General features: G+C 50.6%; 3 protein-coding genes across 3 annotated transcripts in view; all 3 read left to right on the plus strand.

Annotated features, from left to right (window-relative positions):
• The first annotated feature begins 2,602 nt into the window (after nucleotides 1-2,602).
• SLC18A3 (solute carrier family 18 member A3) lies at nucleotides 2,603-4,189 on the plus strand. Its single transcript, XM_027098517.1, has one exon. The coding sequence runs from the start codon at nucleotides 2,603-2,605 to the stop codon at nucleotides 4,187-4,189; it is 1,587 nt and encodes a 528-aa protein (XP_026954318.1).
• A 1,989-nt stretch (nucleotides 4,190-6,178) lies between these two features.
• CHAT (choline O-acetyltransferase) lies at nucleotides 6,179-56,361 on the plus strand. Its single transcript, XM_027098531.1, has 15 exons — nucleotides 6,179-6,350; nucleotides 8,362-8,464; nucleotides 11,406-11,597; nucleotides 12,261-12,379; nucleotides 14,736-14,789; nucleotides 18,540-18,720; nucleotides 20,616-20,793; nucleotides 37,735-37,904; nucleotides 42,209-42,309; nucleotides 43,225-43,353; nucleotides 45,936-46,058; nucleotides 49,000-49,141; nucleotides 49,277-49,339; nucleotides 54,228-54,365; nucleotides 56,098-56,361. The coding sequence occupies exons 2-15, from the start codon at nucleotides 8,399-8,401 to the stop codon at nucleotides 56,359-56,361; spliced, it is 1,920 nt and encodes a 639-aa protein (XP_026954332.1). The 5' UTR covers nucleotides 6,179-6,350; nucleotides 8,362-8,398.
• Nucleotides 56,362-65,423: 9,062 nt separating this feature from the next.
• The window catches only part of CUNH10orf53 (chromosome unknown C10orf53 homolog), a 9,257-nt gene continuing 4,117 nt past the window's right edge, over nucleotides 65,424-70,563 (plus strand). Inside the window, 1 exon segment of the mRNA XM_027098527.1 lies at nucleotides 65,424-65,520. Coding sequence (XP_026954328.1) covers nucleotides 65,424-65,520 — 97 coding nt within the window.

Raw genomic sequence — 70,563 nt, forward strand, 5'->3', positions numbered from 1 at the left:
GAGAGTGAGGCAGGTGATGTAAATTTGTGCAGCCAGCTGGAGAAAGACTGCAATGAGCTGGAGAGGGTGTGTACTGACTAACGGCCTTCAAATAAAATTTAAAATCATTATCTCGCCCGACAGAGCCCTTCTACAGCACCCATTTCCTGCTGAGGGCTGCAGCGAGTTAGGAGTCCCCTAACCCCTTACTTAACAGAGACCAAGGCTGTGACTTGCCCAAGGTCACCCAGAGCCAGGCCTGTCCCCATACTGGAACTGTTTCCCTCCCTCAGACAGAGGACAGTTTGGCCACTTCAGGGCAGGTGTTGGCAACTCCTCAAGTGGAAGTTTCTTCTCCTTCCCTGAGTGGGTGGAGAGATTGGGCAATGGGTGGCAAGGCTGCTGCCTCTCACCCTGGCATGCTGGTCTCCATCACCTCATCCGACAGCTATCTCAGGGACAGAAGCCAACTTTCCAATGCCTTCCGGGCGTCTCACCAGCCAAGACACAGCCTGGAATGATAACGCCTGCTTAACCAGCGGGGCAAGCCAGGAAGCCAGGGCACCCCTGAAACTTTTATCTGCTCTTTACCAGACCCACAGCTGTAAAATGAAGATAAAACGACACATCTTACAGATGATAATAATAACCACAGCAGCCACTTACATCGCTCTTACTGTGTGCCAGGCACCCTAAGCAGTGGGTACTATTATCCATTTTACAGATAAAGAAGCTGAGGGATAGAGAGGTGAAGTGATTCCCCCCCTTCCTCCCAGGCGCCCTAACTAGTAGGTGGCAGAGCCAGGAGCCATCTCAGTCCTCTGCCTCTAAAGCCCAAGTTCTTTCCACTGTATCAGGATGCCTCCTTCGGGGTGGGGAGCACCGTAAGGGAAGAAGCGGTGTCTAATGGTAGTTTGCTTTTGAGGCCAGAAGGATGGGAAGAATCCTCTCTGACTCTGGAAGAAAGGGACAAACTGTAATCTCAACAGCACAGATCTCCCAGCCTCCACTGCCTCAGAGCCTCTCTCCGGCCAGTCCGCAGACCAGAACGTGGACTCGATGTGCCATCCATGGTCAACGCTGGGGACGCATTAGGCCCAGCGCAAAGCCAGGGCGGCTCACCTTGTCTTCTGAGAACGGGGCGTCTCAGCGGGTGTGGCCCTCTTAAGGTGAGCCCCCCTTGAGCCTCTGCTGAGAGCAAAGCTGCTGGATCCTGCCCAGGAAATGGTTTCGGCGCCCACGCGGGGTCTCTTACGGCTCCAGGCGTAGACCCCGCCACATCACTCCCTGAGCCCACCCGGGACTTGGAGGCAGCTCTGGAGACTGGAGGTGGGGGTGGGGTTGGGAAAGGGGGCGGGACCTCGCAGGAGCGGAGGGAGGGCTTGGTGTAGTGCGAAGACAAGACTGCCTGGGAGGAGTTAGAACGGGGAGGGCGTGAGGAGGCGGGAAGGGAGAAGAGGCGGAGCTGCCGGACCCGGACAGTTAAAACGGAAAGGGGGCGCACTGGTTAGGAGAAGGAGGTGGGGAAAGCGGTAGGGTGGGCGGGGCAGAGCTGATATTGGGGGCCCCGGGTGTGGACGAAGCGACTTCTCCCCTCAATCCCCAGATGCTCTTAGTCTGGAGTTCTCTGCTGTGACATTCTCCCGAAGGGCCGGTCGGTCGGAACCCAGTCCAGCAGTATGCGCCTCCCCTCCCCGGCGTGGAAGGGGCCAGGGGGCGGGGCCAGAGAAAGGGTTGAGGGATCTGTAGTTGGCGCCCCTCCAGTCACTGCCCGACATTCCAGCTGCGAGAACAGATGGACGTAGCCGCGGCTCACCTCGGGGACTCCTTACCCGCTGCGCGCTGAGATCCAGGCTAAGGCGGAGATCTGGAGCCCCTAGCGCCCCCCTCTCCCGCGGGGCCGGGGGAAAGCGGCCGCTGTGTGCCCCTCTCCGTGGGGAGAAGAGCGGGCGCGGACCCCACGAGTCCTAGAACTGCTGGGGCGGAGAACCCGCTTGTCGCGCGGCGCACCCATCCTCAGGGGCTTGGCCAGGACTCTTTCCGCACCGAGACCCCTTTCTGGGGCTTCCAGCCTTGGCGCATCTGGGGAGAGGACCCCCTCCCGGCAGCGCCCCGCCCCCAGCCCCCGCCCCGCCGACGTCGCATTAGCATGAGCGACGCAAGTGGCCCGGGCACCACTCGGGGGCCGAGACTCGCCGCGTCACAGCCCCGAGTGTAAAAGAAAAAAAGAGTAGGCGGCGGCGGAGGAGGCACGAGCCGACGCGAGGGGAGGGGAGAGCGGCGGGGCGAGCGAGCCGGCGGGCGGGCGGCAGCAGCATGCCCCTCGGCCTGCTCAGGCGGCCTCTCGGCGCTGCGGGGGTGGCTCCCTGCGCGCCCGAGCCTCAGAGCGCTCAGTCTCCGGCTCCGGCGCCTTGGCACGGCCGCCTTTCCTGACCGCCCCTGAGCCCAGCGGCGGCGGGTCCCGAGCTCGGTTCCGGACAGCGGCGGCGCCTCGCCGGACAGGGTCCTTGCCTTTCCCGGCGAGCAGGGTTCCCCGAAGTTCCGCGCCCTGGTCTCTGCACTGCAGGGCGCGCGCGCCCGGCCCCGGCCGAAGCGTCCTCGGAAGAGCGGCGGGGTGCGGGTGATGGAACCCGAGGCGCCGGCGGGTCAGGCCCCGGCGGCAGCCAGCAAGCTGTCGGAGGCGGTGGGCGCGGCGCTGCAAGATCCCCGGCGGCAGCGGCGCCTGGTGCTGGTCATCGTGTGCGTGGCGCTGTTGCTGGACAACATGCTGTACATGGTCATCGTGCCCATCGTGCCCTACTACGTGCATTCGGCCAGCGAGAAGCCCACCCTGACTTCCAAAGTGTGTGTGACCACCCTGCCGCCGCCCACTCCGGCCAATGCCAGTGCAGACACGGTCAACACCTCGGAGTCCTCGACGGCCGCGATGCCGGCCAGGTCTACCGCGCAGCCCCAATACCCCACCGACAACGAGGACGTGAAGATCGGGGTGCTGTTTGCCTCCAAGGCCATCCTGCAGCTGCTGGTGAACCCCCTGAGCGGGACCTTCATCGACCGCATGAGCTATGACTTGCCGCTGCTTATGGGCCTGGGCGTACTGTTCGCCTCTACAGTGATGTTTGCCTTTGCGGAGGACTACGCGACGCTCTTCGCCGCGCGCAGCCTGCAGGGTCTCGGCTCGGCCTTCGCGGACACGTCTGGCATTGCCATGATCGCCGACAAGTATCCTGAGGAGCCGGAGCGCAGTCGTGCCCTGGGCTTGGCGTTGGCCTTCATCAGCTTCGGAAGCCTAGTGGCGCCGCCCTTCGGGGGGTTCCTCCACAAGTTCGTGGGCAAGACCGCGCCCTTTCTGGTGCTCGCCATGGTTTCGCTGCTCGACGCCCTGTTGCTGCTGGTCGTGGCCAAGCCCTTCTCCGCCGCGGCGCGGGCGCGGGCCAACCTGCCAGTGGGCACGCCTATCCACCGCCTCATGCTGGACCCCTACATCGCCGTGGTGGCAGGGGCGCTCACCACCTGCAACATCCCCCTCGCCTTTCTCGAGCCTACCATCGCCACGTGGATGGAGCACACGATGGCGGCGTCCGAGTGGGACGCAGGCATAGCCTGGCTGCCGGCCTTCGTGCCGCACGTGCTAGGCGTGTACCTCACAGTGCGACTGGCAGCGCGCTACCCCCACCTGCAGTGGCTGTACGGCGCCTTCGGGCTGGCAGTGATAGGTGCCAGCTCGTGCTTGGTGCCCGCCTGCCGCTCCTTTGCACCACTAGTGGTCTCGCTCTGCGGCCTCTGCTTCGGCATTGCGCTGGTGGACACGGCGCTGCTGCCCACGCTCGCCTTTCTTGTGGACGTGCGCCACGTCTCGGTCTATGGCAGCGTCTACGCCATTGCCGACATATCCTATTGCGTGGCTTACGCGCTCGGGCCCATAGTGGCGGGCCACATCGTGCACTCGCTTGGCTTTGAGCAGCTTAGCCTTGTTATGGGCCTGGCCAACCTGCTGTATGCGCCCGTCCTGCTGCTTCTGCGCAACGTGGGCCGCCTGAAGCGCTCCCGCTCCGAGCGCGATGTGCTGCTGGATGAGCCACCGCAGGGTCTATACGATGCTGTGCGCCTGCGGGAGCGCCCTCTGTCCGACCGGGAAGGCGCGCCTCGCAGCCCGCCAGGCCCCTTTGACGCATGTGAGGACGACTACGACTACTACACCCGCAGCTAGCAGCCCCGCTTCTCCTCCAGGCCACCCGCCCACTCCCCACCCCCGGGTCAAGGTGGCTGCTCTGTGAGCACACTGGCCAGCTCAGGCTCAGGTCCCGCCTCCTGCAGCGAGTACCCCAGCCTCTCCTCTGTCTTGATTTCCCTTGCCCGAGTCCCCTCTTTATGACCCTTTCTGTGTCCTCCTCCCTTTCCTCCAGTGGGGCATGGAGCACCGAGGCACGTGAACTTATGTGCTCCTGGCAAAGACGAAGAGGCGCGCGGGTCGCCACCTCGGGGCTCCCCGATGTAGAGCCGTGCCTCTGTTTGTCCTTCCTTCCGTTCCTCCCAGTGCCAACTTGGCCCGCTGCGCTGCGGTGCCTCCGGGCCGAATCAATAAACTGTATCTGTACGAGACCGAGTCTCTTTACTGATGGGGTGGGCGGCCGGGCAAGGGGCCAGGGCAGAATGGGAGGGTGAGCTGGGTCTAACCCAAATCCGGGTCTCAGTCCAGCGGGCATGCAGGAAGCCTGTTGCTCTTTTGCTACCTGGAAAAGGAGATACGAAAGAAGCAAACTCAACAAGGGCTCCCACCCACAAACACCCTGGTGCCTAGGCCGGCCTCAGCCCGCGACAGCCCCTCCCTCACGCAGGCCTAGCGCAGCGCCCCAGGGCGCCGCCCGGGGGAGCCTGAGGACCCTCTCCCTCCGGGTGCGCTGGTCCCGCCCCTTGAGGACACACCCTGAGTCTAAGACAGAGCTCTTAGGCGCCCAAGCTTCCCTTCCCTTCGAGCCTGGCAACCTGTCCCGTCCAGTCTCCAAAAGAGAATAGGGGTGGAACTGTTATGGGCAGCTGAAAAAAAACCAGCCGCATCCTTAAGGGCTTGATTTCTCGAGACGCGTGTGTGTGATTGTGTGTTCGTTAGACCACTGGACTCTATCCTACGAGGAGTGGAGGAACAGTTGTCGATGTGTCCGCTGTGTTCCAGCTATACGGGCTTGAGTCAGGGCTGGAGAGAATGATAGTGTGAGAGCTGATACCAACCCCACCCTACCCGGTCCTGAGTGCAAGCAAGCGCCCAGGGCTGCCAGAGAAGTCTCCCCACCTTGAGTGGGGGTCCCCAGAGTCCCAGACCAGCGTGTGTGCACCACTCCCAGTCCTGCAACCTGCGGCCTCCTGAAGGCTGCAGAGTCCTCGGATTCCGGCATGGAGAGGTCGCCGTGTTGGGGTACGCCTGTGTATTAGACAACGTCTGTGGGGGTCTGTACTGCTGGTGTGTGCACGTCTGTTCTGACTCTGTGTGTCCGGCTGTGTGTGTGTCTGTCTGAGCAGGGTCTCTCTTTGTGAGTCTGTCTGTGTGTGTTCGTGTGTAAGGATCTATATGGGGTGGTGGGGGGGAATGCATTGTCTGGGAGGAATGTCTGCCTCTGGCTGCGTGTCTCTAAGCATCCCCAGGTCTGTATCCTGCATATTCCCTGTAGTGCCAGCCGGGATGAGTGGGAATAGAAAAGGACCTGCAGTGATCGATAAACAGGTTGTTTTATTTATTATTATTATTATTATATTGTAAGAGGAGTTGTAATAAGGTTTGAGCCTGCCCTGGACAGTGGGGAGGCACAGATTTACCCAGACCCAACCCTCCCCTGGGTTCTGCAGAGGCAGCCACGGCTAGGATAAAGGGGTTAGGGGAGCGCAGGGACTGGGGAAGGCTGAGCTGAGGGCGATGGGCACGGGCGGGGCCACGTTCTGCACCCCCCATCTCGGGCCTGGATTCCGCTGCCTTTGCTAGAGATCGTCCGGGAAGCCGTCAGAGCACGGGATGGGGACCGGGAGGTGGGATCCCGGAAGGCAGCGGAGTGGTGAGGCGGGGGGGGAGGGCGGGGGGGACAAAGGATGGAGAGGGTGAGAGGTAGGGGTGGGGCTGGGGGGAGGGAGGAAAAGGGAGAAAGGGGAGGGAGGAGGAACAGGAGGAAAGAGGGGAGGCGACTGGCGCGGCCGGCTCGCTCGCAGCCAGTCGCGAGGCCTGGGGACCCGGCGACGTCGGAGGCTCTGCCACCGACTGAGGCGGTGGCCCCCACCCCCGCACTGCTGACGCGCCCCCGAATCCCTTCCGGCTCACATTCTAGCCCCTAGTTCTGTTGGGTGCGGTGCAGCGGCGGCCGAGGCAGCAGAGACGAGGAGAGCAGGTGAGTAGGGCTGGACTGGCGGAGCACAGCGCGGGGAGCCGGGAGCGCAGGGAGGCTCCGTCCAGGGACCGCGCCGGGGCCGGGAGGCCCCAGAACCCGCGGAGTCCTCCGAGTCCCGAAGGGCAGTGGCCGTCGGGGGACGGCCAGGAGGCTGCGGGCTTCTGTGGCTCTGGTGTTTCTCCACCGAGGGTGGGGGCAGGGGACGGGGAGCTGGATGGTGCGAAGTTGGGGGAAAGGGCTTGGACAGGCTTGACTGTCAGCTTCGCGGCTTCACGTGTGTGTCCACACTTCTGAACCCCCATCTGCTAAGTGCCAAGGTCTGCACTTTCCGTGCCCAGTTGGAGGGTCTGCAGGTCTCACTCCCACCCCCTGAAGTGCTGGCATGCACCTGCCTCTCTCCGACTCTCTCGCGGAGGCGGGAGATGGGGTGCAGGCGTGGGCGCAAGTGGCAAGTATAAGCCGGGTGACAGGTAGCCCCTGGAGCACGCGGGCAGCCTGTGGTGCCCGGGCTGAGCTGGGCTTCGGCTTCCAGGACAAAGCAGAGCCCCCTCCAGGCAGGCTTCAGAAGCCAGGCTGGTGGGAGTGTGGAGTGGAGGGCACCAAACTGACAAAGAAAGATAGCGACACAAATACACCCTTTAGGCGCCAGCCCAAGGGCCAGTGAGGAAGAGCAGCTGGCCAACAGGAACAAAGCCCTCCCATGTGGCACCCATGAAACCATCCTACTTCAATCTCCTGTGCCTCTCTGAGACGTGGGGTCTCTGAGGCTTGACTAGTATCTTCCCGCTATGGGCTGGCTGGGGGCCAGAGCAAGAGCAGGTATTGGCTGCATTGTCTATAGGGCCCTTACCACCTTGCCCTTGCCCTACTCACCCCCTCAAAACTCCCGTGGCTCTGGGGTCGACTCTCATCTGGACGCCGTTGCTTCTGCTTTGCAGTGGGTAGTGGCAGCCCCTTTGCTACACGGCGCTCACCGGTCTGGGGACCACCTAGTCCCGAGTGCTGGGGGCACAGTGCCCGCAAGGACTCTCCCTTCTCTGCCCAGCGCTACCAGGCAACCCCAGGCCCCTCCACCCCTGGACCGGGATTACCTATCTTTCTGGATGCTGTGTCTTAGGGTCAGCCGTGCCTTGCACCCAGCCCCCCTCTCCCACTGTGTCTGCCTGGGTAGAAGGGGCTAAGTCTTAGCTTTAGGCTCTTGGGAGAGAACAGGGGATGGATGAGTGGAAAGCATGGGTGGGTGCTTATGCAGGCTTATGCTTAGGGTTAGAGGTTGGGCCCCAGTAACCTTACAAACTGGCTTTTGCCCCTCTTGGCCTGGCTCACTTCTACTGTACCTTCAGAATTAATCCACCTCCTTACAGGCCTATTCAGGGGACCCCTAGGGGCCTGGGCTGCCTAACTTGCCTGTACCATCTCCCTCAGCATTCTCATGCCACCTACACTGGCAGCCAGCCGACCAGAGACTGCCTAAGTCACAGCCCATCCAGCAGGGTCCTCCCTGCCTTGGCCACAGGCCAGTCTCTGATAAGCCTCGAGCGCGTCTCCTGGAGCCCAGAGCCTTAGAGGACCTTGTATTCATTCGTGTGCACGTGCATTCCTTGTACTCAGCCACCCAACACTGATTTTACTCCATGCCAGGCACAGGGCTACGGCTCAGAGGTGAAGCACTGAACACGGCAGGTGTAGTCTTGCCCTGGAGAAGCTCACAGTCTAGTGGGAAAGAGAGGTTTTAATCTGCAAAGCACATATCTATCGGGTCCCAGGCAGGAACAACGCAAGTGCTCTGCCAGTGACCCCTCATGGATCTGGAATGAGAGGACACTGTGATCAGTGTGTGGACTGGTCTGGAGGTCAGGAGTTTGGGACCAGGCCCACAAGGAGGGCTGTGAACACTACTGCCCAGCTCTGGCCTCCTCACAGGGCAGAGGCAGGGTACCAGGCTATGGGAAGTGAAGGGTCCGGTCTAGGCGGCTCTTGTATTGATGCCTCTCTGCTTCTCGGTCCCCAGGTCCACACCTCTGCTTCCCCAATCAGGAGTCACCAAGATGCCCATCCTCGAAAAAACACCCCCTAAGATGGCAGCAAAAAGTCCCAGCAGTGAGGAGGAGCCTGTAAGTGACGTTTGGATCCCTCTCTCCCCACTCACAAATTCTTGCTTCCAGAACAGTCCTGAGAGGGACTGACCCCCAACTTTTGCCTGGCCCCTAGCCCTGTGCTCTCCTGGGCAGGAGGCCCAGGCTGCAGACCTGCCCCAAGTTTGCTGAGGAGCCCGGGGAGGCCTGGAGGGGCTGGGAGTGGCGTCAGGGAATACTGAGGGAATGCTGACAGCCACACTTCCTAACCTCCAAGGCCAGGGAGAGCCCTTGACCTGAGCCGGGCACTCTCTTTTCTCTCAGGGCCTCCCCTCTCTCCAAGTTCCACCTCCAATGGCTGTGAGCCCAGTGGAACTGCCTTAGGATGAGGCCGAATTCCCTACTCTAAGCCTTGTCACATCCCAGCCCCAGCTGCTGTCAGCCCTGGAGCCTTAAGCGCCATCTTCCCCACTGGTTTGAGATGATGCCACCCTTCCCTGGGCAGGCATCCTCCTTCCCCACCACACTCAACCCACCTTCCAGAGTGATAGAGCGACACATCTGATCTTCAGGCTGTTGCACACGGCAGTTCCTGTCTTCTTGACACCTCTTTACCCCAACCCTAACCCCAGGGCTTCATTTGAAAACCTGATCAGAACTTTCTGGCTTCTCCTCATGAAGTTGCTCACCACATTGTCCAGACAAACAGCCTGACAAACACCTCTGTTGTTGCCTCTGGTCCGTGGCACGTCCCTCCCTTTGGACTGTGGCTGCCTTGAGAGCAGGCTCTGTATCTCCATTGTCCCTGAGACCAGCCCAGAAATGTGAGCCCTGGCTCACATAAATTGCCCAGAAATGTTTATTGATCTAAGACCCCAGGGCCCAAAGACCCTCATTTGTACAAGTCCCTGCCTCTGTACCCAGGCAAGGCCAGAAGCCCACGAGAGTCTGGGAAGAGCCCCAAGGGGCTGAGACATCTGAGCAGAGATTTCCTGCTTCACTCCTTCTTACCCATCACTGATCCCCCATGACCCAGGCTGAGTCACTGTCAGAGCTCCGAAGAAGGGTAGCCTGTTTCTAGCAGGGGCTCTAGCCAGATCTGCTGGCACTCTTGGCCAAGCCACCAGCTGGACTGCGCTTTCTGTAGATGCTTCCCCACTCACCCACCACACAGATCCCCAAGACCCCAAGAGAAGGAAGAGAGAACTAGAGCAGCTTGGTGGGGAGGCTGGACCTGGCTCTCTGGGAGTGCGCGGAGCAACCTGGAATGCTGCCCGGACCCATCCTCAAGGGTTACCCAGGGCAGGAGCAGCCCGTAGTTGGCACTGACACCCTCCTCCCTCCCCCTAGGGCAGTGAACTCTAGAGACAGGCTCAGACAGGCAGAGCCCCTTCCCTCATCAGCGCACGTGCTCCGGTTCACTCACACTTGGGGTCCTCACACTTGGGGTCTGCCTGCCCAGAGCTCCCAGGGATGCGGGTCCGCTTCAGTCCCTGCAGCAGCAGGAGCGGAGCACAGGTAAGCATTCAATGGACCCCCTTCACTCTACAGCCTGGCCGGGGTGGAAATTCACTGACCCCACCACCCCACAGAGGAGAAACCCCTGAAAAGAAGGCAGCCCACCATGTGCCATCTTTGTAAAGTTTAAGTAGTAGCATGAAGAGTCCTGGTTTCCGATTGTGACCAGCTAAGTGAGGAAGAGGGAAAAGGATGGATGGAAAAGGGAGCAAGGGAGAGAACGCCCAAGGAGAAAGGAGCAGAAGGGCTGTCGGTGGGGGCGGGGGTGGTGGTGGCGGGGACTGATTTCAGGTCCAGGCTCTGCCACAGAATGGCTGGATGACTTTAGACTAGCCTCTTCACCCTCTGGTCCTCAGTTTCCTCATCTGAAAATGGGACAAAAATTCCTTCCCAGGCTAAGCCATAACACTGTTGAACGCACACGAGATCCCAGGGTGACAGAGCTCGTAAACTGAGAAGCCCAGATCAGGAGGACATGGGTGGGAAGTTCTACTTAGATTCTTGAGACACTTTGCGGGCCCCCAGGTATTACGGGTTTTCTCTTAGGAATCCATCTGGAGGGATAAGGATAGTAATATCATAACGTTTTATGATGTGCCTAATTGGGGCCAGTTGTTTCTCTTATTTAATTCTCTCTGTGCCCCTCTCACATAGGAATTGTTATTTATGTCCTGTGAATGAGGAAGCTAAGGCTTGGAGAGATTAAGAGTGGAAAAACTTCCAATGCATTTCCCCCCTACCTGCGCCCCATACCCACAAGGAGCTAAATGCCCCTCCCTGTGCTTCATAACTGGGAGGGATTTAATAAGGAGACCAGTGCATGAGTCACCTTCCCAGGAAATATCATGCAGAATTCTGGTCATTAGGGCAAGCAGTGAACTATACCTCGCACCACCTTTCAACTGTCCAAATCTCTCCATTAAAATCACACCCTTTGGGTCCAGAGATGAACTGGATTGTGGAGCCCCAGCTGGGAACAAGTCCTAAATTAAGAGTGGCCAGCAGTCAATATCAATAACAGGACCGTTTCATCTTACACTCATTCTTTATGGTTTGTAGGCACTTTCATATTCGTGATCTTTTTGATCTTATGGAGATAGAGGTTATTACTTCTGTTTTACAGGGTAGGAAACTGAGGCACAGAGGTAGGGGTGATTTGCTCAAGGTCACACAGGTGGTCAGCAGCAGGGTCGGGGCATGAACCCATGTCTGTCTGGTGTCAGCCTCAAGGTCTTTTCCTCTGCACTTTGTCCCCTCCTAGAGACTAGGATGGGGTATGGGAGAAAGCTAACAGGAGTTTCCTAAGTTCACAATTCTGCTGAGCTGAGCCCTGGAAACAGATGAGTCCCAGGATAGGGAACAAAGATGGGGCAGATCGAAACAGACACAGGGGATCAATTTGGGGACAGGCATGGGCCACACATGAGAAGAGGAACCAAAGCCTGTGATGCTTCCCTTCCAGAGGCTGCCCAAACTCCCTGTGCCCCCGCTGCAGCAGACGCTGGCCACCTACCTGCGGTGCATGCAGCACCTTGTGCCTGAGGAGCAGTTCAGGAGGAGCCAGGCCATTGTGCAGCGGTTTGGGGCTCCTGGTGGCCTCGGTGAGACCCTGCAGCAGAAGCTCCTGGAACGGCGGGAGAAGACAGCCAACTGGGTAAGAGCTGCTGGGAGGGGGCAAACAAGGATCCCGTGGGTCAGGGGGCAGAAAGCAGTCATGGAGACAGAGGGATCTGGATGAGGGGCAGGTAGGTGACAAAGATGGGGCAGATGGAGGGACAGGCATGGGGGAGACAACAGAGCGATAGTGAGGAGCAAGGGTGAAGGACAGACAAGATGGGGATGGGGACAGAGAGGGGACAGATGGGGATAAGGATGGGGGACAGACAGGGACAGAGATGGGGGCAGTTGGGGGACAGAAATGGGGGGCAGATGAGTAACAGGGATGGGAGCAGCAGAGGATAGCGTGAGGTCAGGGGAGCAGAGAGGGGTGAAAGGCAGGAATGAGACACTCATAAGAAAGGGCAGGGGGCATGGATGAAGCAGTAAACAACCAGGATGAACACTGGGATGGAAGAAAGGAGATAGTATGGGACAAAGCTGAAGGACAGGCGTGGTAGACGGGGAGCACACAGGCCCTAGCCCGTAAATGGGGCTCAGCGTATGTTTGTGGAATGAATGAATGAATGAAAAAAGTACATGATCTACTGAAGGGTCCCCATTTTCCCCTGGGGCTGCCGGGATGGGACTGGTGCGCTCCACAGGCAAGATGTGTGTGGCCATTGGGGGTAATGGCACCCTTCCCCACCCTCCCTGGCAGGTGTCTGAGTACTGGCTGAATGACATGTATCTCAATAACCGACTGGCCCTGCCTGTCAACTCCAGCCCAGCTGTGATCTTTGCCCGGCAGCACTTCCAAGATACCAGTGACCAGCTAAGGTGAGGCCCCCGTGACCCTGGGCTCACAGCTTGGCAGTCTGCCTGGAGGAGGGGGCCTGGCACCAGCACCAGGAAGGAGAGGTTGAAACTCGTGCCTCGGCTGAGATTTCTGAGGCCGAATGGCCCTGAGACAGTGGCATCCAGGCCATGGTGTCAGAAGGGGGTTAGGCAAGTGGCACGTGGGTAACAAACGCAGGGTCTTCCTCAGAATGTATCTGTTTGGGGTGGGGTGGGGAGGTCACGGGCCCCCAGGTGTCGCCATGGCAGTCGGGGCCTGGTTGAGGCCCTGGGAGGAAGCCTGTAGCCTCTGATCCTGCCAGCACTTGAGGCTGGGGCTTCTTACTGGGACCCATGGCCCCAGGCTATCTCAGAGGGCCTCTGCAGCCCTGCAGCCCCCAGCTCTGGACAGAGGCTCTGAGGGAGTGGAAATGGTTTCTTCCCGCCAGCCACTGCCAGAGTCTCTGCCATCTGCTGCAATTTCAGAGCTTACTGAGCCCCTGGAACAGCCTCTGGGCCCACTGATGACAACGGAGGGGCCGTTTACGTAAGGGTCGTGTCGGGAGGAAGGGTCTCCCTGCCAGAGTCTCTCAGAGCCAAACCCAGGTCTCTGGCCTCAAGACCCAAAAGTGGCACAGCATGGGGACAGTTCAGAGGGAGGAAAAAAAAAAACAAGAGGCAGGGCCCACCTTGGCCTCTGAGCAGGGCTCAACTATGCTGGAAGACCCCTGTCCCCCTCCTTCTTCACCAAGACCATCTCGGCCAACCTGCTGGCCGGGGGCAGTCTTCCCCCTTCCCCTGCAGCCAGGCCTTCCCCGGGCAAAAGGAAGTGTGTGGATGGATGAACAACTTCCGGAAACAGTTCTCAAAATTGCATCGAAGGGGGCGTTTTCCTCCCGATGCAGTTAAGCCAGGCTTATCATCCATGGGCCGTTAAGATGACAGAGTCCTTTAAGGAAGCTCCGTACTGTTCTCCATAGTGGCTGCACCAATTCACATTCCCACCAGCAGTGCAAGAGGGTTCCCTTAAAAAACTACAAATAGAACTACCATACGACCCAGCAATCCCACTACTGGGCATATACCCTGAGAAAACCATCATTCAAAAAGAGTCATGTACCAAGATGTTCATTGCAGCTCTATTTACAATAGCCAGGACATGGAAACAACCTAAGTGTCCATCATCAGATGAATGGATAAAGAAGATGTGGCACATATATACAATGGAATATTAATCAGCCGTAAAAAGAAACAAAATTGAGCTATTTGTAATGAGGTGGATAGACCTAGAGTCTGTCATACAGAGTGAAGTAAGTTAGAATGAGAAAGACAAATACCGTATGCTAACACATATATATGGGATTTAAGGGAAAAAAAAGTCATGAAGAACCTAGGGGTAAGACAGGAATAAAGACACAGACCTACTGGAGAATGGACTTGAGGATATGGGGAGGGAGAAGGGTAAGCTGTGACAAAGTGAGAGAGTGGCATGGACATATATACACTACCAAACGTAAAATAGATAGCTAGTGGAAAGCAGCTGCATAGCACAGGGAGATCAGCTCGGTGCTTTGTGTCCACCTAGAGGGGTGGGATAGGGAGGGTGGGAGGGAGGGAGACGTAAGAAGGAAGAGATATGGGAACATATGTATATGTATAACTGATTCACTTTGTTATAAAGCAGAAACTAACACACCATTGTAAAGCAATTATACTCTAATAAAGATTTAAAAAAAAAAAAAGATGACAGGGTCCCGTGGTAAGGTTGTCTGGTGCCTTTTTTCCCCACGCCAGCACCCACATTCCTTTTCATTAGCATTAAGGGGACCAAATGACTGACTTTCCCCAGGAGATTGGATTTCCCAGAACCCCGGGGTTTTGGCCCAGTCCAGCCCCAGCACAGGCCTTCACCTGGAAGAACCCCATCCCTGACTGTCCAACCCCCTCTTGCCTGCTCTGTGGCCTCTCCTGGCTTCCTCTCCCTCCTCCTCCTCCTCTTCAGTCACCTTCCAGTTTCCTCTCCTCCCCCCCAGTTCTCTCCTCAGGACCATTTTTAATCCAAGGTTTGTGAAGGACCAACAGCATGGGGGTAGGGGCGGGGCAGCAGGAACCCCACCTGATTAGTGTACCATCAAGGCCAGACATCTGGTGGGTGGTCCATGAGTTTGGGAGAGACAGAGTGGAGGTGGGAGGGAGGGGCAGAGGGAGGTGGAGAGAGAAGTAAGAAGAAATGAAGGAAGAAGGGAGGGAGGGAGGAAGGGAGCTGAAGGATGGAGGGAGGGAGGGAGCTGAAGGATGGAGGGAGGGAGGGAGCCTGGGCCCTGGAGAGGAAATACTAAGGCCTCATCTCTCTCTGCAGGTTTGCAGCCAACCTCATCTCTGGTGTGCTCAGCTACAAGGCCCTGCTGGACAGGTAGGACAGAGCCCAGCCTGAGAAGGGTAGTACCCTGTTCTGGCACAGTCTGTTGACCCATCTGTCTCCCTACCACACTAGCCAAGGAGCTCCCAGAGGGCAGAGAACTTGCCTTTTTCCAGCTCTGAGTTCTGGGCTCCCATCACAGAGCAAACAGCCCCCTTGAACTTCCTGAGCATCAGAATGACCTTTACCCCAGCTGGCCTAGCCATTAATGGTTACTGTGCCCGGGGTAAGCACGATCCCTCCTTGATCTCTTTAAAATGCCCCCCTCCCTCCACACGTCTTATATATACACATGCCATGATTCAGCGTGTCAGGAATATAGAGAGCATATCAAAAGGTGGGGAAGGAAAAGTTGTTGGAGCGCGGTGATGGTGAGTTCAGCCTTGTTACTCACTACGTGAAAGGAATGGGCTCCCCACTCTAAGCCTGTTTCCTCAACCCTATCAAACTTGAGAAATGGGTGAGCTGACTCAGTGGACCCAAAGGTGTCCTGACAGATGGAGAGAGCTGCATAAGCACAGTAGATCATCACTGATTTTAGGAGGCAAGTCCCTTTTCCAGCCAAGCACCAGGTGCCCAGGAGCAGCAGAGGGAGTGAGAGGGCGTGGGGGACCACATGAGAGGGTCTCAGAGTCCCCAGAGGCAGGAAATATAAGGGCGTCAGATGCTGGAAAGAAAGAAGGGTCCAAAGCAATGTCCATTGCACAGACGAGGAAGCTGAGGCTCAGAGAGGTTAAGGGTCTTGTCCGTGGTCACACAGCCAGGAGGTGGCAGAGTGAGGAAGGCACAGGGGCAAACTTCACTTTCTTTTTAACTTGATCCAACCGAGTCTTACCCAGACTTGTGGGGGAGGCTTAGACCTGCAGCCCCTCCAGGGTAGGGCTGTTTCCTCTGGAGAGGAGGGGGCAGGCCCCCAGACCCAAAGTGCAGAGTAGCTCAGGGCTTGGGCCCTGGGGTTAGCAGACCCGAGTCTGAATTCTGACATCCACAACACAGGACGTGTCGATCTTGGGTGAGTAATCACTCCTAGCTATATACCCCTGTCTGTCAAATGGAAATAATAATAGTAGCAGCCTCTTAGGGCTGCTGCAACTGTCCTATGAGATGATGCCTTCAAAGCTTTCAGTCCTAAGTTAGGCACACAGCAGGCTTTCCATGCATTTCTGAACCAAACGCTCCTAGACTTCTGTCTGCTCACTCCTCACCGTACCATTCCCTCGCTGGGTCACCAGACCTTCCGGCTACTGTCACTCGTGGTGTTTTTTTGGTGTCTCTCTTCCTCGCTGGGAGAGCTCTGCCATCGCCCAGAACTCAGTGCTACTGACACTCAACTCTCTGATTTCAGAGAGCTTCATCCCTTACCTTGTCCAGCTGGACAGCAGAGGAGGAAGGGCACCACCCACGACCTTGTACCCTTCCATCGCTGACAGTCTAGACCCCAGACTCCCACATATGTGTGCGTGCGCTTGTGCGCGTGCATGTGGGCACACTCACACAGACATGCATACCCGTACATATCCAAGTGAAGGTTCCCACATCTGATCACCGTAAATGTCATAAGGCTGGAAATGTATGCCATTGCCCAAGCGCCTGTTTTAGACGCTCCATTTACTCATTTATTCATTTGCTCACTTTGCAAATTGATGTTGGGAAGGTGAAGGGAAATAAGGCCCCATCCCTGTCTTCGAAATGTTCTCAGACCGTTTGGCAAGACAGACACCTCAACAGCACAGAATACAGCTGTGTCGGTCCCCATGAGCCCCACACTCCATTATCTGACCCCCTGACGTCCCCACCAGGGCACCTCCCGGTCATTGCAAGCTGAGTCATCCCCAGTGGGCCCTTGGGGTCCCTCCCCACACCCCAGCTGGACCCTTACCTTGTCCTGCCATCTCAGTAAATGCACCACACACCCCTAGTGGTGAATCCAGGACCCTAGAAATCACCTGAGGTGTCTTTCTCCCTCGCCTGCTCATCTAGTCCAAGTGCAGGTGCACCACTCTCCCTCCAGAACCCATTCCCATGCCTCCCTTCCCCTCCTCCCACCACCCTCCCCAGACCCATCACCTTCCCAGCAGCCCACAGCCTCCTTCCTGGTTCTTCCTTTGACCCACTTCCACCCATTCTCCACACAGAACCAGGGCCATTACAAAAGCAAAACAGATCAAATCCTGCCCCTGAAAGCTCTCACCTTCTGGGGCTTTCACTGCCCCAAGAATGAAACAGTACCACCTTTCCACTGCCAAGGAGACTCACAAGTCTCCCCACCTCTCTGGCCATCTCTTACTCAGTTTCAATGCACTGGTTTCCTTTCACCTTGGACGAGTGTTCCTCAAATGATCTATGGTGAAGGACCAATATATTCTTTTAATTTAGTAAAGTGTTTGTAAAACACCGCAGAAATGAATTAGCAGAAAAATGGCCCAAAGGTACAAAATACGACACCATTTGTTTTATCGTTAGATTCAACACACACAAACGTCCTCTGTCAGCCTGTTACAAGTTTCTGAAAGCTGCTTCTGGAGTCCCACACTCGCCCTGTCGTGAGCTGGTCGTTACAGTTCAGTCCGACACCCACAGTCGGAGCAGCAGGGCCGTGGGACACTCCACCCAGCACACCTCCTGCCTGCTTCTTACCCTCAGGGCTCAGCTCACAGGTCTGGTCCACAGTGAGGCTGTCCCTGGTCGCTCCTTCTGCCCCAGCAGTCACTGTCTCATCACCCTGTCTCACTACCTGCTTGCTGTCTTTGCCCCACTACGTACCCCAGACCTGCGCCCCATTAGAACAGGAAACTCAGGTCTTGTTTGCAGCTATATGCCCAGATCCTGGTGCCTGGCCCCGGAGAGTGCTCAGTCACATTTGTCGGCTGAAAGGGTGGAAGGAAGGAAGGAGGAAGGAGGGAAGGAAGAAAGGAAGGAAGGGAAGGAGGGAGGAGAGAAAGAGACAGAAAGAGAGAGAAGAAAAAAGGAGGAAGAGGAAGAGGAAAAGGAAGGGAAAGCAGAAGGGGGAGAGGAGGAGGAGACAGAAGGAGGGAAGACAGGGCAAGAGAGAAAGTGAGAGAGAAGAAGGAGGAGAAAAAAGGAGGGAAGAAAGTACACGAGACACGCTGAGACCACAGGAGAAAGAGAACTTTCCACCTTGAGCTCAGAGGAGGTTTCTAGAAGAGGTGATGAAGGAGTAGGCTCTAAAAAGAGTAGAGGGGGGCTTCCCAGGTGGCGCAGCGGTTGAGAGTCCGCCTGCCGATGCAGGGGACGCGGGTTTGTGCCCCGGTCCGGGAAGATCCCACATGCCGCGGAGCGGCTGGGCCCGTGAGCCATGGCCGCTGAGCCTGCGCGTCCGGAGCCTGTGCTCCGCAACGGGAGGGCCAAAAAAGTTGAGGGCCCCGCGTCCCAAAAAAAAAAAAAAAAAGAGTAGAGGAAGTTTTCTAAATACATTAGTTGAGAGCAGGAGTGAGGGTGAAAGTGTGCCAAGCAGAGCAGCAGAAGCAAAGGCCCAGAGGGCTGAGATGGCCAGATCCGCACCTGTGCACATGTAGTGCATGAGGCCAGGGCGAGGCAGACTAATGGAGGCCGGAGAACACCCCGAGGGGCTCCACGGGGCACTCCACTGCTTTAGAAAGTGGCAAATCGAGCTCTTTGACAGCCATCGTCATGCAGTTCTGGTGTTTCTGCTCCACTTTGCCTAATCAGGTTAGAGTAGAATCAGCTCTGATTCCCTGCCTCCCTCCCCTCCCTCCCCTCCAGCCACTCCATCCCCACTGACTGTGCCAAGGGCCAGCTGTCAGGGCAGCAGCTCTGTATGAAGCAGTACTACGGGCTCTTCTCCTCCTACCGGCTGCCCGGCCACACCCAGGACACGCTGGTGGCCCAGAAGAGCAGTGTCATGCCGGAGCCTGAGCACGTCATCGTGGCCTGCTGCGACCAGGTAGGCGGCCCCTTGCTGCTGCAGCCTCTCAGGCTTGGGGAGGGGCGCACGTGTGTTCCTCCATTCCTGCTTCTCCAAGGGTGTTCAACCCCTTCCCGGAGTCACATGGTGAGCTGGGGCAGGGTGGCCCCAAAGTGGTGTGTCTTGAGTCCTGGTCAGTCCCATTTCTCTCCGCTGGTTGGATTTTAAGAACGAGGAGAGTCATCAATTAAGAATGCCTTCAGTGGGTTCCCATTTCAGTCCTGACCAGCCAGGTCAGGTTCAAAGAACCGCCTGGACGGACTGAGAGTCGTTAATGAGACCCAGCATGTCCTTAGCCCTTCCACATGCAGTCACCCAGGCTGTGGCCTTCCTGGAGACCACATACAGACAGACGGACAGCTTACAGACTGACTGTCAGGACTTCCATGTCCAGACCATAGGCTTGGCATTTCCGTTCATCCCATCTGATACTATGATGGCCCTGCAGAGGGGACCTTGGAATCTCCATTTGACAGATGAGGAAACGAGACTTAGGTTAAGTGGCTTGTCCAAGGGTGAGAAGTCCTCCTAGGTCTGCCAGTGTCACAAGCCCACAAGGTCCTCAGACTGGCTTCCAGGGAACAAAAAAGAGTCCATGGGGGCCCAGGGGACAGGGCGAGCACGAGGACTTCTGACAACAGACAGTATATTCTATATATTGAGGCTCCACATAAATATTCCATCTGACTAAAAGCTGTTTTGTTTTCTGTCAAAACCCAAGTGTGACACCCACCCTGGGGACTCCCCTGGTATGTTCTACAGTGTTTTCTTCTTGGGCTTATCTGACATTTTCAGTCTAAGCCGGGAGCCCTAAAGTCTGCCATCGGAGGATGGCCGTTCCCAGGTTCGAAGCCCACCTGACGCCTGGCCGGCCACAAAACGAGGACCTTTCTCCATCTTCGTTCAAAAGTCAAACCCAGAATTTCCCAGCGCCCACGCACCCTAGCGTCCATCCCTTCCAGAAACGCTCTCAGGCTCCCACCCTGAGCCAGGCCACCTGTATGCTGTCCAGCGTGTGGGACCAGGCACTCACGTCAACCAGCTAACAAGCGTTCTTGACCTGGGGCTGGGAATAAAACCCTTTACAATGCCCGAGGCTCTAGCTTCAAAACTGCTGAACGACAGCTCACAAGCCTTACACACAGAGCACACGCAGGTGCACAGGTATCTGTGTACACGTACGCGTAGAGCATTTTGTGTGTTGTGTCTCCATTTTAACCTTCCTCTGCATATTATTCGCTGACTTGCTTTTTTCTCCACTCACCAGTGTGTTTGAGATCTATCCCCGTAGCTGTACCTAGAGCTAGTCCATTCCCTTTAACTGCTGGATAGTCATGCACTGGATGAGTACACCACAATTTACTTAACCATTCCCCTGCTGGAGGACATTTGGGCTCTCTGTACCGCTTTGCTATTGCAAACAGGCTGATATGCACATTCCTTTATATGTTTTTCCGGGCACAAGAGTATACGTTTCTCTAAGCCTTAGGCTAGAGTATGTATTTATAAGAACAACTGCTGGATTATAGGGCATGCACATTTTCAGTTTTGATTGACACAGCCCTCCAACAGCAGTTGTATCCGTTTCTACTCAATTCCCCACAAACATAATGGTTTTATGTAATCTAGGAACTACAGAAACAAGCTTTCTTCAGTAAGTTTAATCTGACCTTCTTTGATTTGGGGCAGTTTGGAGTCCAGCACAGTCAGCAGTGTTGGGCTGGTCCCCACATTATGACTCTTCAGAACCATCACATACCTTGGGAACCAGGGGCCCGAGCATCCCCGCCCTGCCCCCATGCGGAGGCTCAGGGAGGGCCCGACGCCTTGGGCTGACCGCCCTGAGTGACGTCTTTGACCTGTTTCCCCCACAGTTCTTTGTCTTGGATGTTGTGATTAATTTCCGCCGTCTCAGTGAGGGGGATCTGTTCACTCAGTTGAGAAAGATAGTCAGAATGGCTTCCAACGAGGATGAACGCTTACCTCCAATCGGCCTGCTGACGTCAGACGGGAGGAGCGAGTGGGCTGAGGCCAGGACGGTCCTCGTGAAAGGTTAGCAGCAGTGCCCAGTACGTCTCTACGCTCATCTCATCCTCACACCCATCGGCTCCCCTCCCTCCAGGGTCGGGCGCCGTGCCTCATCCTCATTTGCCATAGCGCGGGGAACTCAGGCCTCCCTCCAGCCCAGGACCGATGGCCTGTCCTACTGCCAGCCGAGGTGCCTTGAAACTGAAGGCACATTCTGTGCCCTTGTAATTCATCTGACAACGTGCTAGCTTTCTGGGTGAGGCTGACTAGCCCTGGAATCTGAGGATGTCCAGGAATATTGAGGGAGGGAAGGTTATGAGCTGGATGAAGGCCAGCTGCAATGAAGCAGTTGTGTTTTACCGGTGGGCAGGGATGGTTCTCATTTCAAGAGTCTGAGTCACTGGGAGAGCTGTCAGGTGGGGATCTGGGATGGAGCCCACCTCTGGGAGGGTGGTTGGCTGCCTCCTTCCTGTGATTTCACGGTCCCGGAACTCTTCACCTTCAAGCTGACCTTATCCTTCAGGCTGCTGCTCTTATGAAAGTTTCTGAGCGTTCCCATCAGAAATCCAGGAAGAGCCTTAAAATTTTCAGATCATCCTTCTGGAAACGACTTTTCAAACCCAAAGCGAGCCCTATTCCCAGAAACCGGATGGAGAGCCTTCCTTTCTTGTCTACGTTAGAGATTCCCAGATGAGGGGTGACGCTTCTGTGAACCTCTGTCTGCCCCTCAGGTTTTGATGCAGCCGGGTGACCATTCGGACTCCCTGAGTGTCTGTAAGCTGAGGACCTGGGATAGGCCTAGGGAGTGCAAGGGACAGAAAGGATGAACCCCTGGCCCTGAGCAGCCCCTTCGAGAGGAATCGGGGAAGGGATGACAGATGAGGGAGCAGATTTAAGGACGTAGTAATGCAGTGTCTACCCATGTAAGGCAGTAGAGACAGCAGGTGCCCAATAAACGCTCCAGGACCTCAGAGAGGGGAGGGAGCCCTTCTAATTGGGAGGCTTTTGAAGGACTTTGTAGGAAGAGGTGGGAATTGAGCAAAGCCCTTGACATGAGTGAGAGGGGCAGGAGGAAGGGACAGTGTCCAGGCAAGTACACCAACTGCAGGCAAAGTCGACCGCCCAGCAGGGCCATGTCTGACCTGCCAGTACCAGGAGGAGAGCAGTCTGGCTGGCAAAGGTGGCCATGTTAAATGTACTGAGAGAATGAGAAAGTGGTGGGGCTCGGATGTACGGCCACAGGCACCTCCCTCTCCCTAGAAAGTTCTTCCCCCAGGGCTGGCTGGCTCCTTGCACCATCCCAAACTCAGCTCAGGTGCCCCACCCTAGCCCCTCCTTGAGTATCCCCCAGCTCTCCCCAGCTCACTCTGTCCCCTTGTCCTGTTTTCTCATCTTGATTGCATTTCTCACCCTCTGAAGTCAGCTTTTCATTTGTTTGATTCGTGCTGATTATCTGTCCTGCCCCACCCCCCAAGTCTATAAGGTCCAGGAGAACAGGGGCCTTACCTGGTTTAACTGCTGAATCTGCTGTCCCAAACACAGCTGGTCCCCAGTTATATTTGTTAAATAAAAGAATGAAGGACTGGGCTTCCCTGGTGGCGCAGTGGTTGAGAGTCGCCTGCCGATGCAGGGGACACGGGTTCGTGCCCCTCTCCGGGAGGATCCCACATGCCGCGGAGCGGCTGGGCCCGTGAGCCATGGCCGTTGCGCCTGCGCGTCCGGAGCCTGTGCTCCGCAACGGGAGACGCCACAGTACTGAGAGGCCCGCGTACCGCAAAATAACAAAAACAAAAACAAAAAGAATGAAGGACTACTAAGGATACTGGGCCCCAGACTTATTTCCCACTTACCAATGAATTTTTCTTTCATTCGATTCTTGGGCACTTTAAAGTGTTTGGTCTTAGATCGGAGGCTGCATGGGTCACAGGGAGGTGTAAGAGTTGACCCTGTTCTCACCGAACTCACTGCCAAGTGGGGGAATTAATAACTTATGATTTGAAAGTGAGTTGATTCCCTCAGCAGACCATGGTGTAATCAAATCCCACTCTTCTCCCCTCCAGGGAAAGAGACAGGCATCAAAAGAATCGCCTCTGCTTCCAGTACGGTTCCCACTTTATTAGCAGGCCAGGCCCAAGCCATCTCTCTGCAGAACTGCCCGGGACTGCCTTGGGCTTTGAGTGCTTGGGTGCGCTAATCGGAATTAATTTGTTAATGGCACTTGATCTGGCTTTCTGGATGGAAGTGCTGTTTCTAAAGGAAGCACCGCAGAAAGGAGGGGGCGCAAACACGCCTTCCCTTTGGAAATCTAATTAATCCAGTTAGCACTGACTGTGTCATCTGCACAGCGGGAGGCCAATCTTTCACAGAACTCTCCTCTCTGGAGCGCCCCTTCCCATGGAGGGAAAACAGGGAAACCACTTGGATACAATTTTGGTGTAAAAATGAAAGATTAAGGCAGCTTGGGCTAGAGTGGAGAGTGAAGATGGAAAGGCACAGATGGGGTCTAGATATGTTTCAAACTAGAAGTGACAATAAGGAAAAGAGGAATGAGCAAGTGTCCTAGGTTTTTGATGTGAGCAACTGAGTAGATGGTGGTACCATTCACTGAGATGAGAACCAGGTGAGGGAAGTGGCAACAGAACGGAGAAGTCCTTTCCAAGTATGTTTGGGCTGAGACGCCTTGAGTCGTTAGATCTATGTGTCTGATGCTCAAGGGAGAGGTCAGTACAGAGGTATAAATTTGAGAGCCATCAGCACAGAAGTGATATTTAAAGTCACGGACTTGGATGAGATCATCTGGAAACAGAAGAATGGGGCCTTGGAGGTCAGGTAGAGAAAGATGCATAGGGGATTGCAAAAGAGCAGCCTGTGAAGTCAAGAGGAAACCAGGAGATGAGTCACGAAAATCCAAGAGGGAAGGAGAGAGCCGCTGACCACGTGGGATGCTGCTGAGAGCTCACGGAAGAGCAAGACAGAGAGGAAACCCTGGGCTTAGCAACCCTAAGTCATCCGTGACCTTCACCAAAGTCAGACTAGAGTGCTAGGAAGGGTGAATTGTTGTATGCTGATGGAAACCATCCAATAGCAGAAGGGAATTGTTGATGAGACGGTCACTGAGTAGTATCTTGAAGCGTGGGTGGTTCTTTTCAGACACTTTGGTACTAGAAGGAGCAGGAAAATGGGAGTGGTGAGAAGAGGATGGGGCTCAAGGGCAGTGTTTTTAGTAGGAGAGGCAAGTGCATGGAAGTAATCCAGGAAGTGAAATTGTTAATGAGGAGAGAGGAGACAAACAGAGGGGTAGAATTCTTGCAAAGGCAAAAGGAAATGGAACCCAGAGAATCAGAGGCCTTTGACTGGTACAGGGAAAACAGGAGCTGGGTCCGAGGTCCACGGGGATGTGGCTGTGGTGGCAGGAATAAGAGGAGGTTCCTCACTAGAGGCTTCTGGCTTCAGATCCGCAGAGCCACGGCTATGCACCAAGAGAGGCGAGGGTGGGACACTGAAGGCAGAAGAGAATACATGGAACAGCCTCTTGCAAAGTGGAAAAGACAGCCTACTCAGGAAACTTGCTAAGATTCATGGACTATGTCGAGCTTGTATTTGAGGGCTTGGGGTCATACATTTTAGAAGAAATTAATTAGCATTGTTTTGCATTCCCCCCCCCCGCCCCCGTCCATAGTGCTCAGGTCCTGAGGTTCAGGCGAGGAGAAGGTGGGTTGCTGGGTTCATCCAAGTTTGGTGAGCATAACGGAGGGAGTGGGGGGCAGGTGTGGCAGGGGAATGACTATAATGTTGGAATCTGAACTGAGTAAGGAGGTTCATTAGTCTGCTCAGGCTGCCATAACAACGTACGACACACTGGGGGGCTTAGACAACAGCCATTTAACTTCCCCCACTTCAGGAGGCTAGAAGTCCAAGATCAAGATGTCAACAGAGTTGGTTTCTTCTGAGGCCTCTCTCCTTGGCTCATGGATGGCCATCTTCTCCCTGTGTCTTCACATCGTCTTCCCTCTGTGTGTGTGGATGTCTGTGTTGTCATCTCCTCTTCTTATAAGGACACCAGTCTTGTTGGACTAGGGCCCCACCCCAGTGACCTCATTTTAATTTAATTACCTCTGTAAAGATCCCCATCTCCAAATACGGTCCCATTCTGAGGTAGAGGGGGTTAGGACTTCAACTTGGGAATTTTGGGGGGACATAGTTCAGCCCATCACAGGACAGAAGTGAAAGACAGGGGTGGGTGGTGGAGAGTTGAAATAGGCAGTGGGGCCCAAGGGTTTTGGGGGTGTCAGAGAGGTGAGACGTGTTTCAGTGGGAGGTAAGAGAGTGTGAAGCAGGAGTCAAGAGTGTGGTCAGGGTGCAGCATGCTTGAACTAGGCTTCAGAGGAGGTTGGCTCCTGGTAGAGGTACATCCCCAGATGTGATGGTGGGAGTGGGTACTGAGGTTAGACTGTCAAAGTGAGAAGTCAAGGGGCTGAGAGAGGAGTATGCCAGCCAGGTCACACACACGGGGATGTCCAAGCTACCGGAAGGACGGCCAGAGTGCTGATGGGGAGGAAGAAGCTGAGCCAGGAGCCCAGGTCATCATGGCCGGGCACTGTGAAGAAGTCAGTGGAGCCCAGCAGCAAGGAGGAGGGTGTGATGGGAGGGGTGAACGCCCAACAGCTGCAGCTCCAAAGAGAAAGGGAGGAGGAGTCATTTAGGAGCAGGAACAGAGAAGGGGAAGCCCCCTACCAACCTGGCCCCCTGGTGAGTGTGAGGGGACACAACAGTCTCTTAGGAGGGGGTTCAGGGAGGTGGGCCCTCGGGGGGCCACCCTCCAGTTGAGGCAGAAGGTGAATAGAACACTTTCAGAAGAGGTTAACAACACAGGGAATAGCCAATCAGTCACCGTGAAGAGTCCAGGAAGGAGGAGAGGGGGAGGGGGGAGGGCTGTGTCCACACAGGGGACACTGGAACAGCAGGGGATGAGAGTGCCAAGGAAAGACCCAGGGATGGTGGTCATTGTTGCAAATGATGCTGCCAAAGCCCTAACCTCGGGGAAGCCTCTTTCCTGGTTCCAGGAGCAGCTGCTGGCTGTGGTTGTGAGGCTTGGGGGTCTTTCTGGCTCACAGTAAAACCACAGTTAATTCTGTGAAATGGGTTGAGCTTTCCGGGGTATCTCAGCTGAAGTCCCAAGGGCTCCACCTCCCTTCCTGGGACCCAGGCAGAGACCCAGTCCGTGGGCACTGGGCCCAGGCTGGCACTGTCCAGCAGGAGGCTTTAGCCATGCTGAGCTCCGCTCGTCCTGATGGAGGCCTGGACCAAGGAGCCCGAACTCAGACAAAATCCACCCCTGAATTCTCACAGGGTCCGCTGAGACCCAGAGGGGCAGTTGATTTCATCAACCCACTCTCTTTCCAGAGATGGTTCCTTGATCCCCCAACCAGGATGGCCGCCTCTGTGAACCCCCAGGCTGCCCAGCCCCTGACCCTCTGCCATGACATCAAGAGGGTGGAGCTCGTGGAGGTCCAGTAACTGCCAGTGGGGCACAGCCCACATGGAGTGCCCTCTGGGGAGGCCAAGGGCTACAAGACCTGCTGGTACCGTGACTGCCCCTGAGGCCTACCAACTTGCTGGGGAGACCAGAATAAGCAGAATCGTGAGGGCAGGAGTGGACAGGATAAAACCAAATGAGGGTCTCCATCAGGAGTCCTGCGGGCGTTTGGAGGCCTGACCCCTCTGCATGTCAGAGCCCAGGAGGCTTTCCTGTGTCAAGTGGGACTAGAGGTAAACCCAGGTGGGTTGAGGTGGGTGGGACTGGGGCTAGCTGACAGTATCAGGATCATCTAGAGAGCTCCTAAAAAGAACCCTGAAAACCCAGATTCCTGGGTGCTGGTGATTTTCCAGTGGGACTGGAGTGAGGCCAAGGGATCTGTATTCTTAAAGTACCCTCAGGTGTAGCGCAGGTTGGGACCCACTTATTCGGATATCAGCGGCTACTGTGCATGGAGGTTCCCCTTGGTGCTGAGCCCTGTCCTGGGCGCTTTCTGTCCCTTGTTGCCATCAGTCTTCATAATAGCCTATGAGGCGAGAGTTTCATCCCCACAGAGTAGAGGAGGCTGTCTGCCACAGTTTGAGGGAGTCCCCACCCTTACAGGTGGTGGGCGGTGGAGCCAGGACTGAATAAGGAACATCTGTCTCCCCAGCCTGAGATCTGCGGGGCCCGGTGGGCAGGGGTGGGATTCAGGCCTCAGGAGGGCCGTGCACATTCTCTCAGTACCTCCCACCCCGCCCAACGCGAAGCTATGGCCTTCCCGAAGCCAGGAGGAGCCAACACCGTTATCCTGGTCTGGAAATTTAATTAGACATCCAGCCCTGAGTCTGGAAGACTACAGTGCTTGTCAATTTGTAGGAAAAGGATAGCCAGCTGGAGACACCTCCACCCCACTCACCCACCGCAGCCCGCTGGCTTGCATGGGTGCTGCCGTGGAGAACCTGCAAGCAGACTCCGGAGGCATATGCCGCCATTTATGCAGTCCGTAAATATTTATCCCCAGCAGCCAATTAGAGCTGAGCCACTGCTTTCAAGGAGGGAGCTGACAGAAGGTAGCTGTGTCTGCAGAAGGCCTCCTCGGTCGTGGTTTACAAGAACCGCTCGGGATGGGGCATTTCGCTCTTTAAATATTGTCATCCAGAGATAGGCAAGTCTGCTGATTTGAAAAACAATTGCACATTAGCAATCACAGCATGTCTGATTTAACTGGCCCAGAAATACCTCCTGGTCTCTTGAGGCTGAAAGCTGTTTCTTGGGGCCAACCCCTCCCTCCCACAGTGGAAGCATGAAGGCTTTTATGGATGAGAGCATCCAGGCAGGGAGAGGCATGTGGTCCAAGGCAAGAGGCCTGAACTTGACCTGTGCCTCACTGCTGTCCCCTGGAGCCTGGCTTCCTAGGCCAGGATGCGGAAATAGCAGCCCCACCCGGGGATAGGACCAAGGGGATGCAAAGCTGGCGGCCTGGTGCCTGGCACACAGAGGGTGATTGCTAAGGGATAACTCTTATTAGATTGGGGGAAATACTCTGGGGATGTTTTGCCCAAGCCCACAGCCTCTCTGGAAAAATCTGGTGAACTGAAAATGGACACCTGTTGATGGGCACTGCCCTTGCAGTCAGTGACAGTGGCCCACGGCCTCAGACTGAATGGCCTATAGGCCTTGTGTGGAGCCCTAACCCTTATTGACTCTGGGGTGCTCTTTTGCCTCCCCCAGGCTCCCCACATACCACATGCTCTGTGTGCACACACTCCAGACACCTGTCCTCTTTCATTTCTCGCTGGGCGCCATCTCTCTGGCCCTCACCGTCCATTTCATGACCAGCACTATGATATTTGGTTACAAGGCAGCTAAGAGGTTTTGGGGGTTTTTTGTATCTCCTGACCTTCTCCACTCACCACCTCTCCCCTATATTCTGGAAGTATGATAGCTCTTTAAATCTGCCTTTGTGGGAAAGGTGGCTAGAACCCCGAGGAAAGAAATTCTTGGCTCCTGACTTTTAAAAAAAATTAAATTAAACTTATTTGGAGATAATTGCACATGCAGTTGTAAGAAATAAACTCGCCTGTACCATTTTCCCCCCGAATGGTAACATCTTGCAAATCTTACAATATCACAACCAGGACATTGACATTGATACAGTCAAGATACAGAACATGTCCATCCCCACAAGGATCCCTCTGTTCCCTTTATAGCCACACCCACCTCCCTTCCAGCCCCATCCCTCCTTCACCCCTAGCAACCACTAATCTATCCTTCATTTCTATGATGTTGTTTCAAGAATGTCATATAAATGGAGTCATGCAGTATGTAACCTTCGGAGATTGGCTTTTTCACTCAGTATAATTCTCCGGAGATTCATCCAAGTTATTGCATGTGTGAATAGTTCATACTGCATTCCACAGTTTGGATATATCACAATGGGTGATATAACCATTGAAGGATATCTGAGTTGTTTCTACTTTTTGGCTATTACAAATAAAGCTACTATGAACATATATGTATAAGTTTTTGTGTGATCATAAGTTTTCATTTCAGAAAAAAAATGTTCAGGAATGAAATTGCTAGGTCATATGATATTTGCATGCTTAATTTTTCAAGAAACTGCTAAAATGTTCTTCAGAGTGACTGTACCATTTTACATTCCCATCAGCAACGTATAAGTGATCCAGTTTCTCTGCATCCTTACCAGCATTTGGGATTGTCACTATTTTTTTTTTTTTTACCCTTCTGATAGGTGTGTAGTGATCTTACTATCGTTATAATTTACATGTTTCTTATGACTAATGATGTTGAATGTCTTTTCATGGCTAATTTCCCTCTAGAGCTCATCTTTTGGGAAATATCATTTCATGTCTTCTGCTCATTTTCTAATTGGATTGTTTGGGGTTCAGGTTTGGGGTTTTGGGGTTTTCTTTTTACTGTGAGTTCTAAGAATTGTTTCTATTTTCTTTACTAGCCTTTTATTGGATATGTGGCTTTATATTTTCTCCCAATATGTAGCTTATCTTTTCATCTTCTTAACAGGGTGTTTCACTAAGGAAATGTTTTTAGTTTTGATGAAATCCAATTTATCAATTTTTTCTTTTATGGATCATACATTTGGCATCAACTCTAAGAATTCTTTGCCTAGCCCGAGATCCCAAAGATGAATTTCTCCTATTTTTTTCTAAAAGTTTTATAATATTACATTTAAGTTGACTATCCATTTTGTATTAATTTTTTTATAAGATATGAGATTTAAAAATATTTTTTTATTTGGGTATAGTTATTTTACAGTGCTGTGCTAGTTTCTCCTATACAGCGAAGTAGAGTTCCCTGTGCTGTACAGCAGGTTCTTATTAGTTATCTATTTTATACATATTAGTGTATGTATGTCAATCCCAATCTCCCAGTTTATCCCCCCCGCCCTGCTTTCCCCCCTTGGTGTCCACACGTTTGTTCACTACATCTGTGTCTCTATGTCTGCCTTGCAAACCAGTTCATCTGTACCATTTTTCTAGATTCCACACATATGCATTAATATACGAGATTTTTATCCAAGCTTTTTTGAGGAGGGGTGCCTATGAGTGTCCAATTACTCCAATAATATTTGTTGAAAAGGCCATTCTTCCTACACTGAATTACTTTCACACCTTGGTCAAAATCAAATGGACATATTTGTGTTAGTCTATTTTGGGGTTTTCTGTTTGCTTCCATTGATCTATGTGTTCATCTCTCTGCCAATACCGCACATTCTTGGCTATGTGACTATGTGGTAAGTCTTTAAATTGGATACACTGACTCCTCCAACTTTATTGTTTTTTAAAATTGTTTTAGCTATTCTAGTTCCTTTGCCTTTTCACATAGATTTTAGAATAATCTTGTCTATATCTACAAAAAGTCTTCTGAGATTTTGATGGGAGCTGTGTTAAGCTTGTATATCAATTTGGGAGAATTGGCATCTTCACCCTGTTGAGTGTTCCAATGTGTGAATACGGTATGTCTCTCCATTTACTTAGATCTTTGAAGTTTTGCATTAGTGTTTTGTAGTTTCAGTATACAAGTCCTGTATGGTTTTGTTAGATTTACACTGGAGTACTTCATTTGTTTTGCATGATTTAAATCACATTGTATTTTTAATTTTGGCGTTCCTGCCTTGTCACTGGTATGCAGAAATACAATTGATTTTTGTATGTTTATCTTGTACCTTGTGAACTTCTAACTCACTTATTAGTTCTACGTGGGTTTTTTTTTTGTAGATTCCTTATAATTTTCTACATAGACAAATCATGTAGTATGAAAATAGGCAGTTGTTTTTTCTTTCTTGTATGTTTCTTTTTTATTCCCTTTTCTTGCCTTTTTTGTGCTGGCCAGAACTTCCAGTACTATGTTGAATAGCAGTGGTAAGAATGGTTATTCTTTATTGTTCCTCATCGTAGGGGCAAAGCATGCAGTCTTTTCACCCTTAAGTATGATGTTAGTTATAGGCTTTTTTTGTAGATGCTGTTTATGAAGTTGAGGAAATTACCTTCTATTCCTAGTTTTCTGAGATTTTATCATGACAAGATGTTGAATTTTGTCACTTACACTTCATCAATTGATATGATCATGTGATTTTTCTGTAGTCTGTTAATACAGTGGATTACATCAATTGATTTTCAAATATTGAACCAGGTTTGCATCCCTGGAATAAGCCCCACTTAGTCACAGTGTATAATTCTTTTTATATGTTGCTTAATTCTATTTGCTGATATATCGTTAACTATCTTTGTATCTATACTCATGAGGGTTATTTGTCTTGTAGTTGGTTGTTTTTTTCATGTGTTTGGGGGTGGTGGCAGTGGTGTACTGTTTTATCTGGTTTTGGTGTCAGGGTAACATTGGGAAGTGTTCCCGCCTTTTATATTATCTGGAAGAAATTGTGTAGATTGAAGTTAGTTCTTCCCTAACTGTTTGGTAGACTTCTCTAGAACCATCTGGGCTTGGAGATTTTGGTGGGGAGGGGAAAGTTTAAACATACAAATTCAATTTCCTTAATAATTACAGCGTCTCCAAATTATCTGTTTCAGATTTGGTGCATTGTGGTAGTTTATACTTTTTAAGGAATTGGTCCATTTCATCTAAGTTGTCAAATTTATGTCTGTAGAGTTGTTCATAGTATTTCTGAAAAGTTGTCTTTTTGATATCTGCAAGATCCATAGTGATGTGCCTGTTTAATCCCTGATATTATGTCTTTTATCTCTTTTGTTTTTCTTCGTTAGTCTTGCTAGAGATTTGATTGATTTTTGAAAAGAAACAGCTTTCTTTTCATTGATTTTCTTTCTTTTTTCCCCTGTTTTCAATATCATTGATTTCTGCTCTTTGTTATTTCTTTCCTCCTCCTTGTTTTGGGTTTATTTTGCTTTTTTTCCCTAAGTTTTTGAGTTGAGAGCTTATATTATTCATTTGAGACTTTTCCTCTTTTCTGATGTCAGCATTTGTGCTATACATTTCCCTCTCAACAAAGCTTTAGCTGTGTCTCACAAATTTTGATATGGTGTATTTTTGTTTTCATTTATTTCTATGTTTTTTTTTAAATTTCCTTTAAGATTTCCTCTTTGACCCATGGATTATTTGGAAGGGTGTTGTTTAGTTTCCAAATGTTTGGAACATTTATTTTTCTGCTGTTTTTAAAAATCTTGATTCCAGTGGTCAGAGAACACATTTTGTATGATTTCAATTCTTTTCAATTAGTTGAGGGTGTTTTATGGCCTAGGATGTGGTCTACTGTGGCATATATATTCCAAGGGCACTTGAAGAGAATGTGCATTCTGCTGTTGTTGGGTGAAGTGTTCTATCAATAGATCCTGTTGATCGATGGTGTTGTTAAGTTCTTTTATATCCTTGCTGACTTTCTGTAGCTGTTCTGTCAAGTGTCACGAGAGGGGTGTTGAAGTCTCCAATACACTTGTGGATTTGTCATTTTTTCCTTCAGTTCAGTTAGCTTTTGCTTCACATATTTTGAGGTATGTTTGGTAGATACACATTTAGGATTGCTATGTCTTCTTGGTAGATTGACCTTTTTTTTTTATGTAATATCCCTCGACATCTCTTGTAATTTTCTTTGCTCCGAAGTTTACTTAATCTGATATTAATATAGCCACTCCTGCTTTCTTTTCATTAATATTTGCTGGATATGTCCTCTTCCATCTCCTTTCACCCAACCTATATCATCATATTTGATGTGAGTTTCTTGTAGATAGAATATAGCTTGGACATACTTTTTGTTGGCCTCCTCATAGCCTCTAGGGGCTGGGAGTATAAAGATCACCCCATAAGCCATAGAGTAGAGAAGAATTTGAGAGGTGTGATGGCAGACTTCCCCCCCAAAAGGAGCTATGATTCCTTTATCTGCGGAGGAAAGATGCTCAGGTGTGATTGACAAATATTTAGAAGCTCTAAGTGTCTGAGAAGGAACCCAGTGCCTCCATCTCCCAGACTATCTATTCCCAGGGAATAGGTCCCAGAGGGCTGTGTGTCTATCTGTGTGTGTGCGTGTGCACAGGTGGATGTGTTGGGGAGCAACACCTGAGGGGTCTGCAGCCCTCTAAAGGCAGAGGTGCTGTGTTCATTTTATCTTTGCTCGCCTTAGTCACAGTCTGGATGCTTTCAACCTCTAACAGAAGCTCCAGGGCCCTCCAAGGCCACATGGCCTCTGGAGTTTCTGCATCGCGGAAGCTGTCAACCCCCCAGGCGTGGGTGGCAGCTCCTCCTATTACTCAACTCCGACTTCTACCTATTAAGCAGGGGCTCCTTGAGGAAGATTGATTTACCACATTAAACGAGCCTCCATGTGCTCGATGAGGATGTCACAAGACAAATGGCTCCTGCCGTGTGCCTCCAGCCCACTGCCCCGTGTTTCCATTACGTTTGGGCCAGAGTCATGGTGAATGAGTTTGGGTGTAGTTCATTTTCTGCCTTACACGATAAACTTGTCAGCATTTGACCGATCAGCTGCTTGTATGCAGGGAGTTCATTTGCAAGGCGACCTGGCATCCCAGCTCTGCTGTCCTGCTCCCATTTCACTCTGTCTAATGAGCTAGGACCCAGTTCCCGTTGGTTGGTGCTGCGCTCCGGGGCCCTGCTCAACCTGGACGCAGTGGTGATAGTTCAGCCCCTCCTCAGGGGTCCCTCTCTCCTGCCTGGAGGTGGCTGGGGCACTGATGCCTTTTTTGCTGCCAGCCTCAAGTCACCCGGCTGGGAAGGAGAGTGCCAAACTCCCACTCTTCAGCATAGAGGCGGCATCAGACCTGCTCCCCAGCCTCTGAGATGGACAGGCCTGCCGTGGACTTCCTGGGGAGCTGCAGCCTGCCCACTCCACACTGGCCTTGGGGCTGTTTCATAGGCAAATACCAAGCCTGGGCTCTCAGAGCTCACTGAGACACGGACCAACGTGTGTAACATCGGGGTTGCCCATGGTCCCCAGGCCCAGGCCCTCCCCAAGTGGCTAGGCATCACTGACAAGCTCCACCCACAAGCCTGGGTGTCTACTGCCTAGCCTCAGAGCCTTTTCCAGCACTGTTATCTCCCTTCCTCTCCGCCTATTTGAATCAGACCCAGGCCTAGCCAAGGCCTCCCGTGCTTTGAAGCCCCCAGCCACCCTGATCCCAAAGGACCCCCAGAATAGCACACAGTGCAGGGCCAGGCACCATGGCCATTGGCAGGGACTCCTATAGGAGCAGAGAGGGGCAGGGTGGGAAGCTTTGCAGAGAGTGAGGAATCCCTTTCCTGTCTCCATCTCTCCCCCATCCCTTCCATCCCATGAAGCTCCATGCCCCAAAGGTAGTGGTTTCCTGACTTTCAAGGGGCTGGCTGGGCTCCTCTGAGCTCCCTCTCTGAGCTGTGCCCACAGATCTCAGCCTCACCTATCCATGCACACTCAAGTCCATTGCCAGCCACGGACACTTTCCTGTGCCCACCTGGGCTGGGGACCCAGGCCCTGCTCTCTGTGAGCTCAAAGGCGTGGGAAGAGGGGGCCAGATCAGGGCTCCTGGAGCTGGACTGTCGGTGACAGGGTTTTGGGGCGTGACAGGGTCACGCACTGTAGGGTCATGCACAGAGCGCTAGGAGGTGGTGGTTACATGGAGCGAGCAGAGGGTCCTCATCTGCCCTGAGCACGCAGCTGATCCGGCTTGTTCCTGGTGTGAGGTGTCCTGGAGGGCAGGAGCTCTCTGGGCTGCTCCCACCCACGCCGGGCGCAGGGTCGGTACCATGAGAGGATTAGGGAACTTGGGAGGATTTGACCAGTAGGGCTTTGCTAGGCAGAGAAGGAGAAGGGCCCCCACACAGGGGGCAGCCTGCGCGATGGTGAGGGGATGAATGTGCGCAGGCGACTGGGAGTGACAGGAGGCTCCTGTGAGGTCCATGCAGGGATTCAGCCCAGGCGACCTGGAGGGGCAGCAGACGCGAGCAGTGGAGCCCAGGAGCCACGCTGAGAAGTTTGGATCCTTCCTTGTGGGCCGTAGAAGTTGTTTCAGGTCGAAGAGGGTGATGTGGTGACTGTATCACACTTAAGGAAGGGCGGAAGGGAGTTCTCCACCCCCCAGCCCACCCCCAGCACAATGGTGTCTCGTTTGCCGTTCAGTCCCCAGGTCATGGCCCAAAACCTTGATGTGGATCAGATGAGGCAGGAAAGTCCAAGAGGCCATGTGGAAGGTGATGAGTCATCCTGGACCCACAGGAGTCAAGAGGGATCCTGAACCCCCAGGGCTCCCCGAATCCATATTCTAGACAGGAAGCGGGGAAGGGAGAGCTGAGGGTGGGCTGGCTTGCTGGTTAGCCTCGTTCGCAGACTAGAAGGTCTCCTCTGAGAGACATCTCCTTCCCCCAGGATTTGCAAGAGGAGGGAGGAAGGGGATAGTGGGGACTGCAGACTCCTTTCACTCGAGGACGTCTGTGGACCCCTCTCACGAACCTGGAGAAATCACCCTGGCATGGCGGGGACTGCACAGGTGGCCTTAGCATCTGTGTGCCCAGTTTGAGGAGACCCAGGGGAGGGTCTCAGGGATTGCCTCACTCGAGGCTGCCTATGCCAGGAAGGAAAGCAGCCCCGAGAGCCTGGGGTGAGGCCAAGAGGAAGGAGGAGCAGACAGGACTTTCTCGATGGCCGTTCCAGGCCCCTAACTGGACAGAGGAAAGGATGGGCCGAGTCCGGCTGTGGTCCTCACTGGCAGCGTCAGCTGTGTACTCAGCCTCCCACTGACCGGGGAAGGTGCTGCTGTGCCGAGCGCAGCCCATGGGCAGGACCTGGCTGGTGAACAGCACAGGGAGACCTGAGCCTGAGGGTGTGGAAGCCGTACCTGCTCCCACACATTCCTTGGACTTCAGGAAGGCAGATTCCAGACGACTATGACACACGACGGGTATATTTCTTGACTTCAGGCTCTGGAAGGAAAGAAGGCTCCAGAGCTGGGGGCTGGGGCGGGGGTGAGAGCTCTGAAAGGAGAAGCTCTGATTCAGCAGTCCCTGGGGTTCCAGCGGGAGGGGCAGGAGGGGAGAGGAGTTGTGGCTGCAGAAGCAGAGGGCTGCGTGTCCAGGCTCAGAATCGAGGGGCACAGAGCTGACTGCAGGAAAGAGCAGAGCCAGCGCCCAGGACCAGGGCTGCCCGAGGGTCTGCATTAATGCCGAGACAGGAGGGCGCTGGGAAGGGGCTCGACTGCCTTCTTGGAGGGATCTTCAGCCCCCAGAGTGTTTCTCTCTGACACAGAGAATAGCATTCTGGACAGGGATCTTGTACTTAAATAACTGCAGGGACAAGAGGGTTAAATAAATGAGAGAGGACTGGGGCAAACCAAGGGCGCAGCTTCTCAGCTCCAGCTAATTCCTGCAGTGTGAAGATGTGAATCCAGTGTAACCAGACTGTATAAGTTAGCATTAGATTCGGCCACATGTGACTGAAAACCCAAAATAATAGGGGCTTAAAAAAAATAGAGATTTCTCTCTCTCTTCCTCTCTCTCTCACATATACGAGAACTGAGCCCTCCAGAGCTGATAAGTGGCTAGGATTCTTCCATCTTACCCCAAGGGTGTGGCCCACAGCCTCCTGGCCCAAAACGGAGGCTAGAGCTCTGGCCATCACACCTGTGTTCCAGGCAGCAGGATAGAGGAAGGTGGAAAGAAGGGCAAAGAGCATGTGCTAGTTGTATTTAAGGAGGTTTCTTGGAAGCTGTCATATAGTGTTTCTAGATTTTGTTGGCAGAATTGAACACATGATTTCCCCCAGCTGTAAGAGGAGCCAGGAAATGTAGCTGTAGTGCTGCTCGTCCCTGTGCCAAGCTAAAAACCAGGAGTTCGATGACTAAAGGGGGTATGGATATTGCAATACGCCACGTAATGCCCCTTTGCTTCCAAATAACAGGCACTCCATCTTCTCATGCATAGAACACACTGGGGCTGGGGGAGGGCTGTAACCCTGCACCTCATCCAGCCCAGAGATCAGGAGGTCTGGGTGATGTTCATCCCTCGCCATCGGGTCCTGATGCCCGCACACCCTGTGTGGGATGGTGGAAGAAGAATACTGTCACCACAGTAAAGACTCCTGACTGGGAGAAGGGATACACAGCAGCACACAGTCAGGTCCCACTGGGCAGGCTTTGCGAATCTTCCTGTGCTTATTGGAGGAAGCTGCCTGGGGCAGCCCATCTGGCTGGCCCAGCTCTATTCCTGGAGGAACTCCATACCCAGTGTCCCCCATGGAGGAGTCAGGCTCCCTTGGTGACGTGTCTCCTGCACAACTCAGTGGCTTTTAGATGAGTTCTATGTGTCTGAAACTGCCCCAATGATCTCATCTGGATATAGGTTAAGGAGCAACCTGGCCCTTCCACTTACCCTCTGCGTGGAAACAACAGCTGGGGTGATGGTGGTGGGAGGGGTCTGGGAGAACAACACCCTCACTCCCTTACTTCCGATTTTCATGTGAAATTGACTAATTGAAATATTTTGGCAACTAATGTTTGAAAATTATAGTTCAGGACAAATGAACTTGCCTATGTGCCAGATATGGCCGTCGGGTGTGAGTGGAGGGTACCGCTGGGTGGGGGAACTGGAGCTCCTTCTCTGGCACAGGCTGGCCCGAGGGTCTAACATTTACAGGGAAGGTCCCACACCACCCCTTTTCATCCTGGCAGGCAGGACCAGTGACCTCACATCTGGGGTCAGAACTGGCTACAGCTGAAGGGCAGGACTCTTGCAGGGACCCTGACGGTGAGCTGGCCCCTGGGGTTAGCATAGAAGCTCAGGACAGTCAGGCTGACTTCCCAGCCCAACCCCTGGGGTGGTGGGGGACTCAGGACTGGCTCAAGATCTGGGTGTCCATACGTGTGTCCGCCTGTGGCATGTGGGGCTCTGCAGAGGGGACCCCGGGCCCGGGGCAGGGCAGGTGCTAAGTAAGGCCGTGCTTGCCTTCCCTGCAGACTCCACCAACAGGGACTCTCTGGATATGATCGAGCGCTGCATCTGCCTGGTGTGCCTGGATGCCCCGGGAGGCGTGGAGCTCAGCGACACCAACAGGGCGCTCCAGCTCCTCCACGGCGGAGGCTGCAGCAAGAATGGGGCCAACCGCTGGTACGACAAGTCCCTGCAGGTAAGCCTCCCCCTGGCAGGGCCAGTGGCCGGAGCTGCCTCGTGCTTACATCCAGCAGGCTCTCTTGCTGGCTTCTGCTGCCTGGGAGGTTGCATCTGGGGCTGAGGGAGCGGAGGACATGTGCCATTGGTGTCAGGTCCTGGACTGGCCAGAACTCTTCTCAGGAGCAAGCGGCCAAACCCAGCTCCAACCCCCCTAACCTTCCTGCAGCCCAGCCTAAGGGGCCTCTGGGTCAGGCCTGGGGCTCATTCCCCATCTTCCATCACACACTGTAAGGTGGGGGCATACCAGGGGCTCCCATCAAACAAATCCTCAACACATTCAGCAAGAAGGCACATGAAAAGATGCTCAATATCACCAATTATTAGAGAAATGCAAATCAATACTACAACAAGGTATCACCTCACACCAGTCAGAATGGCCGTCATCAAAAAATCTACAAACAATAAATGCTGGAGAGGGTGTGGAGAAAAGGGGACCCTCTTGCACTGTTGGTGGGAATGTAAATTGATACAGACACTATGGAGAACAGTATGGAGGTTCCTTAAAAGACTAAAAATAGGGCTTCCCTGGTGGCGCAGTGGTTGAGAGTCTGCCTGCCAATGCAGGGGACACAGGCTCGTGCCCCGGTCTGGGAAGATCCCACATGCCGCGGAGCGGCTGGGCCCGTGAGCCATGGCCGCTGAGCCTGCGCATCCGGAGCCTGTGCTCCGCAACGGGAGAGGCCACAACAGTGAGAGGTCCGTGTACCGCAAAACAATAAATAAATAAATAAAACTAAAAATAGAACTACCTTATGATCCAGCAATCCCACTACTGGGCATATACCCTGAGAAAACCATAATTCAAAAAGACACATGTACCCCAATGTTCACTGCAGCACTATTTACAATAGCCAGAACATGGAAGCAACCTAAATGTCTATCAACAGATGAATGGATAAAGAAGATGTGGCACATATATCATCTAGGGTGTTGGGCCATGGACCCGTGTCAGGCTGCGGCCTGTTAAGAATCAGGCTGCACAGCAGGAGGCGAGCGGCGGGGGAGCTAGCAAAGCTTCATCTGTGGCTCCCCCTCGCTCCCATTACCGCCTGAACCATCCCCCTCTCCCCCCAGTCCATGGAAAAAATGTCTTCCACGAAACCAGTCCCAAGAAGGTTGGGGACCGCTGATATATACAATGAAATATTACTCAGCCATAAAAAGAAACAAAGTTGGGTCATTTGTAGAGACGTGGATAGACCTAGAGACTGTCGTACAAAGTGAAGTAGGTCAGAAAGAAAAAAACAAATATCGTATATTAATGCATATATGTGGAATCTAGAAAAATGGTACAGATGAACCTATCTGCAAAGCAGAAATAGAGACCCAGACGTAGAGAACAAACATATGGACACCAAGGGAGGGAAAGGGAGGGTGGGATGAATTGGGAGATTGGGATTGACATATATACACTACTATGTATAAAACAGATAACTAGGGCTTCCCTGGTGGCACAGTGGTTGGGAGTCCGCCTGCTGATGCAGGGGACACGGGTTCGTGCCCCGGACCAGGAAGATCCCACATGCCGCAGAGCGGCTGGGCCCGTGAGCCATGGCCACTGAGCCTGCGCGTCCGGAGCCTGTGCTCCACAATGGGAGAGGCCACAACAGTGAGAGGCCCGCGTACCACAAAAAAAAAACAACAACAACAGATAACTAATGAAAACCCACCATACAGCACAGGAAACTCTACTCAGTGCTCTGTGGTGACCTAAATGGGAAGGAAATCCAAAAAAGAGGGGCTATCGGTATACATGTAGCTGATTCACTTCTCTGTACAGCAGGAACTAACAAAATATTGTAAAGCAACTATACTCCAATTTAAAAAAAAAAAGAATCATGTCTGATGCCTGAAGATGTCAGGCACCCTGACATCTTGTCCGTCACCCTGACCTGGCCATGTCGATATACCTCCCTTCATCCCTGAGCAGTAGGGTAGCCCAGCATCTCCACAGAAGAGAAGTCATAAAATGAAACAAAACCATTCATATATATATACTTTTTAAATTTATTTTTATTTTTGGCTGTGTTGGGTCTTCGTTGCTGCACGCGGGCTTTCTCTAGTTGTGGCGAGCAGGGGGTACTCTTCGCTGCGGTGCGTGGGCTTCTCATTGCGGTGGCTTCACTTGTTGCACAGCATGGGCTGTAGGCGCACGGGCTTCAGTAGTTGTGGCTCGTGGGCTCTAGAGCGCAGGCTCTGTAGTTGTGGCGCATGGGCTTAGTTGTTCCGCGGCATGTGGGATCTTCCCGGACCAGGGCTCGAACCCGTTTCCCCTACATCGGCAGGCAGATTCTTAACCACTGCGCCACCAGGGAAGTCCCTGTTTATATATTTTTCATTCACGTGACATCAGCCCAGAAACAAGACATTCACTTTGGCCTGGAGAAAAATACTCACACAGATGACGATGAAGATTGGGCCATTCATTCCCGTCCCCCATTCTTTTACCCCAGCACGCCAATCCTGTATCTAACCTTATTTGTAAAGCCCCCGCACTTTCACAATGACCATATTAAGTAGCACGCGGCCATCTTTATGCTTTGATTTAGCATCACTCACGCTGGTAAGCATTTCGAGGCCGCCTCTCGTTGTTCTCCCTCTCTGTACCCTACATTCTGCAGGTTAGCCTTTTTATTGGTTTGCATATTGATTCTGCTATTTCTGCTGAGTTCTCTCCCTGCTGCGCTGGCTACTTAGCCTCCACCAGTGGTGCTAATGGCTTGTAATCTTTCATGGAGCAGCTGTGGGATTGAAATGATATAATGGATGTACAGGACCTGAAATATAGTAAGCCTTGGTAGTGGTTTTTAAAAGATACCATTTTCCTCCCTTTCTTTTAGCGACAGGGACAGAAAAGCACTAATGTGTGAGTGGGCACAGCCCTCCCCTCCTGCCTCACATGGATGACCATGCCCACCTCTGGGCTCTTTTTGCAGGCAGGACAGATTATCAGGGGAGCGGGAAAAGCCAAACAGGCTCCATGAATGTGAACTGTAAGGTTCAAGAGTGAGTCTCAGGACAGAAAGGCAGGGGACACAAAGGGAGAGAGCAAAGAGCCTACAAGGGATGAATCTTGAGAGAAACTCTGTGGGAAGTGTGTTTGCTTGAAGAATGGGAGAAAAGGTTCGGGCAGCTATGAGATTGGAGAAGACAGGGAGACAGCTCAGAGGTGTGCTGTGCCACGGTTCCCTGGAAGGTCTCATAAAGATTTCAGTAGCTTGTTGGTTTGTTTTGCTTATGGATGACAGGCTAGTACCTCTTGAGTGTGATGCTGTGCTGAGGTGGACCTCAAGGCAGCCCCACTTTATTTGCGTTATGCTTTAAGAATCAGATCTCATTCTTCTTGTTATTTTCTCCTAGTCCTTTTGTACATACTGAGTATGTCCCTTTTCCAAGTCAACTAAATCCAGCCTTTGTACAGTCATAAAAATCATAAGTAATCTTCACAGTTCCCGTGGGCCTTTCATATGCTTTCTCTAATCCTCACATCGATCTGGTGAACTGGGCCTTATTGGATCCATTTTAAATGAGAGCAAACTGAAGCCAGAGAGTTGAAGTGTCTTGTCAAAGCTCTCCCAGCTGGCAGGCGGCAGCCACAGAGCTGGAATCAGGGTCCCTGACTTGAAGCCCAGGCGGCAGTTAATGGGGCATCCTCCGTTCACCTTTCTTTCGCTCCCATCAAGGGATATTTTATTTCTCCCTAGGAATCTGCACACCATCCAAAATGGATCATCATCGTTCATTACTCATTTAACAAAATTATGAAGCACCTACTATGGGGCGATCCTGGGAATAATATCAGGGGTGGCCAAACACACAGCGTCCATCAGACACATAATCACACAAAGCAGACCAGGATGGTGGCCCTTATGTGCACCGTGAAGGGGAAACAGGGCTAACAGGAGACTAAGGAGCTTGCCCAGCACCCGAGGAGAGTGTGTACAGCCTCGGCGTGAGCTCTTAGGAATCGCTGGGCTGCTTGAGCCAGGGAGCTCTGGGCTCCACCTTCACTGCCTGGGGCATTTCTGGGAAGGAGGTCACACAGTTTAGAGCTGTCTTGAGGCTCCCATACTCTCAGGCCGTGGCAATGGCATGCAGCGTTCTTTTCAGGAAATGATGTGCTTTGGTGTCCCTAGAGGAGAGTTTCCCCCTGAGAGGTGGGGGCAGAGGGAGAATGCGGGGTTCCTGACCTGGGGCCAAGGTGCTGGTTTGAAATATTGACTGTCCCAGAGGTCCACTCACTTCTCTTTCCTATTGCAGTTTGTGGTGGGACGAGACGGCACCTGTGGCGTGGTGTGCGAACACTCCCCTTTCGACGGCATTGTCCTGGTGCAATGCACAGAGCATCTGCTCAAGCACATGTGAGTCTGGGAGCAGGCCCCTCCCGAGCAGCCAGAGGAGGCAAAGCCAGACTGCCAAGCAGCCTCCAAGCTAGGCCAAGGAAAATGTGGGCGGCCGCTGGGGGGCCGCACTAGTCCGGAAAGTGTCTTAGCAAAAGGTGAATCTGAAAACCAACCTGAGCAAGGCATCATAGGCTCTATCGGTCATGGACAGAAGGGGCAGACTGAGCGACAGGTTAGGGGCAGACTGAGCAACAGGTTAGAGGCAGTTAGGGCAAGGCTTGGCCAAGAATTCTCAGCTTTAAAGGAACATCTGCTTTGGTCCAGGGAAGTCCAGGTCGATGTCTTGCTTGTCCAGAGTCAGGGCTGGGCCTGCTGTTGACCCAGCACAGAGGGGAGGTCTCTGAGCTGCACCTCTTTCCTCTCCCTTGGGCTGGGTCTCTGTCTCCAACTCCCATCCTGCACAGACTGAGTACTTCTGTGTCCCTTAAACACACCATGTTCCTTCCTCCATTCACAATTTTGCTCATCTCTCCTTCTAGGATCTTCTCCCTGAATCTATAAGTTCTTCCATGATTCAGGAACTCTTCAGGATCACTGAAAACCCAAACCCGCCCTCGTAAACAGAACAACACAATTTGCTTGTTCCATTTGCCCCCCCCCCCCGAGTGTTTTTTAAGGGTTAGTGGTGTAGCGTGGTGAAATGGAAAACGTGAAAAGGAATACTGGGCTTTGGAGTCAGGTGGAACCGGATGGAATCCTAGCTCTGCCACTCACTAATTTAGGCGGCCTCTCTCAGCTTCAGTCTGCTCATCTGTTTCATGGTTTGGGGGGCAAATCAAACTCCAACAGCTAAGATGACTACAGCACAAAGAAACAAGCTGCCCGCAGCCCCCCAGCTTGCAGGCCACAGGAGGTCACCACTTTGTCCTGCAGGGTGAAGACCAGCAAGAGAATGGTCCGAGCCGACTCGGTCAGAGAGCTCCCAGCACCCAGGAGACTGAGGTGGAAATGTTCTCCGGAAATTCAAGGCCTCTTAGCCTCCTCGGCAGAAAAACTTCAACAGTAAGGAGAATCCCAGGTCTTTGGGGGTGATGCTCTGGGGGTCACCCTACAACGCCCCCGCCCCTCCAGCTACCAAGGCACCCTGGAAGCTTCCAAAGACCCCAGCCACTCTGCCTCCTCTCACCTGCCTCCGCCCACCCTCTCATGGAAATGTAGTCAAACAGAAGGGGAGTTATAACTCTTGGGGAAATAACCTTGCTGAAGTATCCATCATTTCCATAAAATGCAAACGTGGAGCTATTTTTTTCCCCGCAGGTTTCACCTGACTGAGCAGAGTCAAGGCGGGGAAATCATCCTCTGCTTTCGGGGGAGTCATAAACAACTGGTTTGAATAAGTCATTTGAATCCAAGCTATTTCAATTTGCTTGAATTTACACTGCAACTTGACAAGGGGCCTTTTTTCCCAAGGGCCATGCTGGCCCTAATGGGACCTAGGCAGGGGGGCCAGGGATGGATGTGAGCCCTCGCTGACAGTGGCAAGGTGTGCTGGGAGCCACGGGCTGGACTTTGGCTGTTCATTCCCTCATTCAATAAGTGAGCATGAGTACATTGATTCATTCTTACATTCATTCATTCATCAAACATGTGTAGAGCTCTGGTGTGTGCCAGGCCTCTGGTAGGGCTCTGGGGACACAGAGATCAATGTGCCACGGGGCCTGCCCTCCATACTTTAGTGGAGGAAGTGGACCCCCAACACAAAAATATCAGATGCAATGAGCACCAAAACCAGAGAGAGGCATTCGAACCTGAACACACAGAGGACACGGGAGCTGGGCTCTGCCAGGATGCTGAGGGAGGGCTTTACAGAGTTGGGCCTTGAAGGATGACTAGGAGTTCGTGGTACAAGCAGCTGGGGGAGAGATAGGTTCATAAGAGATCAGGCTGGTTTGGAGGCCAGCAAGTGAGAGAATGGCCAGAGTTGGGGCAATAAAGGGAAGTCAGGGTCACATTGTGAAGAACTTCATGTCCTTGTTATGGGCACTGGAAGCTGTCCTGTAGCACTGAGGAGCCCCTGGAGGATTTTGTGCATGGGTTTCGGGGAGCCAGTGAGGAGACCGTGGGAATAGCACAGGTGAGCAGGACAGAACATGGCCGGGCTCAGAGGCCGAGGGATGGCGAGGATGAGCCCACAGTGAGCTGCTGGGGAGGTTGAATGGTTTTCCACGGGGAGGAGGAGAGGCCTCAGGTGTTCATCTGTAAAGCTGTGCTCGTATCTCAACCCTACGGGGCTATTCTTGGGACACACAGGCTGTTAGGAGAGTGAACTGGTGGGCTGGTGAACCCTGGGCTGGGGAAGGAGCCCCTTTACTTTCAGGGATTCAAGCAGGAGTCACGCGGTCCCGAGACCCCCAGCTTCCCTTTCTGGAGGACCAGAAAAGCCAAGAGAGGCCTGTGGGTGGGGAAGCAGCAGGAGCTGAGGGGGGTCTTGAGCTGCCATGGAAGGCAGGTAGGGTCTGATGGCCAGGGCTTGGACAAGAGGTTCCCAGGTGTCTGTGGTGACTGTAAGCTCAGCCTGTTGGGGGACGGTGGGTCAACAGGCCCGACTGAGCAGTGAGTTCCCATGAGCACTGGGCCCTCTCCGAGTCCTGATGGGTCCCCGGAGCCTGGCATGGCCCACCGAGAGCTGAGCTCACATGGCTGGAGGGATAATTCAAGGCAAAGCAGGCAGGGAACAGAAAATCCTGAGGGAGTGTGGGAGGAGGGTCAGGGCTGCCCACCTAGGGCTCTGCGCGCGCGCACACACGCGCGGCTGGTGGACGGGCGGCGAGGACCTTGCTGGATGTCGCTTCAGGCAGCAGTCAGCCCGGACCCCAGACTCATTATGAAGGAGGAGACTGGTCAATATGTGAGGGTGGGCTTTGGGGGAGACCGGCGCTGGAAGGTCTCAGTGTGGACTCAGGGACTCTTCCTGCTGCTCTGACAATGATTCGTGAGCAGCAAAGACCTACGCACGTCAGGGGAGGCTCAGCAGCCCTTTCTGGGTAAAATGGGTTTTCAGTCACCAGCAAAGCCCAGATGAGCAGCTCTTGCTGTGGACCCTGACCAGCGGCCAGGCTCCAGGCCTTTCTTCCATAGCACGACAGGGACGAGTCTCAGTGAGGAGATGCTGCTTGCAGCCATCAGAGAAACGGGCTTTTCCCTGGACATAGGGGGTTTGCAGGTCTGGCAGGATGGCCGGGACGCCTAGAGTCCATGGGGATGCCAGGCACACCTTCCCAAACAGATCGAACGCGTGGCCTCTTTCAGGCCTTCTTCTGTGGGCAATTTAGGACTTTGTTTGTGGGCAGTGTTCTCCCTGCCCATGCAAATGTCCCTCGTGCTTCCACGTCCTTCCCTGCAGCCAGGCCCACCTCCCCTACCCCCAGAGCAGGGCCACTACCCAGCCAAGCCTCACCTTTAGCTCAGAGTCACCCTGCTTGGCATGCCTTCTGCACTTCCAAACCTCAAGGCCTGTCTCTGACAGTGCACTGGATATCTAGCGTGCTGGGATGTAGACCAGGATCGAGAAACTTCTTTAGACCCTGTGGTGAGTGCATTCTATCTTGCATGCGATGAATGCATCTTTTCTTTTTCTTCCACAGAATAGTAAAGAATCTCGACTTCACCGTTTACAAATTTGATGACTATGGGAAAACATTCATTAAGCAGCAGAAATGCAGCCCCGATGCCTTTATTCAGGTGGCCCTCCAGCTGGCCTTCTATAGGTAAGTACAGCCTGCTAAGGTGGGCTGACTGACAAGCTACTCTAGAGTCTAGAATCATCTTGGAGGGAGAGATGACTTTCTGTGGGCCTAGAGGATGGGGGTATGATCAGGGCAGGCTGCATGGAAGGAGATGTCACCTAACTGGGTTTCAAAGTGTGAGTCCAACCTCAGAAATGAAAAGAAGGATATTGCAGTCAAGGAGCTGGCGAGCGATGGCCCAGGGGCACAGAGCTCACGGGGAAGGAACGCAGAACTCACAAGGGCCAGGCAGGTGATGAGGACGTCAGGTAGGGAGGCTGCTTCTCCTGCTGATCTCACCCAGCCCACCTGGGTCCCTGTATAATTGTGATCTGTTCCTCTCCACCTTTCCTGGCCTTGATAAGGAAACAGAACTAGCATCCCCACCCTGCCCACCCCGGAAAGGGGGTCAAGTCAAAGATTTGGGGCTTGATTTTTCTCTGTCTCTCATTCCCCTCATTCCCGTGTCAATTCTCCTCCAAATGTTTACCTTCCATCCTCTTCCCTTCACATCCACTGCCATCGGCCCCTCCGAAGCCCCCATCATCTAGTGCTTGGTCAACTGTAGCATGCCCCGGGGGGTCTCTGCTTCCACTCTTGTCCCCTCTAATCCTGTCTTCATGAAGCATGAACTTTGAAATATGCAAGTCAGTCTTTATCACCTACCATGTTTCCCTTCACGCTTAGAACAAAGTCCAGCTCCCTGAAGGGCTCCCTGTGAACCAGCCTTCCCTGGGGCCCTGCCCCCAAGCTCTCTTCCGCCTGCAGATCTTTGCTCTGGCTCTGCCTCTGCCCACCCACCCATCACCACTGCTCTTCACGTACCAGCTCCTTCCCACCGCTCAGGTCTCAGCCCAGGTGTCAGCCCTCAGAGGCCACCTCGGGGCTCCTTGCCCCCCAGTTCTCTGCCACAGCACATTGTGCTTTTTCCTTCATGGCAGTCGTTATTCATGTGGACTCCCTTATTCATTGATTTGCTGACTTTGTTTTCTAGACTGTCTCCCCCAGGCGTGATGTTCTGGGTATCTTGCACACCTGGGACAGAGTAGGCATCAGGGACTGTCACAGACATGAGAAGGAGTTTTAGCCCAGGGTGGCACAGTGAGGTGTGTGGTTTAGAAAAATCTCTATAATGGTAGCTGTGTGTTGGGGAAGGGATGCAGCGTAGGGAGGTAAGGGTTGAAGGCAGGGTTGGGAGCCTAACTGGTCTTTTATAGGAGGCGAAAAGTAAAATGCAAAATAGATCTTCCTCAAGACAGGGCTGGCCCCTGTTGGTGTCAGCGTTCCAGAAGCTATAGCTCATAAACTGGCACAGGCAGTAAATAGCACTATGCCCCCACCAGAACCTGCCTTCGGTTTGCAGCCGGGGAGGCATAAAGCGACCTTGGAGAAAGCCGGGGCAAGGAGGTGTCACTAACGAGCAGGCGGCATCCCAGAGCCCAGTGTCCCATGCAGGGGGCTGTGACTCATGGGGAAGGGAGTGCAGCCACTCTGTCATCTGTCAGGCTGACGCCACCCCACACAAGGACTGTGCTCGTCACCAGGACATGGAGACCTCACCGGCAGGACCTGGCCTCTGGAACTGCAATCAATGCCGTTCTGATACTCAGATGGTATGTGGCTAAAATGGGCCACGAGGTCAGTGTTCTGCTGGTGCCATAACTGGGGACACTGCTGCACTGGTGCCCCCCTGGCAAGCACTTCAGAGCTTCAGATCCAAAGCCCAGAGGGGCTGGTGGACACTGCATAGAGCCTCCCAACTCCACCCTCCAGGGATCTTTGCTGTCACTGGACATGGCCAGGAATAGATGTGGCCAGAGGCTCCCGGGCTCATTGAACAGGCAAAATACGACCTGCTGCCCGTGGAATGCATTCTTCAGAGTTTCAGCTGTAACAAAACACAGTTTTTAATCTGCTCCTACATTCAGCAGAAACCTGGAAGCTACCTAAATTGGGGTTGATCAGCGACCAGCCAGTGATGGCGTCTACTTTTGTGCTCGGCATGGCATTTGCCCCCAGGGGCTAGAGAGATACAGGAAGTGAGCTCCCTGCCAGAGTCTTGGGGAAATGAGACATAAGTGTACAGAAAGTGTCATTCGCTTGGCAAGCCATACAGTGCCAAGCACTGTGCCAAACCAGACTCTGCCTTCCCTCCTCCTGGAGCTCACCCAGGGTAGGAGAGACGTGCCCTGAGAAGGCCAAGATACAGGGCCCCAGCTTGCTGTGTGACTTCGGGGTGTCACTGCCCCTCTCTGAGTTCTGTGTCTTTCCCCTCCCTGACCCCAACACCAACAACTTTCCTGACTGGTGAGAAGGGCGTGTGCCAGCCTGGTGTGCAAGGGGAAGAGACTTGCTCTGGCTGGTCGGGACAGCGGCCACTGCTCTTCTGGTCACAGACGTGAGGGAGGAGAGGCACAGCCCTTGTCCCCATGGGTCTGTTTGGAAGCCCTGCTGCCCCTGGACGGTGAGCCTCTGCAGCAGCTGACACCCACGGCCACTAAGGCCCCCTGCCTGCCTCCATCCATAGATCATGCTTGAATTGTTTCTAAATAAAACAGGATTCCCTCAAGAGTGCGAATGATGAATTAGTCCATGCCGCGCCATTAATCAAACAGTAATTGGACCTCGCAGAAAACTCTAGGTTTCCCACCAGACTGGGACTTTCAAAACTACCAGTCACGTCTTCCTTATTTTATATCCACACGATATCACCCACGCAGGAAAGTGTGCTCAGCTCTTCGTATCCGAGGCTCCCCGACATTCATCTTTGGGGAATCTCCTCCAGAATTCTATTAGCGTTAAAATGAAATACTGTGCAGAGCGAAGGCAGGATTGTAAAAGTAAGGGCAGCCAAGGCTATTTCAGCATTTATGACTCCCTGAGAAGGCAGCACCGTCTGCCATTCCTCCTTCATCCTGTGCAGGCTCCACAGGAGACTCGTGCCCACCTACGAGAGCGCGTCCATCCGTCGGTTCCACGAGGGACGGGTGGACAACATTCGATCAGCCACTCTGGAGGTGCTGCGTTTTGTGAAAACCATCACTGACCACACGGCCACCGTGCCGGTAAGTCCTGCTGGCCCGAGGAGTCTCAGGGGGACCGCCTGTCCTCTCGGCCCCGAGACAACCAGCTCCTTTAGCTTGTCTGCCACTGAGCACCCTCTTAAAGCCCCATGCGCTCTGTCTCTGGTCCATTTACAGGATTCAGAGAAGCTACTGCTCCTGAAGGATGCCATCCGAGCCCAGACTGAGTACACAGTCATGGTGAGTGACCTCGCCTCAGCTCAGGACTGTGGGCTGTGCCCAGTGCTGGGGCCTCGGCATGGGCTCTGGGTGACAGCCAGGCCACCACCTGTGCAGCGACTTGGTGAGAGCACCTCACCTCTCAGAGCCTCCTCTTCCTTATTTTTAGAACCTGGGTAACACACCACTCCCGGTTTTTACACAGATTTTACAAGAATGCAATGAATGGTCTTTGAAACAACAACAATAATAATAACACCAACATGTATAGCACTTTACAATTTATACAAGAGAGTCAGATGTGTGGTGGTTTGCACACTTGGCACAATCTCAGGTGAGGCGGTATTTATTCCCACTCAGGACTGGTTTTGTCTTCTTATTCTCCATGTATTTATTTATACTGCCTGTGAATTAAAAAAATATATTTGCTGAAAGTTAACGGTGAAATCGAAATTGTAAGGGAAATGTTTCCCTAGTTTAGGGAAATAGTATATTTTCTAGCACTGCAAAGCCATCATTTGCATACAAACAGAGAATAAGCTACTACTTGGGCTGGTGATCCATGTATTAATTGCAAATCATTCTGATACAGTCTCTGAAGGATCATATAATCTCTGAAAAGGAGTTGACTGATTTCACTCTATATACTTGAAAGCAAGCACAACACATATCTGGGTTTTAGAACTAGCCAATGTAGGCTTTTCTGTAATTCAGTTGCTAGGTCCCTGATTCATCGGAATAGTTAAGTGTTTGTTCTGTTTGGGGAAAATCAAGCTCGCTGTCGTGTGTTCAGTGGGTAGCCTTTGTTTTCCCACTTTATGCCAGGCAAGGCCCTGGGTACTAGGAAATAAAAAAATGAAGCCCTATGCTTGGGGAGTGTACCGTGTAGTTGGGAGAAGAGGTCTTACATGCTTCAGGAAGTAGCAGAGAACATGGAGTAGCAAGCTCTTTCTCCTGCTTGGGAAAGCCAGGAAGACTTTTCAGAGGAAGTGGTGCTTAATATGAGACTTGAAGCATGAAGAAGTGCTTGTCAGGTGGGTATAGAAGGGAAGGATGGCCCCAGAAGGGAACAGCATGTGCAATGGCAAAGAGTCTTGAGAGAATAAGACCTATTGGAGGGAAAGCAAGTAGTTCCATATGTGCAGCTTGCAAAGGACAGAAAAGCAGGAAAGCTCGTGATGCTGGATTTCCCTGTCACAAAGCTTACCCTGGTGACCAGGTAGAAGGACTGGTTGGAGCATAGGGTGGTCTGCCAAGAGACAGAATTAGGGACCTAGATAATGTTTAGGGAGAGCTGGTAAAAGGACTGATGTAGAGCAGGGGCAGGGGGTGTTGAAGAGGAAGACACAAACTTCTGATCAAACATGGTGAACTGAACACAAGGGTTTACTGTCACTCCCTCTAAGACCCTCAAAAACATCAGCAAAGGGGTTTTTTTAAGCCATAAATACACTAGAGCAAAGAGAATGGGAAAGGAGGTGACAACAAAGTTTCAGAGCTGGAAAGCAGAACAGATGGCATCTGACTTAGCAGACCAGAGAAAGCTAAAACCCAAGCAAACAGTGAGGGAGACCCAGGAGCCCAGTGAAGTGCGCTGCAGAACCTCAGAACGGCTCAGGTGTTGGAGGCTCCACCAAAAGTAGGAGTGCATGTGGGACTGAAAAGAAGAGGATTCGCTGATGATCTATGTGAGAAGCAGTTAGCCCCTCAATTCCTCCTTTGACCTTAGTGTTGTCCAATTTCCTTGGTATGAAAAAAAAAAAAGTCTGAGAGGAAAAAAATCAAATACAAAGATCAGGAATAAAAACATAATTGGGCTTAACATCACTGGAAGGTGGAAGATACTGAAACAATACCTTCAAATTCTGAGGGAAAATGATTTTTAATGCATATTCTATACCCAGCTAAACTATCAAATTTAAAGCTAGAATAAAGACATTTTATACAGATACGGTCTTAAAATTTTTACTTATTAAGCTCTCTTTCTTGTAAAACTATTGGAGGATATAGACCACTAATGTAAGAGAATAAAGCACGAAAAGGAAAGTCATAAGCTCAAACATCAGAAGATTCAACACAAGAAAGAGATAGAGAAAGAGGATGAGAATAAAGGGAGATCCCATGTTGACGGCTGTTCATCAGACCCAGAGAACAGAGGGTCCACAGAGAAGCAAGAAGTGAAAGGAGAAATTAAATTGATAAATTATCTGATACATTTTAATGTATTAAGGGAAGTTTTACACTTCGAGCTAAAGGTTTAGGAATCAATTAGTTACAGATACATAGAAAGGTAAGCAAGTGGGAAAATCATAGTTTAATTATTTACAAATTGTCATTTCTAGGGAAAACAAAAAACTGAATAAGAAAGGAAATCTGATTCTAATACACTACAGGACTCAGCTGTGAGTACCTGTATAATTATAACCATGTAAACACTGAATATTGATCAAGCAACAAGGAGTTCAAATGTAACTCTATTTGGGAGCATAGGAGAGTGGAAGTGTATTTGGGGAGTGGGGATATAAAAGAACCAAAGTTTCATCTTCTATAATAAGAAAACTGAAAAATGCAGTAACGGCAGTCTAAGCATGTTGTTTAGAACTAAGAAAGTCAGTCGCTAAAAGGGTTCCAAGTGATTGCTTCTGTGGAGTGAGACTCAGTGCTGGCAAAGTGACATAAGCCTTTGGCTTACTTGGGTTTTTTTTTTTAACTATAAATATACAACTTTGATAATAATTTAAATTTTTATGAAAAATTTAGAAAAATATCTTCCAAAGCATTGCCATAGGCTTCTGTTGTTTTAACTATTTTAAGTTGGTGAAAACGACAAAGTAAAAGAGACAAGGGATGGGAAGAGGAGAGCTATAAAGATGCTTTGTAGGTAAATCTGGTACCTGGTTGGCCGTGCAGGGTAAGGGACGGAGGAAGGAAGCCAGGAGACCTCCAGATATCTGGCAAGTATATTTGGTAGTCGTAGTGGAGAAAGGAAACTCCAGGGAAAGGAGCAAAAGTGATCCAGACTCGCTATCACATACTCTCAGCACCTTATGCTTTTCCTTCCTGGCATTTACTCGGTTTATGATCACAAGCTTATTTGTATGGTTGGTTAACATCTGTCTCCCATCACACTCAGCCTCCGTGAGGCTGAGTCTGTGACTGCTTTGTTCTCTAGCAGCTGCTCAGGCACATAGTAGGTGCTCAATTAAGATCCCTTGAATGAAACGAAAGACTGAATGCTGAGTCATTTTACTCATTACTACTCATGGCTCTAATCCAAACAACCTGTTAAATCAACCCCAATTGCTACAGTGACTTCAGAGATGGTGAAAACAGGGGTGGATTGGCTGCTGCACAGAATAGCTGCTTTGATAGATCTACACAAATCAGTCATTAAACAGAGGCAACCAGAGAAATTAAAAGTGCATCTACTTCATAGCTGGTCTGTCTCACAGTTCTTCCCCTCTGTCCTAAGGGGGCACGTCTAAAATGAGCGGTGGTTGTATAACATGTCTTTTCAGCCCATAATTAGGGGCATTTGGAGAGACTGGGGCCTCTGAGTCATCTTTATGCATTCATTGTCAACTGAAAGAAAACAGCTGTCAAATTCCAAAACGTGACTTGTAAACCTGAACAAAGTTCATTGTGATGGGAGGTTTCCTCCTAGGTGGGGCGTTAACAGCTAAGTGGCCATCTTACGTAACCGTGAAACCCCCAAGAGTTACTCACGATTACCCTGTTGTTGATCCAGAGGTTAATACGAGAGACCAGATGTGGCCCCCATGTCTCCATCAGCCCCCCGAATTGCCCCAAATAAGCATGTAATCCAAGCAAAACCCATGTGCGTGCTACACATGCAGCCTCCAGCGGGGAATATGAAGAATGAGTGCCCTGGCCTCACTGCCACACTTCCAGCCACACCACCACCACCCCTGGGCTCCTCCTACACAGAAATTCTCTTACCACTGCTTCCACTGCTATTCTCTCACCCGCCCTTTTTTTAAAAGATTTTTTTGATATGGACTATTTTTAGTCTTTATTGAATTAGTTACAATATTGCTTCTGTTTTATGTTTTGGTTTTTTGGCCACAAGGCATGTGGGATCTTAGCTCCCCGACCAGGGATTGAACCCGCACCCCCTGCATTGGAAGGCAAAGTCTTAACCACTGGACCGCCATGAAAGTCCCTCTCTTATCCTTTGATAAGAGTTCAAATACCTGTGACAAAAAGGAAAACCCTTTCTTCATCCAAAAACCCTTGAAAATGTGAACTGAGCCTCTGCTAAGCTGTCTAGTTCCTGTCTCAAAATTATTCTTAGATTACGAACCCAGTTTAGTTGAATTGATTCTGAGCCTACGAAACAGCAGCCAAGACTCAGGAACAGACCTCAGTGCTCTCTACCCCTCCTTCCTTGGGCTCCTGCTGGAGTATGAAGTGTTGGTTGTGGTGAGAGTCTGTCCAGTGATAGCCCGGGGCACCCCTCCCCATGCTTGGATGGGGCCCAGCACCCGTGCTCCTGCCCGGATTCCTGCCCTACCTGAGAAGGCACTGGGGATGGCCCAGCCGACCCCACTCTTTCCACTTAGAGCACGGAGTAGTTATACACAGTGTACGCCAGCAGGGACCATGCTGTTGGGAGGACTCAGACTCACTGACTTTTAACGGAGGCATCCTCGTGTTAGAACCCAACCTGCTCTGGCTCATCCTGTGTACGGAGAAATGCACAAGGGCCCAAGGAGCAGAGACCGTGTAGTACAGTGGTTGGTCCTGGGCGGTCACCCACACACGTGGTCTGCAGCAAGTACTGGGTAGGCGAGAGCAGTTAGAGTCCCCTTTAGCACTGCAGACTAGAGAGGAGGGGAGGAGGGGGAGCCCATGTCTCATGTCCTGTTCTTTGTCCCCAACTACCCAGGCCATAACGGGGATGGCCATTGACAACCACCTGCTGGGGCTGCAGGAGCTGGCTCGGGAAGTGTGCAAGGAACTGCCCGAGATGTTCACGGATGAAACATACCTGATGAGCAACCGGTTTATCCTCTCCACCAGCCAGGTACAACCCTAGCACGGCCGTCACCCAAGAAGCCACTTAGTGGAAGCAGTGGGCTCTCTAAAGAGCTCGGTGTCTACAGCCCACTGCTTAGAGTCAGGCAAGTCCTGGCTCTGCTCCCAGTGAGCTGCGTGGCCTTCAACGGAAGGACCTGAATGCTCAGAGTACAGGTCTCCCCACCTTCTAAATGGGCATAATCATGAATGCCACCTTAGCAGAGGTGGGCAGGATGGGAGAACACCCATTCTGGTGTCCTAACCATTAGGCTTACTCCTTCCAATGTTGCCTGAGACGTGGTGTTCCACCATGGTGACCACAGGCTCTGAAGCCCGACAGGCCCACAGCAAGGTCCTGGCTCAACCAGATGTGACAATATCAGTGGAAAGCCCAGCCTAGCGGCTGGCACAGACAGGGTCCTCCAAACAGGTCACAGCCATTATTCTAAGGAGCCACTGCTGGCCCAGCATCTCCTAACCAGTGCTACAGGCTTGTTCTGTTGGAGGACCACTGACACAAAAACAGAATGCAATCCATTAGAGAGAGGCAGCCATTTAGGGGAGAAATTACCTATTCCCCCCACCCCCGCCCCCGCGAATGTCAATTTACTAAAACTCCACCTCATCTGCGAAAAGCTGGACGCGGGCAATAAAAAGGGCTGATAAAGTTGTGTTTGAGGATAAAAGCACACTCAGTAATTTCATTTTGGCATTATGGCAGTGAGCTTGCAGACGTGAATAAACGAGGGCAGAACACAGCAACATAAATTCTTCAGGAAACCATCCATGGGCAAAAAGTGCTTGGGAACGGCTTTATGGCCTTCGGCTGTTACACGGCAAATTTATCTGACAATGAGGTGACTCTATTAGCAAGACTAATGGTTGGTTCTGCCCCATTAAAATGGCCAGTGTCATTTCTGAAGGCTCAAGCACACAGAGCCTGTGGGTTTAAAGCAAACCCCACCCTGCACCTGCTCAAGAATGTGCTCTATTTTCCCTCTAAAGCCAGCTAATAAAATTAATTTAGGGTGTGGTGACTCATTTTTCCAACTGGAATGAACATGTATGGCTTGAATGCCTTCAGAAACACTTCCTTGGTTTGTGATCCAAATTACAAAATCTCTGCCCTCTGAATTCAAAACATGTCAGGTACATAACTAACACTCCAGTCGGTGGCCAGCTCTGAAACGCCCAGTGCCGGGTAATTGTGCGTGGCCAGGCTGTGGGGAGAAAATCAGACCAGCCAGGCAATACTGACAGTAATTAAGGATGTGGGAAAAATCGACAGAGAAGACGAGCCAGATTTCCTCCAGTTCATAAATTACTCCCTCTGGGAAGCCATCTAACTGTTGGGTGCCACCAGGGTACCATTTAGTAAATTGCTCTGATTGCCTCGGTGATTCAAACAGCCCCCAGGTGAAGGAGAGACTCGGCTGAGACCCAGCACCAGGTCACTCTGGGAGCTTCTGACTTCACAAGTAGAGCAGATTTCACACCAGGGAGGACCTTACGGCCCTTCTTCTTCTGATTTCATGCAGTTAGATGGGTTTGTTTTGACGACTCTGGCTGTGGCCATCCATGATGAAGCAATCAGTTGATGGGGTTAATTCAGTCAAACACCCAGGTGGAAAATAGTCAAAAAGAAGCAAATATCCCATCGAGGCCCCCGGGTTGTTGGAACGCCATGCTTTATAGCAGACTTTCAGAACAAGCAGCTTCTGACCTGTCCTCTCCTCCAGGTGCCCACCACCATGGAGATGTTTTGCTGCTATGGTCCTGTGGTACCTAATGGCTACGGCGCCTGCTACAACCCCCAGCCAGAGAGCATCCTTTTCTGCATCTCCAGCTTCCATGGCTGCAAAGAGACCTCTTCAACCAAGTTTGCAAAAGCTGTGGAAGAAAGCCTCATTGAAATGAGAGGTCTCTGCAGTCGGCCACCGTGTGCCACGGGCAAGCCACTGGTGACAAAGGAAAAAGTAACAAGGCCCAGCCAGGGGCACTAACCTTAACTGCTGCCACTAGGTTTCACCTCCTCAAACCCAGCATTCTGCAGCTGCCAGACCCTGCCGAACCCCTGTCCCAACCCTTACCCCAGCTTTCTGTAGCTCCCCTGTAACTATGGACCCCACACATAGACCACACTGAGGCATCACACAAAGCTGGATGTTAGGAGGAAAGCGTCCCTCATGATGCATGGGAATCGTCATCATTGATCAAGGTGCCCTCAGGCCTGCGCACTGGGATATAAAGCCAGCCTGGCCCAGAGGTGGCCTGGGCGAGATGGGGAAGGCACCACTGACTTCCCTCCATGGCCATGGAAGCTTAATATTGGTTTGCTTCCCAGCAGGACCTAGCGTGTCCAGGTGATGTTTCTGCCCAACGAAAGAGTCACCTTATTATGTGCAATGTACCCAAATGAACCACAAAGGAAGAGGCTAACTCCAGGTCATTACCTTGTGTCTTTTTGGGAGGAGTAGGGGGCTTTGTTTTCAGATTCAAAGCAGTCTGATCACGGCATTCAGAATGACCTGCCCCGAGACACACAGGCCTGTAAGCACTAACCGCCCCCCCCCCCCGACATACACACATACACACACACAGACACACACACAAACAGAGCACAAGTTAATTTAAAATATAATGATCTGGGCCTGCAGACACATTTCTCCTTTTGCCTCCCGGAAGCAGCCTTCCATTGAGTTCAGAAAATCTGGTCCAGCTAGTCTAAAAGGGAAAAGAAATGGTCTACCATTGCCCTGGAGTAGCTGCTGCTCCCTGCTTTCCCCGGGGACGTGGCAGGGACCACTTCCCCAGGGATCCTGCCACTTGCATTTCTTCTGGTTGCATTCCCACCCGCCTTCACAAGAAACATGCCCTGATAGGTGATCTGTCTCTTAGAGGAGAGAGGGATGCTTCGGGGGTTTTCTGCTGCTGTTGTTTATTTGTTTTGTTCTGTTCATTCTTAAGAGAGGCTTTTAAGAAAACCACTGTGACGTTAATTTCGGATCTCAGCGGCCTAAGCAGGGCACCCTTGGACAGCTGGGCTCCTTTATGTGGAGGATGTTATCTAGGGATTCTGCCTAAAAACTCGTGTGGAGGAGCCCAGAGCAGGGCTCTCCACTGGCCTGGGGGCTGAGGGCACAGCTGGCAGAGAGAGGGGTTGGGAGAAGGGAATGGCCACATGAAGAGCCAGCCCTGACAGAGGGGCAGACAGTCCACAGAGCCGAGGTGAGATTGTCTGGGGAGGCTGTGATCGTGGAGGAGATGTGAGAGGCACTTTCTGCTGGGGCATACTTTTATGGGAAAGCAACCAGAAAAATCAAAACTGCAAAAAGCTGAGGCAGCCTGCCTCTGTCCAGAGGAGGTGGAGAACTGGGCTCCCATCACACTGAGTTCTGCCAGGCTCCCTGCGGGGTTTTCTGGAAAAGCCTCCCTGCCCCTGCCCATCCTGCTCTGTATCACTCTGAGCCCTCCACACTGGCCCAGGGACCCTGCACGTGTCCCTTCTTCAGACCACTGCGCCACCTCTCTGCACTTTGACCTGTATGGAAGCCGGCAGGGCTGAGATGGGATGGGCATTTTAACTTTCACTGGGCTCTTTGTAACACAAACAGCCCAATGTAGTGAATTCCTTAAACCCCTGGTTTTAGATTGCAGATTTCTATTGGATGATCTGGGAGATTCTGGCACTGCCCTTCAGAATTATTGGTCTTCAGGTCCATGCTCCTTCCCTCACACGTCCACCTTCCTCCTCCCCCTGGAAAGGTGCAGCCCAAGAGTTCTGGGAATGTTTGGGGAACTGCTGTCCACCTGCTGTAGGTTGACCCAAAGCCACTTATCTGTTCTCATCAAATGACCACGGTGAAGATCCGAGTTCTCTTCTGGTTTCTCTCCATGGATTTCTGGGCAGGCAGAGAACTCTGGTTTGGGGGATCAGGCAGACCCACTGACCTTGGCCAAGAAACTTAAAAGCCCAGAGACTCAATTGCCTCCAACATCAAACGGGGAAAAGAGTGTCCCGGCCTTGTGAGGTTGTCAGGATTGTATAGCACGTGTGTAAAGGGCTTTCCACAAGCAGGTGGGCGCTGGTGCCTGCTGTCAGGATGATGTTACCCCAGCAGGCATTGTTCAAGTGATGTTTGTTTCAACCTTTCTGCACTGATTTGACAGAACCAAGCTCATATCTGCCGTTCTCTGGGCATAGGGAAAGGAACCTGTCTCTGTATATTCAGATATCAACCATGTGTGGATGGCAGACATTTGGCTGGAGGGAACACCTCCTCCCTCTGAGGAAGGGGCTGGAAGCTGGTCTTCCCCCTCCAAGAACTGGTGGGTGCACTGAGCCTTATGTAAAGGCAATGCTGAGCCATGGCCATGGGCATCTCTGTGGGGACCCTGGTAAAGGAGACTGTTCCAAGTGTCCCCAAAGGGATGGAAAATGAAACTTGGAGACAGACATTTGGGGGACAGTGATGCATAATAAAACTGTATGTGGCCACCTTACAATATTGCTAAGTTTCCAAAATATATAAAGTTGATATTTGAGTTCTATTTTTATAAAATAGTTCTAGATTTATGGCGATATGTACATGTGTATTTATAGCCTTTCAATTTTAGGTTACAGTTTTGTGCTCTAAAGAAATATATGTATGACTAAAGAACTGTATATTGAAAGCACTATATTCAAATTATTTAAAGACTGTAAGTCTGTATTCAATAAAATGTAATGCCAAGAAAGATGGTGTTGGCTATTGTTTCTACCCAGAAATGCTATAAAAATTCTGTAGTAACTTCTGTGAGCTGGGTCAACAATTCATTCGCCTCTGAGGTCTGACAGCAGCAGTGGCAGATGTCTAAAAGACAGGGGTTGGGAGAGAAAAGGGGGGAAGGAACTTAGTCTCTCCTAGTGTGTGGCATGCCACCATGGGGTGGGGGTGAGGGTCAGAGAGGCTTCATGGGATGTTTGTGATCAGGTCGGCAGAAACCTGGGTGTAGAGATGGGTGTTTCCACTCAAGCCTGCACGAACACGCATAAGCAGAATGAAGTGGAGGGAAAAGCATCAAGCTCAGAGGTGGGATGCCTAAACTGGAGCCCCAGGTCTGTCTCTAGCTTGCTGTTAGAGACAGAGTGACTTTGGGGATGTCACTTTCAACTCTCTAGCCCTCAGTTCCCTCACCTGTAAAATGGGGATGTTGATATCAGCACTACCCATTTCCAGGGTTTTAGCAAGATGACAGAAGATGGTCACTGTTCGAAAACTTCAAAGTGATGTAAAAACTTAACAGCCTTCCTGCAGGCTCACAGGTACATGTGCACAGAGGTTCCTGCACCCTGCACAGGTATATTCCCAGCTGCAACATCCCCTCCACAGCCCCAAGGATCCACAGAACCAGAACTGAGCTTCCTTCAAATAGAAGCCCAAATCGAACCTTAAAGTGTATGAATTTGTGTGACTGGGATGCAGAAAAGCATTATCCAAAAAGACAATGGCTAAGAATATTCCGGGAGCAATGGGGGGGGATAGGAAGGAACAGGAGGAAAGTAATGTGAGTTTGCTCTTATTGATCACATATATCACACGTGGCCCCAAAATAACAAGATATAGGTGACAGAGAAGAGTACCAACAGGCAAGCCAACCCCCAACATGCAAAATAATGCCACCCCCTCCTTGTTGTCTCTGAAGGTCCTGAGAGGTAGCCATTGGTACCTTCAGGTAAAAATGTAAGGAGGAGTCCTTCCTAGGTTCACAAGAGCAGCCATGAGTTTCCAAATTACTCCTAAGCAGTTCTTCTTGCGGGTAGAGAGAAAACCAGTACCTTGGTTTCCCTTTATAAATTCAGGCAGTCTCCCTGCTTTTATGTTTCTCTGAGTTTTCTCTCCAAAGAGGCCTCGTGAGTCTGCAGGATGAATAGTATGGCATCTGGGGGAAAAGCTGGCCTCACCTTTCTCAAAGCCCTGTTCTCCCTCATTCCCTAAGGACCAGCTCTCTCCTTGTTCTTTTCTTTCTGCTTCTTCCACCTCCTTGTGGGATTTCACTTTCTATTTCTGTTCCTTTTATATCGTTGGACCCCAGGATTCTGTCCTTGGTCTCCATTTCTTATATTTAAGGAGCCTGCAAAATGGCAGGCTGAGCTGGTACAGAAGGGCCCCTTCTGCCTATAAAAACATACACACAAAGAGGAAGGAAATTTTAAACATAGAGTCAAGTTCAAAAGAAAGAAAAGAAATCCCCACATTCCAGAAAAAAAAGGCTGTTCAAAACAGAGCAGTGAGTGGGAGCTAAAGGTATGTCGGACCAGACACAGACTCCAGTGGTTGACAGTGGGCTTTTCCACCCCTGCAAGTTGACAGGACGTAACCTCAGCCCAGCCGAGGTGGGAGATACAGCTAAACACCCCTCACAAAAAAGGAACCTCAGAGGGGTGTCCCAACACTTTTCTAAAAAGGACTAGAAACACTCTTCCCATCAGCCCAGGGGAGCATTAAGGAACCAGGCCATTCACTCAGGGCTGCAGATGGTGGAAAAAAGACATCCATGAGAAATCTAATTATAAGCTTATGCCACATGTGGATGTAGGATCTGAATGTATACACCTTATCTGTAAAGCAGGAATTCCAAGCCAATAGTTTATTTAAATTGCCTGGGTTAGTAAGATCCGAAGGGCCTCAGCAGAATCAAGTATAAAACCGCTCTCCACAACCCTGGACACACCAAACCCCCAGGGGGAAAACACTCCATTAAAAATGAGCTCACAGTCAAAAAAAACAAACAGCACAAGACATGGCTCACAGGAGGGAAAGCAGCGGATAAAAGAAACAGGTGAATAGTATCGCAAAGGCTGGAGAAAAGAGATGACTCAAAGAGAAGCCATGAAATAGATGTGTTTAACATTATAAAAAAAAAAAAGTACAGAAAAGAGATGACTCAAAGAGAAGCCATGAAATAGATGTGTTTAACATTATAAAAAAATAAAAGTAACATTATAAAAAAATAAAGATAAAAGTTTAACATTATAAAAAAATAAAAATAAAAAAATAAAAGTACATTATAAAAAAATAAAAAAAGAGATACATATAGAAGTTCACAAAGGAGAGATTAGATACAGTGGGGGGAAAGCACTATTCAAAGAGAAAATGGCTAAGAATATTACAAAATCCAGAAAACACACCATTCTAAAACTCATGGTCAAAAAAGAGATAATAATGGAAATTTTAAAATACTTAGAGCAGGATGATAATAAAGATACTTCATATCAAAACCTCTGGGATACAGCAAAAGCGATGCTTTGAGGGAAATTTATACTTACATCAGAAAAGAGGAAAGACTCAAGATTGATGAGCTAAGTGTAATTTAAAAGTAAGAAAAAAGGACCAAACAATAGACTCAAAGAAAGCAGAAGGAACAGTAAACTCAAAGAAAGTAATAAAGATAAAAACAGCTCTCAGTGAAAGAGAAAGCAAAAAACAATAGAGAAGCTAAATAAAGGAAAAGTTGATTCTTTGAAAAGACTAACAAAATAGACAAATCTCTGGTAAAACCAATAAAATAAAAAGAGAAGGTCAGAAATAAATAATAATATGAATAAAAAGCTGACATAACTACAATAAAGTAGATGATAAAAGGATAACAAAAACACATCAACCACTTTATGGCAATAAATTTAAAAACAGATTAAAAACAGAAAAATTCTTAGAAAAATATAATTGACTAAAACTGATGTAAGAAGAAATAAAATTTCTGAATAGTCTTATAAATCTTAAACCAAAGTGATAATTTAAAGTCTTCCCACTCGGGGGAAAAACGGGGGATGTCAAGAACATTAAATTTTATAGACATGTTCTACCAAACATTCTAAGAAGTACTCATTTCAGTTGTATACAAAATAAATAAAGGGATATTCCCTCTTCTTCTATACTCCCTTATTTATTCTCTGAAGCCAGTGTAACTTTAATATCCAAACCAGACTAGGACATACAAAGAAAAACTACAGGCCCGGGCTTCCCTGGTGGCGCAGTGGTTGAGAGTCCGCCTGCTGATGCAGGGGACACGGGTTCATGCCCCGGTCCGGGAAGATCCCACATGCCATGGAGCGGCTGGGCCCGTGAGCCATGGCTGCTGAGGCTGCGCGTCCGGAGCCTGTGCTCCGCAAAGGGAGAGGCCACAGCAGTGAGAGGCCCACGTACCGGAAAAAAAAAAAAAAAAAAAAAACTACAGGCCCATTTAACTCATGCATATATATCCAAAAATCCTAAATGAAATACTAGCAAACAAATTCTAACAGAATATAAAAGAAATAATACACCCATGATCAATTCAGGTTTATCTAAGAATGCAAAGTATTTTAATATTAGAAGATATCTAAATGTCATTTACTCATCAACAGTCTAAAGAATAAAAATAATAGGATCATTCTAACCATTAAAATCACTAAAATACATTCAAAAAATTCAACAGTCATTCATAATTTTAAAAAACTCATAGTAAAATGGAATTAGAAAAGAACTTAGCTTGACAAAAATCTACAAAAACATACAATATACATCATCCTAAATAGGTAAATGTTGGAAATGTTTTCTATCCTTTAAAATCAGGGTAAGGGGACTTCCCTGGCGGTCCAGTGGTTAAGAATCTGCCTTCCAATGCAGGGGACCCGGGTTCAATCCCTGGTCGGGGAACTGAGATCCCACATGTGCGGGGCAACTAAGCCCATGCGCTCTAGAGCCCGCGCGCCACAACTAGAGAGAAGCCCGCGTGCCGCAGCTAAGACCCGACGCAGCCAAAAATAAATAAATAAATATTTAAAAAATAAAACTAAAATAAAATCAGGGTTAAGGAGACGATAGGCAGTATTATCACTTCTATTCTTCATTCCACTAGAGGTTCTAGCCTGTCCAATAAGAAGGAAAAAAGAAAGGCTTACTCAAGTAAAAAAAATTACCATTGTTTGTAGACAGTATGATTGTCTACATAGAAAACTCAAAAGAATCTACAATTAATAGAAATCATAAGAAACGGTCAAGGTAGCTTATATAAAATCAATATATAAAAGTCATCTTCATTTTATACAGCAATAAAATCGCAATGTGAAATACACAACTTACAATAGAAACTTGCAATAAGTTTAACAAAAGACATGCAGAGCCATGCACAGATAATAATAAACTATACTTAAAGACATTGAAGAAGATCTAAATAAAGGAGAGGTATTTCAATATAACAAATAGGAAGGCGTCAGAAAGATTCAGTTTTCCCCAAATCGATTTCTAGATTCAATGCAACTCTGGCGAAATTCTCAATGGGTGAACTTCTGTTTCTGATAACAGTAGAGAAGTTTAATTCAGACTATGCTTCCTACATAAGACATCTTTAAAAATCTGTCACATATGTTTTTTTAACTCTTCTTGAAAATCAAGAAAAGAGCTAACTGGATTAAGATCAGGAAGAGGATGAGAGTAAGCATAGCACTGGAGATACTTTTTCTCTGGAACTATCTAGTGATATTGAATAGGCAACCTAGAAGATGAGATGCAATTTGGAGTTTGCAGAGTTAGGCTTAACAAAAATTGGAGTCTAACACCATCAAGGGGGGGAAGCCTGGTAATCTACAATCCTCATTGAGCTAGGATCCAAAAAGACTGCACCACAGAAATGAGGAAAAAATATAAATAAACCAACCTCCACATGGACTGCAGCCCAGTTTCAGGCCATCTGGATGGCTCAGAAAATCTCAAGTCCTGAAATTGTATTAAGATGATCCTGGGTTGCTGGTGTCACCAGGACCTGGCAAGAAGTGAAAAATAAAGTCATCTATAGAGGAAAATAACATCTTTCTTGGCCTCAACTTATTTCCACAAATAATTTTTCTAGTACAATGTCCAGTACACAATTAAAGGAAACCAAGCACTCTAGGAGACAAGACAAAATGACAGAAACTAGGAGAAATAACCACAGAAACAGACACATGGGATCTCTAGAGAATGGAATTCCCAAACACAGACTATAAAACAAGTATTTTTACTATGATCAAGAAGATAAAACCAAACTGAAAAACTTGGCAAGAAACTGAACTCTATAAAAAGTGGCACAGCAAATTTGAAAAGGGACCAAACTAAAATTCTTGAATTGAAAAATAAATAACTGAAATAACCAGATTAATGGTTTTGATAGTATTTAAGATACAACTGCAGAAAAATTAGTAAAATGGATTACAGGTAAAAATGAATGAATGAATCAATCAATCAATCCATGAATACACACATACATACAATCCCAAAAGAAGCACGGAAGAAAGAAAGAGAGAAAAACACAGGAGAGAAGAGACTGTGCAAAGAATACAGCAGGAATACAGTGAGAATACATTGAGAAAGTCTTACGTACATTTAACTGGAGTCCCTGAAAAGTAAGAAAATGGGACAGAAGCAATATGTGAAGAGATAATGGCTCAAAATTTTCCGAAAACAGGTGAGGGATTTAAATTCAAAGTTTTAAGTGTCCCAACAAACCCCAGGCAGGATCAATAAAAAGACATCTATGCAAACCTTACAAAGGTTTCCAATCCATGCTACACGCCTGACTTGCCTGGGAAGGCTACTTGGCACCTCTGACGCTCAGTTTTGTAAATACAAATTACAGCCTATTTCATAGAAATGGTAAAATGATTAAACGAGATAACACGGAAGGTGCTTAGCTTGTCGCCTGACGCATACTTTCTGTAACTAGCTGTAAACGTTGGCTATTGTTGTTATTTATCATTAACACTTGCCGTACCAAGTTGAAATTCCGTGTTTACCGGGCTGCGCCAGTGACGAGAGCAAGTGGCCTTTTTGCACCCCAGCAGAGGGCACACAGTAGTTGGTGCAGGCATTCAAGAAGGGAGACTCCTCACCCCCAGTCCCTACGCCAGGCACTTGACAGAGGACTTGGGGTGCAGGGAATCTTCGAGCTCCACGCTCACCCTTTGCGGCCCTGCCCACCCACGCACGACCACGCCCATTCCCAAGGGCCTGAAAAGCAGTTGCCTAGCAGCGTGTACTGCCCCGTAACCCCGGCAGGAGGCCTGGCCATGCCCAGGAACGCGTTGGTCATCATGCCCTAGGGGCTGTACAGCTCAGTCGGCCTGTCAGTGGAGCACCGCACCTACCTCTTGGAGGGCCTGCTAGGTAGGCAGCTGGGCGCCAAAGGGCCACCCAGCTGAGTGCGCCCAGGTACACCGCAGCCTCTGAGCATCTGTACAGGCTGTGCCCTCTGCCTAGACTTCCTTCATTCCTCAGACCTAGACCGAGTGCCACTTCCTCTGGAAAGTCGGCCCTAAGCCCCACAGCTGCAGGATGTTTTAGCATCTTCCTCTGGCTTCTGCTGCCTCCATATTAGAGCAGGAAGAAACATACACTGTGAGCCCACTGGGTGCTGGGTAGTAAATGCAAATTACCTGGATAGAAAATATTACATACCCTGCTTTACACATTGGGAAACTGAGAAGCAGGAATATTAAGTGACTTTTCCAAGGTACGTGGCTGAAAAATGGCAGAGAGTCTGTCCCTTGATCATCCATTCATGCAACAAACCTTCACTGAGCAAGTAATATGTGTTGGACACTCTTCCAGGTACTGGGGACACACTGGTGAACATGATACGTGTCCTTGAAGTGACTGTGTCATTGTTGACTGCTAACTGACAGCTGTGCCAAGGCTCTGACACAGGAGCGTAATCATAGTGGGACCTGCCACTGGCCATAATTGGAGGGGAGAGGACAGAGATCTGGAAAGGTTTACTTGCCTGAATTACATCTGAGTTGAGCTTTAAAGAATGAGGAGAAGTTAACCAGGTAAAGGAAGAAAGAGCACTCCAGGTAGGGGGACTAATATCTGCAAAGGCTGGAAGCATGAACAAATGACCTATGTATTTGTTGAACTGATGGGAAGATGAGGCTAGAGAGGTGGACAGGGGCCAGATCCTGCAGGGCTGTGTAGTATTAGGCAGGGGAAAGAAACTGTGGCTGCTGTGAGTAGAACAGATTAGAGGGGGCCAAGAATGGAAGCAGGGAGACAAGGGATGGTTGTGGTGGTCCAGGGGAGAGATGATAGTAGCTTGGACCAGGACAACCTTAAAGGGGTGGTGGATTAAAGTAAAAGTAACAGTCCTCCCTAAGAGGATGGAGATGGGAGGCGAGGTTCAGGGGGCTGTGCTCCAGATCCAGTCAGTGTCTGGCTAGAAAACCCTAGAGTTTACAAAACCACTGTTTGAACTAATAAAAAAAATCAGCACAGTTTAACTATACAAAATCAACACACAGGACTTCCCTGGTGGCGCAGTGGTTAAGAATCCATCTGCCAATGCAGGGGACACGGGTTCAAGCCCTGGTCCAGGAAGATCCCACATGCTGCGGAGCAACTAAGCCCGTGCACGACAACTACTGAGCCTGCGTGCCTACAGCCCGTGCTCCACAACAAAGAGTAGCCCCCGCTCGCCACAACTAAAGCCCACGCGCAGCAACGAAGACCCAATGCAGCCAAAAAGTAATTAATTAATTTAAAAATATCAACACACAACAATCAATTGTAATTCTGTAACTAACAATGAACCATCTCAAAAGGAAATTAACAATTCCATTTACAATAGCATCTAAAAGAACAAAACACATATGAACAGATCTAACCAAGGAGGTGCAAATCTTATACACTGAAAACTACAAAAATTGCTAAAAGAAATCAAAGAAAACCTAAGTAAATGGAAAAATATACCATGTGCATGGATTGAAAGATTTAATATTGTTAAGATGACAATACTTCCCAAAGCAGTATACAGATTCAATGCAATTCCTATCAAAATCTCAATGGTGGTGTTTTTGCAGAAATGGAAAAACTCATCCTAAAATTCATAGGTAATTTCAAGGGACTGAGACTAGCCCAAACAATCTCAAGAACGAACAAAGTTGGAGGTATCACACTTGCTGATTTCATAACTTACTCAAAGTTATAGTAATCAAAATAGTGTGGTACTGTCATGAGGATAAATATATAGACCAATGGAATAGAATTGAGAGTCTAGAAGTAAACCATCACCATTATAGTCAATTGACTTTTGTCGTGAGAGTCAGGACTGCTCAATGCGTAAAGAACATTCTCTTTAACAATTTGTACTGGGGAAACTGGATATCTACATGAATATCTTTTGAATGAAGTTAGACCCTTATACCATATATAAAAATTAACTCGAAATTGATCAGAGGTCTAAATTTAGAAACTAAAAAACTCTTAGAAGGAAACATAGGGGCAATTCTGAATGACCTTAGATTTGGCAAGTATGTCTTGAACACCAAAAGCATAGGCAACAAAACGAAAATCAGAACAACTGAAATTCATTACAGTTAAAAACTTTTGTGCATCGAAGGACACTACTAAAAAAGTGAAAAGACAATCTATAGAATGGGAGAAAAGATTTGCAAATCATATATCTGCAGTCAGGACCTCTCATTGTCATTGGGATGCTTAATAGGCATCTCGGACCAATATGTCCAAAATATCTAAACCAGACTCCTAATACTCACCAGTCCCTCCTGCATTTTTTCCATCTCGGTTCATAGCAGTGCCATTCTTTCACTTACTCAAGCCAAAAACCTTGCAGGCATCTTTCTCTACTCTCTTTCCCTCACACACCCCATCTAGTCTAGCAGCACATTCTGTTGGCTCTATCTTCAAAGTATCCCGACAGAATTCAACCATGCCTTAACCTCCCTGCCATCACCCTCGGTCTCTTTGTCCAAGCCACCATCAGTCATCTCTTGTTTGGATCACCGCCCTGGCTTTCTCACTGAGCCCCCTGCGACCACCTTGTCCCCTGCAGTATGTTCTCAAAGCCAGGTGATGCCATTAAACGTGAGTCAGAGCATGGCCCTTGCCTCCGAGAACATTCTGGTTGCTCCTACAGTGGGCTGCCAGGCTCCTGATGACTTCCCTGACCTCATCTCCCCCTGTTGCTACTTACTCTCTCTGACCAGGGCTCGAACCCGTGTCCCCTGCATTGGCAGGCAGATTCTTAACCACTGCGACACCAGGGAAGTCCCTGGTCTTTTCTCTTTACTATCTCAGCCTTCAGGTCTTTCTCAAAAGTCACCTTCACAGACAGGTCTTCCTTGAGCATCTCCATTGACAATGTCGACACTTCCCTCAGTCTCCCTCTTCCTTATCTCCCCTCCCTCCTCTTTTATTTCTTCCTAGCGCTCATTGGTATCCAACATAACATATATTTCACCTATTTCTCTTGTTATCCTTCTCTCCTACCGGGATGAATGCTTCAGGGGCTCAGGGATTCTTGTCTGTTCTGTTCTCTGCTCTGTCCCAGGGTCTGGAACTGTGCCTGGCATATCTGAAGGACTGATAAATACTAGTTAAAATGAACCTGCATGGAGCGAACGCTGGAACCACAGAAGGTGAGACTGGAAGAAGCAAGGAAAGTCAGAACCAGGCAGACCACAGGATATGGGCAGTGGTCCCTCTGAGGGCTGCAACGGTAGGAGAGAATCTGGAGGTACAGAAGGCAAGTGAGATGAGGAGTTCAAGAAGAAAATAGCTAATAGGCACCAAACTGTTAGCAGGAGTTATCTCTAGAAAAAGATAAATCCATGGTTGATGAAGGACATAGAGTGTTCCCAAAGACCTGTGATGGGAGGGGAAGTTGGCACAGTAACTTTGGGGGGCAACCTGGCAGTGTCTTAAAATTTAACTGTATACTGTAGAATCCAGCTACTCCATTTCTCAGTTTCATAAATATATAAAAACTCGCACATGTACATGGAAACATGTCCATGAAGATTTTCTGCATTCCTTGGTCATCTTGAAAAATTGGAAACGACCGGAAAAAGGAATGACTGGATATATCGCAGTACATCTGTCACATGAAACGCAACACGGCAGATCTGTGTGTACTGATGGGGCTGGATTGCCACAGCCATTGTGTTAAAGGAATAAAGCATATTCCGGAATTTTATGCACACTATGATCTCACTTCCACTGAAAAAGACAAAAGGAGGGGGAGGGGAAGAATTATAGGCGATTTTTAAATCTGTGTCCTTTTCTGTAATTTTTAAGGTTTTTAAGAACCCATCAGTCTGCATTACATTTATAATCTGATAAAGTTTTAGAGTTTAAAATATGTTTTTACCAGCACAAGTGTTTTAAGAAGCAAGAAAGGAGATAGATCAGAGCATGAATCTGCTGGAAGGGTGGGGGAGAACTGGGTGAGCCACTGAATGTGCTAATGGGTCTTCGCCTCTGACGATGCAAGTTCAGGAGAAGGTGGGCAGAGGCTCCAACTGCAGGAGGTAAAGGAGTGGTAGAGATGAGGAAATAAAGAGCCCAGGCAGCTCTTCCCACAGTAGGGGAGGGGAAGGCATATTTTAAGAGGATCAAGGGGAGAATTTTTATGATTGAAGGAGACTTGAGTATTGCAAGGTATCAGCAGGTGGTTGATTTTTAAAGTTAGCTTTGTACATCCCTGAATGGTAGTTCATATAATACTGGCAGCCAACACTTACTGAGGGCTGGTGACAAATGCTGGGGTGTTAACAGAAGCAAAGCAGGGAGCATCTGCTCCCCTTTCTCTGTTCAACACTCCCCCCATCATTTTAGACCCAACTAACATCACACCAAGCACAGAGTGGTGCATTTGCAGGCTCTCATTTGTAAAATCTGCCTCTGAGTTCTGTGCATTTCTTTAAAAATCATAGCCCTTTTATCATTTCCTGAAACCCTGCTGGCTTTGGAAATATGCCTGATCTTTCCTGAATTTACCATGCCTTAAGCAATCTGAAAAGTTTATTTCTTTCTTTATTACCCATGAATTATAATAGCTTAGCAAAAGTGTCCTGACTATGGCCTCAATACTGATGAAATTAAACTAACTAATGCTGAACAAGAAGTGTTAATTTCCCTCGCCATGGTTGTGCCTTGCCTGCTGTACTTAAGTCTGCCAAATGACCTGCTAAAAAGGAAAAGACTCATAAGAATAGAATCCATCCTTATTTAGCTAAGTTGCTCTGTGTACCATCCCCCTGTCCCTAGCTATGCATTAGCTACACACGTTAATAGTCATTGGCTTTGCATCTGTGCCGAGCAGAGGAGGGAGAGATGCCTGTCTGTTTGCCTTGACTTCCTAGCCAGGAACATGTAAATCATTTGCAGGTGGCACACGATTCCACCAGTACT

This window comes from Aethalodelphis obliquidens, unplaced genomic scaffold, assembly GCF_003676395.1.
Source record: "Aethalodelphis obliquidens isolate GAN/ISIS:26980383/991018 unplaced genomic scaffold, ASM367639v1 scaffold124, whole genome shotgun sequence".
NCBI classification, from domain to species: domain Eukaryota; kingdom Metazoa; phylum Chordata; class Mammalia; order Artiodactyla; family Delphinidae; genus Aethalodelphis; species Aethalodelphis obliquidens.

Bases quoted from the DNA above. Each gene is read 5' to 3' on its own strand.
- SLC18A3 (XM_027098517.1), top strand. From the start codon at position 2,603: ATGGAACCCGAGGCGCCGGCGGGTCAGGCCCCGGCGGCAGCCAGCAAG.
- CHAT (XM_027098531.1), top strand. From the start codon at position 8,399: ATGCCCATCCTCGAAAAAACACCCCCTAAGATGGCAGCAAAAAGTCCC. The intron at 11,598-12,260 runs GTAAGAGCTGCT...CCTCCCTGGCAG, and splicing joins GGGAGAAGACAGCCAACTGG to GTGTCTGAGTACTGGCTGAA. The intron at 42,310-43,224 runs GTGAGTCTGGGA...TTTGTCCTGCAG, and splicing joins GAGCATCTGCTCAAGCACAT to GGTGAAGACCAGCAAGAGAA.